This window comes from Chanodichthys erythropterus, chromosome 8, assembly GCF_024489055.1.
Source record: "Chanodichthys erythropterus isolate Z2021 chromosome 8, ASM2448905v1, whole genome shotgun sequence".
Taxonomy (NCBI): Eukaryota; Metazoa; Chordata; class Actinopteri; order Cypriniformes; family Xenocyprididae; genus Chanodichthys; species Chanodichthys erythropterus.
Window position 1 is genome coordinate 122,009 of NC_090228.1, and position 72,089 is coordinate 194,097.

General features: G+C 45.0%; 14 non-coding genes across 14 annotated transcripts; all 14 read right to left on the bottom strand.

Annotated features, from left to right (window-relative positions):
• Window positions 1-3,442: 3,442 nt before the first annotated feature.
• Window positions 3,443-3,516, bottom strand: trnam-cau (transfer RNA methionine (anticodon CAU)). The gene has a single exon. It is a non-coding gene; the product is annotated as a tRNA-Met (tRNA).
• A 573-nt stretch (window positions 3,517-4,089) lies between these two features.
• On the bottom strand, window positions 4,090-4,163 carry trnam-cau (transfer RNA methionine (anticodon CAU)). The gene has a single exon. It is a non-coding gene; the product is annotated as a tRNA-Met (tRNA).
• Window positions 4,164-20,315: 16,152 nt separating this feature from the next.
• trnam-cau (transfer RNA methionine (anticodon CAU)) lies at window positions 20,316-20,389 on the bottom strand. The gene has a single exon. It is a non-coding gene; the product is annotated as a tRNA-Met (tRNA).
• Window positions 20,390-20,962: 573 nt separating this feature from the next.
• trnam-cau (transfer RNA methionine (anticodon CAU)) lies at window positions 20,963-21,036 on the bottom strand. The gene has a single exon. It is a non-coding gene; the product is annotated as a tRNA-Met (tRNA).
• A 570-nt stretch (window positions 21,037-21,606) lies between these two features.
• trnam-cau (transfer RNA methionine (anticodon CAU)) lies at window positions 21,607-21,680 on the bottom strand. Its single transcript has one exon. It is a non-coding gene; the product is annotated as a tRNA-Met (tRNA).
• Window positions 21,681-22,253: 573 nt separating this feature from the next.
• On the bottom strand, window positions 22,254-22,327 carry trnam-cau (transfer RNA methionine (anticodon CAU)). Its single transcript has one exon. It is a non-coding gene; the product is annotated as a tRNA-Met (tRNA).
• Window positions 22,328-23,547: 1,220 nt separating this feature from the next.
• On the bottom strand, window positions 23,548-23,621 carry trnam-cau (transfer RNA methionine (anticodon CAU)). Its single transcript has one exon. It is a non-coding gene; the product is annotated as a tRNA-Met (tRNA).
• Window positions 23,622-24,194: 573 nt separating this feature from the next.
• Window positions 24,195-24,268, bottom strand: trnam-cau (transfer RNA methionine (anticodon CAU)). Its single transcript has one exon. It is a non-coding gene; the product is annotated as a tRNA-Met (tRNA).
• A 573-nt stretch (window positions 24,269-24,841) lies between these two features.
• trnam-cau (transfer RNA methionine (anticodon CAU)) lies at window positions 24,842-24,915 on the bottom strand. The gene has a single exon. It is a non-coding gene; the product is annotated as a tRNA-Met (tRNA).
• Window positions 24,916-25,488: 573 nt separating this feature from the next.
• Window positions 25,489-25,562, bottom strand: trnam-cau (transfer RNA methionine (anticodon CAU)). Its single transcript has one exon. It is a non-coding gene; the product is annotated as a tRNA-Met (tRNA).
• Window positions 25,563-26,135: 573 nt separating this feature from the next.
• trnam-cau (transfer RNA methionine (anticodon CAU)) lies at window positions 26,136-26,209 on the bottom strand. Its single transcript has one exon. It is a non-coding gene; the product is annotated as a tRNA-Met (tRNA).
• A 573-nt stretch (window positions 26,210-26,782) lies between these two features.
• trnam-cau (transfer RNA methionine (anticodon CAU)) lies at window positions 26,783-26,856 on the bottom strand. The gene has a single exon. It is a non-coding gene; the product is annotated as a tRNA-Met (tRNA).
• Window positions 26,857-27,429: 573 nt separating this feature from the next.
• trnam-cau (transfer RNA methionine (anticodon CAU)) lies at window positions 27,430-27,503 on the bottom strand. The gene has a single exon. It is a non-coding gene; the product is annotated as a tRNA-Met (tRNA).
• Window positions 27,504-28,076: 573 nt separating this feature from the next.
• On the bottom strand, window positions 28,077-28,150 carry trnam-cau (transfer RNA methionine (anticodon CAU)). Its single transcript has one exon. It is a non-coding gene; the product is annotated as a tRNA-Met (tRNA).
• Between the last annotated feature and the right edge of the window lie 43,939 nt (window positions 28,151-72,089).

Consider the following 72,089-nt stretch of genomic DNA (forward strand, 5'->3'; position numbering starts at 1 on the left):
GGCTTTGCTGCAGCAATGTGGGACCCACCGAATCTTGGCTTGGTGAACTAAAATAGGGCAAAACAATTTCAATAAAAAGAAAAATGTGTTGTAACAGCACAATAACAAAAAAAATTAATTACATTTTTGGTAAATGAGAAAATATCTATTGTTCCTTGTTGAAAATATCTAAATATCTATTAACTATATTTTATTGTTTAACTAAAGGAATTAATTTCTTGCTGTACGTTTTTTTTTGTACATTGTATTGCGTGTGTATTACCACCCCGTTACTTACACAGATTGAAATAATTTTGAACAGAAAAATGTGTGGGAAGGCATTACTAGACGGTGAGTATATTGTAATTGAAAATGTACCTTTTTAAAATGACATAAAATCAAAACTAGTTTGCACATTGTAAGAAAAAAACATTTATTAACAGTAATTAAGGTTACACTTGAAATAGCTACAAAGTAGATGCTTGACGACTGAAGTAATAATACATGTATAATTCATTGTGCATAAGTGGAATGTTACCTGAGAGATACAGAATGAAAGAGAGAAAACAGCTTTAATAGCCAGTTGATAAAGATCAAGAAAGATGCCATGAAGGATGTGAGTGTCCTTTACCCATGAAGGCAGAGAGCAATTAGAGAGAAAGAGAAGAATCCAAGAGCAGAGCCCAGAGAAGAAAGAGAGCACATAGGTTACATTGTTCCTTTATAATTTTACTGGATTATATGACTAAACCCATCTGAGACATTGAACAGACTACAGCTGCCCTTGTACAAGGTGTGACAATTGGCAGGTAGCCATAAAAACATACCAGCCATCTCAGCTTTTTACTTCCAGTACTTCATTCAATTTCAACTGAACTTAAGACTTTTATACTTCAAAACTTATATTAAAATTGCAATTCTTAAAAAAAAAAAAATGTTATTACCATTGACAAACTTGGAATCATTTTAGATGTCACCGATGCAGTAGGCCGGGACTCAGGCTGAAGCTGAGGCTGACTCTGCTCCATGACCTCCGGTGCTGGTCCTGTAGCAGCAGACTGTTGTTCCACAGCCTTCGGTGCTTGTGCCTGCTAAAGACAACCACAAAAATACACAGGCTACAATCATTTTTGAACGAGAAACATTTGTTCAGCAAGTTATTTAAAAAAAAAATACTAGCAACATCTTCACATTGTTACCTTTTGAGTGTGAAAACCACACACACACTTTGGGACCGCTCCAAGCAAGGTCGTCTGGCCGCGAGACTGCATCGGACATTTTTCGATCTGTAAATATCACGACACATGTAATACACAATACAGGAATTTCGAACTAGTTTTTTTCAACTGTTTACACACAAAATCCTTACTTGTCACACAATTTCTGAAACCTGACACTCAAACACCAGAACCACACACCAAATCTGAAAAACCATACACTAATTCTCGGCCTTCGACTCAGTTTTCAATATCATAAAACACTTTTTGTAAAACACAACACACAATTCTCTATGTAACACACAAAAATCTAACAGGAAGTATCTTGATTTCCTTTTTTTAAACACAACCATTGTTTCTGTCCAACTACACATAGTTGATGTATTTCTTTTCTTTCGTACTGTGTAATACTGTATTCACAACCACAGATACTACAGTAAAAAATAAATCGTTTGCTTTCAATCTTGCTTGAATATCATGGCAAAGGTGTTTGCAACGTAAGACAAATGTTTGCTTTTGAGATGTGTTTGTGATATTTTGAATGCAGTGCTTCATTTTGCAAGAGATTTGTGTGTAAAGTTTTGAAAAAAGAGCCACAGTTTTGAAAATGTGTGTAAGCAGTTGAAAAAAACTAAATAGGAATGGCAAATAAATTTTCCTGTATGTGTGTCATATTAATTTTTATTCATGTTCTTTAAAGGGGAGATACAAACTGTAAAATTAGAGAGAAAGAGTGAGTGTGTTTGTGTCCTCCATTAAATGAAGGAGAGGAACATTTCACACCTTCAAGCCCTCCTTTCACTCAACATCCCCACCCCCGCTGTCTCAAATCTCTGAATCTCACAGTGCAAAACAAAATGTCTTTAATGTAGGTTTTTTTTTACAAAATTACATAAATCTCAAATACCTGCTTTATTATCTACATGAATATCTATAAATAATAATGACACCTGGTTTATATTGGTGTTAACCATTAGTCACAGTGCACTGTTCTAATGAATGAGATCAGGTACATACAACAACTAATAAGTTGTTCTGTTATGTAATACATTAAACAAACAAATCTAATGTTCAATTATGCAAGTCAACAAACACTAAAGTCGTTTCTATCATGCAGAAATAACAAAAGTATACACTCACCTTTTGATATATGTCGTGCCACTTTTTCTGTCGAGGAGCTGGCCTGTTTCCTTCATTTGAAGGCCAAACTCCTGTGCTGGCAAACTTTTTTAGACGTGAAATCCATTCAGCGTCCGACATGGCTTTATGGGATTTTTTGCCAGACATCTTTTTTTTTTTTGGCCTTAGGTTTAACCGTTTTGATCAAAAAAAACCCAAAATGATTTCTTAAAAAAACCCACAACACATCATATTCAAATATGCAATTAAATTATGCGTTCTTACCCGTTGTCCGTAATATGTGTTTTATATAAAATACTTAGATGTCCTCCGTGAATATGATGCTGACCTCCGTGGCAGTGATGCTCGTCTACTGAACTTTTTTGACCTCTGACACTCCCCCTGAGGATTATGTCCTTACTTCGTACACCTTCGGCTCAGTTCGGAAACTTGATTGACATCTGGCTAGCTTCCTGAACCCACCTAGCGGTGATAAGCGTAAACGCGCGCTCGACATTTCCGTCTACTCTGATTGGTCAAATGTCGAAAATGTCAAGAAAATGTTGAGAATGGCGCTCTCTGATTGGCTGCAAATGTTATAGCGCTTCGACGTGATTGGCTGTGACGTTCAACATTGTTCAACATCTGCCCCATATTGTCGGACTATCCTTCGGCAGCTGGCGCTCAGGTCGCAGTCTCCCCTGGAGGCGTGGGTTCGAATCCCACTTCTGACAAGGCTAACCTTTGGCTGTGGGCTCAGGCTGGAGTCTTTAACCCTCTGGCGAGTTGATTTTAAAACTTAACAAGAGCACTGCGACGACACGGCCACGCATTACACGAACAGGAGAGCAATACCACGACTGCGTTTATACCACACTAGTCCTACAAAAACACTGGATTTCAAGGGCATTGCGCGTCCAACGATTTCAGAGGACGCCACGCAATTTAATGAGATTCAGGGAAACTACTTGAAAAAGACACACGTTTTCTCAGAATGTCATGCTGTCTGGCCTCCAGGGGAGCCGAAGAGCCTTTTTGGCCCCAGGAGAAATGGACGATCACACGAAAGGGAATAAAGGAAACCGCTCTATCGTCTAAATGCTCTCGTGCGCCAAAAGGCACCACCCTGCCCCGTGTGAGGCTCGAACTCACGACCTTCAGATTATGAGACTGACGCGCTGCCTAACTGCGCCAACGAGGCATGTGCTTCGGCTGGGCTGAGCGGTGAAGCACTAGCTTCCAGTCATCGTCTGCCATTCGGTGGAGCTCCAAAAATACTGCTCGCCCTCAGCCCTCATGTCAGGATGGCCGAGCGGTCTAAGGCGCTGCGTTCAGGTCGCAGTCTCCCCTGGAGGCGTGGGTTCGAATCCCACTTCTGACAAGGCTAACCTTTGGCTGTGGGCTCAGGCTGGAGTCTTTAACCCTCTGGCGAGTTGATTTTAAACCTTAACAAGAGCACTGCGACGACACGGCCACGCATTACACGAACAGGAGAGCAATACCACGACTGCGTTTATACCACACTAGTCCTACAAAAACACTGGATTTCAAGGGCATTGCGCGTCCAACGATTTCAGAGGACGCCACGCAATTTAATGAGATTCAGGGAAACTACTTGAAAAAGACACACGTTTTCTCAGAATGTCATGCTGTCTGGCCTCCAGGGGAGCCGAAGAGCCTTTTTGGCCCCAGGAGAAATGGACGATCACACGAAAGGGAATAAAGGAAACCGCTCTATCGTCTAAATGCTCTCGTGCGCCAAAAGGCACCACCCTGCCCCGTGTGAGGCTCGAACTCACGACCTTCAGATTATGAGACTGACGCGCTGCCTAACTGCGCCAACGAGGCATGTGCTTCGGCTGGGCTGAGCGGTGAAGCACTAGCTTCCAGTTATCGTCTGCCATTCGGTGGAGCTCCAAAAATACTGCTCGCCCTCCGCCCTTATGTCAGGATGGCCGAGCGGTCTAAGGCGCTGCGCTCAAGCTGGGGAACAATAGTCCAACAAAGACGGGGAAGAAGGGAAGAAAAGGGGAAAGGAAGAAGAGGAGAAGGGGAAGAAGAGAAAGAAAAAATGAAGAAAAGAAAGGGTGAAATGTGACGTTTAGAGCTATTCCTTCCTTAGCATTTGAGTTGATCGACAACTTCTGGTTTCTTAGTGTGGAAAAATCGCCCATTTATATTTACACTGTTTTCTATTGCAGGTGCTCACCAAGACCGGGGTTCGAATCCAGCTAAAGACAACTTTTTGTAATTTCATTCATTTTGTTGTAATTTCATTAAATAAACTATTTTTTGAATGCAAACTGTTCCAACGTTAATAAAATATACAAATGTACTTTATTTGTTGTGGTTTTTGATATTCTTTCATGAAAAATAAAATATACCAATGGAACTGTGTTATTATTTAGTAGTTGTCATATTATTATTATTATTATTGCAAATCTGTTATTTGTAATGAATAAAGATGCAACCCATAAAATAGTAACTAAAATGTTTGTCACAAGAATAACAAAATGTACAAATTATCTTTTTATACACAAATGTTATATTGTTGCAGTGTACTGTGTGTTGTGTTATAAAAGTAAAACTCAAAAAGCAATCACTTGCCAATTTGTTTTTATTTTACAATCATGCCAACAGAACAGCAATGAATACTAAATTAAATAAAATAAGAAATTGTTGAAATCAAATTAAAAGGTGCATAAAATGTTAAATACTTTTTTAAAAACAAATAAGTTAAATGAAAAGTTAAATAAGTTTTCAAAAACAATAAATAAAAAGTTAAATGACATTCAAAATTTAAATAAGGTAAATAATATTCAAAACAAGTATTACCAATGGTGAACTCAACTATTTACAACTGTTCACAATATATATTAGCAGTATATATACAATATTATATATATCTATATATGCATATGTAGATTATTTGGAAATGGTCCTCCGCATTTCCTCTAACCACGCCTCTTTGGTAACAGTCTCAGTCTGTGGGCAGTACACCCTGCCTCTGTTCTGGCTATGTCCTGTTGCGCTAGTTTTAAATTGCCCACACTTTTTACAGGTGTTTGCTTCTACAGTTCTGTTGTAGGGTCTCTTGGGCACAGCTCCTGGATTGGCAGCTGGTGCAACAGGGTGCGAGCTGATGCCCTGTACAGCTGTTGGCTGTAACATTGGTTGAATAATTGGCATAACCATCGGCATTCCCTGGACCATTTGCACTCCCTGGAACATTGGCACACCCTGAAACATCGGCACACCCTGGATACCTGCAGGTATAAGCAGATTTGGTACCATCTGCAGTGATGCTCCAGGTGCTGATGGTGTAACCAACATCTGGCTCTGCACTGGTGCCTTGGGTCTGAGAGGGGGCCGCCCAACAGAAGTCTGCCTCTGCTTTGCCTGACCTGCTGTGCTCTCTGGTAGCTTGTACTGGTGCTGGTCCCCTGGTTGTTCTGGCTCAGTGCGTAGGCGTTTGGCAGCCTGGAGAGGCTCCTGAGCTTCGGGGAGGTGTTGAGGCAACTGAATGCCCTGAAGCAGCACAGACAGCTCCTGCTTTTTCTGTCTGTTATTATGCCAGTTAATCAGGGTGTTCTGGTTCACCTCCACCAGCTGCAGTGATGTTCCTCCCATCACCAAGCCATTACCAAGAACAAGCTGCCTAATCCTTCGATAGTCTTGCAGGATCAAAGACCATCTTGAGAGGGTTCCCTTGCCCTTTCTTTGAGGACTTGGATGGATAGAGCAAAGCCTGATGAAGATCGTCTCCACCAGACGGCAACAGTCAGGCCACTGTGCAGGTGCACTGCTTGCACCCAGCACACATCTGGTGGTGCTCTCTACACCAGGGTGAGTGGGCCTCTTTGGTACCCTGAAGCGTCCACTCAGCAGTCTCCTCTGGTATCGAGATGCGTAGACCACACGTTGTTTGTCCCGTTCATCCAGGTTCTGCCAAAGTCCAATAATGGTGTTGGCTTCCTGATTGGTCAGGCTGAGAGCTGTGTGATTCCGAAGCTCCACCAGATATTCCGCCAGCCTGTCCACATGTTGGAATCCTGGCACATTTTGGTGGTCAACAGCCTGTTTAAAAACACAAACACATAATAAAATAATTACATCATATCTGTTTGATGCATAATTCCATAATTAATTGTTATTTTCCTGTTTATCACTGTAAAGCTGCTTTGACACATCTGTATAATACAAAGAACTACAGAAATGAAGCTGACTTGACTTGATGAGTATTTGCTGCTTACTAATGACTTTAGGCTGTACTTTTAAATTTTAAATATGTGGAAAGTATAGATTTAAAGCACTAAATGTTAATTCAACACTGTTTGATTTATTCTAGTACATTTGAAAGAGATACAAAGGAGTGGTATTTACCATCTCTCTATCATCATCGTCATCATCATCATCATCCTCTGGCTCCGATGGAAGAGGTGAAACAGTTGGGACAGCAGTCCCTGAGGGTCCAGGTGATGGAGACTTTCTGAGGCCATGTGTGGGGTCAGGGACCAGTGAAGGGGATGAGGAGCCCAGGATGCAGGTGGCACTGCTGGTGACCAGGGTGGAAGAACCCAGTGTCAGGGTGGAGGAGGGTGGTGACAGAACAGTCTCTGGATCTGTTATGGTGTGATCCTCGCTGATGTCACAGAAGCCCTCATCTTCATCCCGCTCCTCCACACTGAGGTCCTCAATGAGCTCTGCAGTCTGCTCAGAGTCTGGATTCATGTCCTGCAGTGCCTGACCAGTCTGCTGGAACAGATACTGCACTCCAATGAGCTCACCTGAAATAAAAACAATAAACACAATTAAATACAATGATGATTGAGAGACATACAAATAAATGTTCCTCAAAAGCCTGATGATCATATTTGCTATTTACTTGTAACATGATTTTTCTAATAAAGTAAACCTAAGTTGCTTCAGTCCAGTAAATGTTTCTCAAATATTACTAACAATATAAAATCTATTCTAACAATTACTCTCTGAAAATCAATAAAGATTTCACAGCAAAAAGACACATGAAGCACCAGCTGAAGGTAGAAGATTGTACAATTATAATAAAAATATGGACTAGCAATCAGACGACAGAGGGCATGTTTCCAGAAGTTTTGGTCATGTTGATAATTAATGGGCCTTTAGAAATTTGCATATCAAATATGATATAGTAGAATTTATACGGTCAATTGTAATATATACCCAGGTGAAAAAAAGTACATTTCTATAATTTACATACAGTGCTCTATTTTTGCGCACTAATTTTGTACTTAATATACTAAAAATGATTCTTTAGTACTAATTAAGATCATCTTAAGAACATCTAAGTGTACTCAACTGTGCTATTTTGAGACAGCATTAAATATGTGCTTTTAATATACTATCTCTGTATTTAAAAAATTAGTTACCACTTGTAGTACACTATGGGTTCAAATCTACTATAAGTGGTATCTAAATATATTTTTTAAATACAGAGATAGTATATTAAAAGCACATATTTAATGCTGTCTCAAAATAGCACAGTTGAGTACACTTAGATGTTCTTAAGATGATCTTAATTAGTACTAAAGAATCATTTTTTAGTATATTAAGTACAAAGTTAGTGCGCAGAAATAGAGCACTTTATGTACATTATAGAAGTGTACTTTTTTTACACCTGGGTAGACTGAGATTACACAGATGTTCATTAACAATAACAAATTCTCTTACCAGTGTAACGTGCAGGGGGACAAAACGGCTTTTCATAATTGCTGTTCACACAGTGAACAAGTTCTCCTGTGTAACTGCGCAAAGCTGATGGCTCCGATGACAGGGAAGCAGCCTCCCGGTCCTGGTTCCACCTGTGTAGTCCCTCCAACAGATAAATCTGAAAGTTCAGACTGTTGGCACTGGTCCCTATAAATAGACACAGTGTTTAGGGAGTGTTAATGAAAAACACAAAGACACTTAATACTCTTTCTTTACACATGCACAGTGTGTGTAACCAAGACATACCTGGGATGAAACGGTTCAGGTGTAAATGAAAGGACTCAAGAGAAGTGGAGCCTCTGGCACATCTGTATGTCTTCAGAAGCACACCTCCCTTGGTTAAGCTCCCTGTCTCTGTATAGAGCACAACACCAGGGGGGTCTTGGATACATTTGATGTGCTTCTTCTGGACACTCCAGATGTGCTCCATCCTTTCTCTGTCCAGGAGAGGAACACCCAGGGAGTCATTGCCCTTGCTGCTCAGGAGCTCTGTAAGCAGCCGCTCAAAGAGAAGGATGGTAGTCTCCTCTCCATGGGTCCTCCTCCGGCAATGGAGAGCCAGCTCCTCCCTGGTAAGATGCTTGTTGACATCTTCATCTGTCAGCGCAGGCCAACCCTGGGACATCAGCAGCTCTCTCTTTGCTTTGCGAAGCATAGCAACATCAGCCACATCCCACTCAAAAATGCACGCTGACATCCGTGACATGAAGATGGGATACAGCTGATGGGCATCAGTTGTACACCCCAAGGCAATCCTGCGCATAAAATGCCAGATGTCCAAGCGTATCATGAGATCTGGCCAACCTCTGAACCTGGTTTTCAGCTTGGTCTCGCCCACCTCAGTGCAGCAGCCACAGTCCACGTACAAAACAGCAGGTGGATCCACACCAGCCTGCTGGTACCTTTTCACCAAGCCATCTACCATCATGTCCAGTCCCGCTCCTTCCTGGGCTGTCAGCACACTTATGAGCACCTGACCAAACTCATTGCCAACAGAGGTAAGCCAGAGTCCCGTTCCCCTTGCCGTCCCAGCCAGCTTCTTAGTGATCTGCGGTGGATGACAGGAAGCATGCAGTATAATGAAACATCACATCATGTAGAGTATGATACTCATGCTCTGAAAGTAATATAATAGCAAATAGCATAAATTAACAAAAATCCACTGCTAACCTTTTTAGTGGAATCCATCTTTAAGACTGATCCATATGTACATGTTATCTTTGCATGGATTTCATCCAGCCTTGTCAGGATGTCTTGGCTGTATACTGTGAGCAGCCACTTGCAGCTTGGCACCACTGTAGGCTCTGGGGGTTCCTGGAATTTTATTGGCAACACCCCGGGTCGATTGAGAAAGTCCACACACTGGGTGGTGTACCGGGCCAGACGCTGCAGCCACTCCTCGCTGTGGTTCTCACGCAGTTGTTTGATGACCCGTGTGGGACTGTTGCCTAGTCCACGCTCACGCAGGAGCCGAATGACCCGCATATCACAGGCATACCTTAGGATAAGAAAAATCCACACATTCATACATTTTACATATTTGATTTGTAAATCATTTGCAAAAATATGTGATGATGGGCTATCAACTGGATGTGGAATGAAAGTGTACTTACTTCCGCGTGAGGATGACCCGAAACTCAGAGCGATGGCCCAGATCCAGCTGTTGCAGGACAGTCTGACTCCAGGACACATGAGAGGCTTTACACTTGGTACAGATGAGGGTTTCTGTGACCATGTTGTACATCCTATCGATGTCTAAAACCTGCCGTGCCCTTTTGTGCAGACCGCCTCCTGTAAGTTGATGCTGTCCGCAGGTAGGATTGGGACAGAGAACCTTGACCCTCCACAGCTTGTATGGCATCCACAGCAAAAGCGCATGACAAAAAAATCTGTCTGGAGCTGGAGCCTGATTGTATGTAAGTGCTGGCTGTGGTGGGTAATACCAGAGCTGTAGGTTGTCACGAAGCTCTGGTTTTCCCTTGGGCCCCATTTTAAAAAGTCTGCTGGCAATCCACTTGTGATCCTCTGGTGGCAATGTCTCCGACCACAAACGATGAAGTCGAACTGCAGATGAAGCTTGCAATAATGCCCCCGAAGGAGCAGTCTGTGAAGGAAAAAGACAAAACATTTAGTCTAGCAAGGTCATTTGTTTAATAAGAGCTTTATTTACATAAAATTGTTGTGGTTATTATGAGTTTCACCAAAATACCATTGGTATAACAGTGATTGTTGCTACAATAAAACTGGTAACTTTGTATTAACCACTACTGTCATCCAAAAAGGAATGAAATGACATAAATATTCTTAAAGCCAGTGTTATATATAAAACATCAACAGCAAGAAAGCTTCTCTTCTGTCATTTTACTAACAATATCTCTTTATTTTTAAATATATGAATGTTAACAACCATTAATTGTTTACAATTCTTTAAATATAATATCAAGTTGATGCTTAGAGGAGCCAAGCACTGACATGACTTTACTTTGTTGTTGTTTTTCAGCTTGAAAGTGTTTTAGGAAGCTACTGGTTATCACATTCAAAATGTCAGGGAAATAGGATAAAATTGATAAATTTGTTCTATTTTTTTAAATGTGTCAGCTGCTAGCGCTATTTTGTGTGACTAGTGAGTTGTGGCAGTTAATATGCAAATTTTGAAACAGAATTTGAAATTACTTACAGAGACAGTACTGCAAGACTCTGCAGGACTTGTCACATCTGCAGTGGTTCTGGGGAGAGAGGCTGGAACTCCAGGGTCTTGTGTCTGTACAATCATGCAGTGAAATATAATAGATGTTTATATATATATATATATATATACAGGGATGGGCAGTATTTCAGATACGTGTATTTAAAATACGTATTTGAAATACAAAATACTATTTTGTATTTTAAAGCCTTTGGAAAAAAATCAAATGTAATTTGTATTTAAATACATTTACAGTTTTTTACGATTGCTTACACACTAAAATTAAACTTTTCCCACAATTAGCAAAACCTTACACTCAAGGAGCAAAACACAATGCTAGATTTGCACAACTATAAGCACATTTTCAGCCTCACACTTTTTGCAAAACACTACACACATTGTTTTGCAAAACACTAAACACACTTCTCTACATTAGACACAGAAATCTAACATAATGTCACTTCAAGACACTGCTGTCCAAAATACCACACATATAAACCAACTGATCAAACACAGCCGTCAGGTGTGCAGACACTTAGGTGCTTAACTATAAACTCAACAATCAGGTATAAGTACTATAAAAAGGCAAAAGGTGAGTTTATGTGTCTTCAACAAAATGGAAGGCAATGTTGCAGTAAGAGGGAGAGGGAGAAACATCATTTTGAATGTCCCGGGCCAACGCAGTGGTAACATCACAATATATGTTGCAATCACGCAGAATGTGGTCCTCCACCAGCATGCCAACTTAGGCTCTTACAACACGGCCCACATATTCACATTTTAGACAGACTGCACAAAATCGTCACAGCAGAAGACCAAATGGATGCAGAGCAGATGAGATACATTGTCATATGGGACAATGTAAATTTCCACCTATCTGCTCTGGTCCAAAACTGGTTTCATTAGCGTCCACAATTTTCACTCCAATACATTCCACCATACTGTCCCTTCCTTAAACCCATTGAGGAGTTTTTTGTTTTGTTTTTTGGCATGGTGGTGGAAGGTTTAAGATCTCCAGCCCTATATCAGGATATCCCTCATTCAAGCCATGGAGAAGGCCTGACCGAACTGATGCAGGATCTGTGCAAGGATAGATTCACCTTTCAAAAAGATCCTACCCTTGCTGTCTTACGAGGGAGGACATCGCCTGTGATGTGGATGAAGTGCTATGGCCAGATGATGCTCAAGAGATGATGCTTAGGTGTTTTTTTTTTTTTCATTTAAAATCATGCTTTGTTTTGTCTCCACAAATTATTTTGCTCGTGTAATATATTGTATTTAGAATATGTTCTGATTTTCAGTGCAAAATATAACCTTTGGAAAGGCATGGATGTATTGAATGGTTTTACAATGTGGTGAGAAATAAATATGTGCAGTACTGATCTGTTTGTTTTTGTATATATATATATATATATATATATATATATATATATATATATATATATATATATATATATATATATATATATATATATATTCATGTACTTTACTCTAACAATATCTCTGAAAAAAAATCAAACCCAGACTATATAATTAGAAAAGTATAAAAGTTACAAGTGTTTAAGATTGAGCACAGCAGTGTGTAAATAAATTAATCAAACAGAATCTGAATGAACCATGTGTGTTCCATACGGTGTCAAAGTTGGGTTTTGTTAAATTAATGTGAAGTTTTGAATGAAGTGTTTCATTTTGCAAATGATCTGAAGTGTTGTGCTACTTTGGTGTAGGGTTGTGTTAATTGTGTGTAGTGTTTTGACAAACCGGGCCCTGATTTCAAAATTGTGCTTAAGCAATCGTAAAAAACTGTAATATGAGTATTTTTGTATTTTCAAAATACTCAAAATACTTTGAGACAGTCAACCTCTTTATCAGGGTGTTGTTTTCATGCATCAACTAGTTCAGACCAGACACGCCCCGAATAATTTGAAACGATATGCCAAATAATTTGTCAAACACCTCTTATACTATGTCAAACACTCGTCTCGTGAGAAGTTTGTGAATAAATGGATTTCTTCACATGTAAACTGATTAGGTTGTGGGTCATTTTGACAACACATGTGAAAAAGTTTTTTAGTACACTTCTTAAACCCTAACCAAATAATCAAGTTAAACCCAGTAAACTTGAAATTGTGACTTGAGACATTAGAACAAAACATATTAATATGATAACATATGTATAACACTAAATTGAACAATACTGTGTTATATATGTTTTTTAATTCATTAATTATTTATTTAAATTAACGATTGTATTAAACACCGACCATTACTTTATTCATTATTTTGGCTATGCAGGCTCATTTTGTAAATGTAATCATTTTAAATTTTGAACATGGTGCTTTATGAAAATGTAACTGGACACATTTCCAAATTGTGATTGTGTTTACCCATCTAGGCAAATGTTTGTTTATGTAGAGACGAAATAATTAGGTTAATCATTGTCTGTCTCCATCAGTTTAGTGTAGTGATTGTGTGCATTTGTGATGACAATGATGAAAGATACACTACACTTTTAGTTTTATCGTTCACCAAAAAAAAGTGATTTCTAATTAAAACATTTTTTATTTTAGATAAACTTTATATTTTCTAATTATGTATACAGAAACAAATAAACTTTACATTAAATAAATATAAAAGTTACTATACTACTTGCGTAAAAAAAAGCATCAAAAGAGTTTGAAATTCAGTTTTTGCTGTGGTATCAAAACTGATATTGATAATTGTGAAACCATGCCATATATTGTTACTGTGAAATAAAATTAAGATTTTGGTCATATCACCCATCCCTATTCTTTGCTACAGTGGCATGAAAAAGTATGTGAACCACTTGTGAATAATATAATAATAAAATGTGAATAATTTTAATAAAATAAGTGAGATCATACAAAATGCATGTTATTTTTTGTTTAGTACTGTCCTGAGTAAGATGTTTTACATAAAAGATGTTTACATTTAGTTCACAAGACAAAACAATAGCTGAATTTATTAAAATAACCCCATTCATAAGTTTGTGAACCATTGATTCTCAATACTGTATGTGGTTACCTGATGATCCACGACTGTTTGTGTGTTTTGTGATGGTTGTTCATGAGTCTCTTGTTTGTTCTGAGCAGTTAAACTGAGCTCTGTTCTTCAGAAAAATCCTCCAGCTCCTACAGATTCATCAGTTTTCAAGCATTTTTGCATATTTGAACCCTTTCCAGCAGTGACTGAATGATTTTGAGATTCATCTTCTCACACTGAGGACAACTGAGGGACTCAAACTCAACTATTAAAAAAGGTTCAAACATTCACTGATGCTCCAGAAGGAAACACGATGCATTAAGAGCCGAGGGGTGAAAACTTTTGAACAGGATGAAGATGTCACAGTTTTTCTTATTTTTTTTAAATATCATTGTTTTTCATTTAGTACTGCCCTTCAGAACCAACAGAAGATACTTGCATGTTTCCTGGCAGAAAAATTAAGTACAATTTACCTTGATATTTGAATTCAAAAGTTTTCACCCCTCGGCTCTTAATGCATCGTGTTTCCTTCTGGAGCATCAGTGAATGTTTGAACCTTTTTTAATAGTTGAGTTTGAGTCCCTCAGTTGTCCTCAGTGTGAAAAGACGAATCTCAAAATCATTCAGTCACTGCTGGAAAGGGTTCAAATATGCAAAAATGCTTGAAAACTGATGAATCTGCAGGAGCTGGAGGATTTTTCTGAAGAACAGAGCTCAGTTTAACTGCTCAGGACAAACAAGAGACTCATGAACAACCATCACAAAACACACAAACAGTCGTGGATCATCAGGTAACCACACACAGTATTGAGAATCAATGGTTCACATACTTTTGAATGGGGTTATTTTAATAAATTCAGCTATTGTTTTGTCTCGTGAACTAAACGCAAACATCTTCTATGTAAAATATCTTACTCAGGACAGTACTAAACAAAAAATAACATGCATTTTGTATGATCTCACTTATTTTATTAAAATTATTCACATTATTATTCACCATAAGTAATAGACTACATTGTAACCTTGTCAGAAGTAAGAATATATAAATGGCTGCTATTTTGCACTACATAAGTTTATTTGTAATTACCAGCAAGGAAGCAAGCACTTAAGAAAGAGAGAGAGAGAGAATGACAGAGAGAGAATGACAGAGAGTGCAGAAATGAGGTAAGGAATTAAAAGTCAGTAGGCCTATGTAGTTTAGTTTCTTAATTCACTGTGACTATTTATAATTAGCTTAACAAATTACACATTTTCACATTGGCTTTTAATGATGGTGATAAAACATAATAAAAGTTAAAAATTAGTTTTTTTTTTTTTTGTAGTTTTTTATTTCCTACAGGGCAGGGGAAGGGAAGAGGTATATAAAATTAAAACGAAAGTTTCTGAGTAGTTGCACACATCTAAATGCTTTTTGGCATTCAGAATAGGCCCAGATAGATTTCAGCCTAATAGGGATACCTGCACTGAATCTTCAATTTCACATGTATTTTGTGTATTTTCAAAATACAAAATACTGTATTTGTATTTAAATACATTTTCCCACACAGTATTTTGTATTTTAAATACATTTCCATGTATTTACGCCCATCTCTGTATATACACTGTGTGCAGAATTATTAGGCAAGTTGATTTTCTGATCATATTTTTTTTCCAAGCACATTTTACCAATTCCAATCCACATCAATATTAATAACTACTATTAATATTGTTTTTAATCATTTATAAGTGATATTTATTTGTTCTTGAAGAATTTATCTTCCAGAATCTGGCAGTAAGGTGTGGGAGTTCACTTTTAGTCCATCTCTTATCCTGAAATGTCCGTCTTGCAGAGATGGACTAAAAATGATCTTCCAAAACTTAATCCCAGATTCTGGAAGATAAATTCTTCAAACAGTGGTACAAGAGGATGTGGTACTGGTCCTTCAGGAGTCACTCTCAAGCTGTCTGTCTATAAGGCCTATAAAAACCCAGTCTTCATGTACTTTATAACACTTCAGCTTGTGATTCTTATTAAGAGCAGGTCGCTTTTTAGGATTCTTTAGCTAACCTAAGTCTCTGAGACCCTGACACCTCACACTTCTGGAGACTCCAGGTAGGTTGCAGTTCTGGAAAATGGTGGCGCTGGAGACTAAAGGGTTCCTGATGGTTTCACACTTAATTCTTCATCTTAATTCTTAATTATTTTGCAGTTAACATGATTCTTTTCTGCTCCACCTGTTTTTGTATGACCCCGCTGACCCAATGAGCATTTTGCTGTCCCTTGGTCATGCTTTAACTTTGCAATTTCTAGTATTGCATTAGTATTGCATCCTTCTCATGAGTATTTCATCATTTTTGAGTTAAATCTCTTTTTTTGGCTCTTTTTGCCTGTAAAGGAAAACCTGCCTAATAATTCTGCACACCTGAATATAGGGCATTTTTCATTTCCAGCCTTCATGAATAATTATATATCACTTATAAATGATTAAAAACAATATTAATAGTAGTAATTAAGATTGATGTGGATAGGAATTGGTAAAATGTGTTTGGAAAAAAATATGATCAAAAAATCAATGTGCCTAATAATTCTGCACACAGTGTATAACAAGAGAAACAGTCAAACATAAGTGTCCAATAATTTTAACTCATCCTAGATTAAATTATACAGTACTGTTCAAAAGTCTGGGGGCAGTAAGATTTTTTGATTTTGAAAGAAGATTAAAATACAGTCAAAAGTAGGAATACTGGGAAATAATATTGCAATTTTAAAACTGCTGCTTATTTGAATCTGTTTTCAGATGCATTTAATACATCATTGCTGAATAAAAGTGTCAATTTCTTTAAAAAAAAAAATACTGACCCCACCAACCTTTGAGCAGTACTGTATATAAAATATGTTTAATTAAAACATTATATATTACTGTATAGTATTGCTCTTACTTCATTATGGTAAGATTTCCTGGAATATGTTTCTAAAAAGTTCACAGTAGTGGAATGTGTCTTCATAGAATGCAATGTGGATTGTGCCAGTATACTTACAGAGACAGTGGTGGTTGGTATTGGGGCACTGGACACTGCTGCGCTGGGTTGGCCATCAACCTGAGATGGTCTCCTAGCCACAGTTAGATTTGGCTTTGCTGCAGCAATGTGGGACCCACCGAATCTTGGCTTGGTGAACTAAAATAGGGCAAAACAATTTCAATAAAAAGAAAAATGTGTTGTAACAGCACAATAACAAAAAAAATTAATTACATTTTTGGTAAATGAGAAAATATCTATTGTTCCTTGTTGAAAATATCTAAATATCTATTAACTATATTTTATTGTTTAACTAAAGGAATTAATTTCTTGCTGTACGTTTTTTTGTACATTGTATTGCGTGTGTATTACCACCCCGTTACTTACACAGATTGAAATAATTTTGAACAGAAAAATGTGTGGGAAGGCATTACTAGACGGTGAGTATATTGTAATTGAAAATGTACCTTTTTAAAATGACATAAAATCAAAACTAGTTTGCACATTGTAAGAAAAAAACATTTATTAACAGTAATTAAGGTTACACTTGAAATAGCTACAAAGTAGATGCTTGACGACTGAAGTAATAATACATGTATAATTCATTGTGCATAAGTGGAATGTTACCTGAGAGATACAGAATGAAAGAGAGAAAACAGCTTTAATAGCCAGTTGATAAAGATCAAGAAAGATGCCATGAAGGATGTGAGTGTCCTTTACCCATGAAGGCAGAGAGCAATTAGAGAGAAAGAGAAGAATCCAAGAGCAGAGCCCAGAGAAGAAAGAGAGCACATAGGTTACATTGTTCCTTTATAATTTTACTGGATTATATGACTAAACCCATCTGAGACATTGAACAGACTACAGCTGCCCTTGTACAAGGTGTGACAATTGGCAGGTAGCCATAAAAACATACCAGCCATCTCAGCTTTTTACTTCCAGTACTTCATTCAATTTCAACTGAACTTAAGACTTTTATACTTCAAAACTTATATTAAAATTGCAATTCTTAAAAAAAAAAAAAAAAAAAAAAAAAATGTTATTACCATTGACAAACTTGGAATCATTTTAGATGTCACCGATGCAGTAGGCCGGGACTCAGGCTGAAGCTGAGGCTGACTCTGCTCCATGACCTCCGGTGCTGGTCCTGTAGCAGCAGACTGTTGTTCCACAGCCTTCGGTGCTTGTGCCTGCTAAAGACAACCACAAAAATACACAGGCTACAATCATTTTTGAACGAGAAACATTTGTTCAGCAAGTTATTTAAAAAAAAAAATACTAGCAACATCTTCACATTGTTACCTTTTGAGTGTGAAAACCACACACACACTTTGGGACCGCTCCAAGCAAGGTCGTCTGGCCGCGAGACTGCATCGGACATTTTTCGATCTGTAAATATCACGACACATGTAATACACAATACAGGAATTTCGAACTAGTTTTTTTCAACTGTTTACACACAAAATCCTTACTTGTCACACAATTTCTGAAACCTGACACTCAAACACCAGAACCACACACCAAATCTGAAAAACCATACACTAATTCTCGGCCTTCGACTCAGTTTTCAATATCATAAAACACTTTTTGTAAAACACAACACACAATTCTCTATGTAACACACAAAAATCTAACAGGAAGTATCTTGATTTCCTTTTTTTAAACACAACCATTGTTTCTGTCCAACTACACATAGTTGATGTATTTCTTTTCTTTCGTACTGTGTAATACTGTATTCACAACCACAGATACTACAGTAAAAAATAAATCGTTTGCTTTCAATCTTGCTTGAATATCATGGCAAAGGTGTTTGCAACGTAAGACAAATGTTTGCTTTTGAGATGTGTTTGTGATATTTTGAATGCAGTGCTTCATTTTGCAAGAGATTTGTGTGTAAAGTTTTGAAAAAAGAGCCACAGTTTTGAAAATGTGTGTAAGCAGTTGAAAAAAACTAAATAGGAATGGCAAATAAATTTTCCTGTATGTGTGTCATATTAATTTTTATTCATGTTCTTTAAAGGGGAGATACAAACTGTAAAATTAGAGAGAAAGAGTGAGTGTGTTTGTGTCCTCCATTAAATGAAGGAGAGGAACATTTCACACCTTCAAGCCCTCCTTTCACTCAACATCCCCACCCCCGCTGTCTCAAATCTCTGAATCTCACAGTGCAAAACAAAATGTCTTTAATGTAGGTTTTTTTTTACAAAATTACATAAATCTCAAATACCTGCTTTATTATCTACATGAATATCTATAAATAATAATGACACCTGGTTTATATTGGTGTTAACCATTAGTCACAGTGCACTGTTCTAATGAATGAGATCAGGTACATACAACAACTAATAAGTTGTTCTGTTATGTAATACATTAAACAAACAAATCTAATGTTCAATTATGCAAGTCAACAAACACTAAAGTCGTTTCTATCATGCAGAAATAACAAAAGTATACACTCACCTTTTGATATATGTCGTGCCACTTTTTCTGTCGAGGAGCTGGCCTGTTTCCTTCATTTGAAGGCCAAACTCCTGTGCTGGCAAACTTTTTTAGACGTGAAATCCATTCAGCGTCCGACATGGCTTTATGGGATTTTTTGCCAGACATCTTTTTTTTTTTTGGCCTTAGGTTTAACCGTTTTGATCAAAAAAAACCAAAAATGATTTCTTAAAAAAACCCACAACACATCATATTCAAATATGCAATTAAATTATGCGTTCTTACCCGTTGTCCGTAATATGTGTTTTATATAAAATACTTAGATGTCCTCCGTGAATATGATGCTGACCTCCGTGGCAGTGATGCTCGTCTACTGAACTTTTTTGACCTCTGACACTCCCCCTGAGGATTATGTCCTTACTTCGTACACCTTCGGCTCAGTTCGGAAACTTGATTGACATCTGGCTAGCTTCCTGAACCCACCTAGCGGTGATAAGCGTAAACGCGCGCTCGACATTTCCGTCTACTCTGATTGGTCAAATGTCGAAAATGTCAAGAAAATGTTGAGAATGGCGCTCTCTGATTGGCTGCAAATGTTATAGCGCTTCGACGTGATTGGCTGTGACGTTCAACATTGTTCAACATCTGCCCCATATTGTCGGACTATCCTTCGGCAGCTGGCGCTCAGGTCGCAGTCTCCCCTGGAGGCGTGGGTTCGAATCCCACTTCTGACAAGGCTAACCTTTGGCTGTGGGCTCAGGCTGGAGTCTTTAACCCTCTGGCGAGTTGATTTTAAACCTTAACAAGAGCACTGCGACGACACGGCCACGCATTACACGAACAGGAGAGCAATACCACGACTGCGTTTATACCACACTAGTCCTACAAAAACACTGAATTTCAAGGGCATTGCGCGTCCAACGATTTCAGAGGACGCCACGCAATTTAATGAGATTCAGGGAAACTACTTGAAAAAGACACACGTTTTCTCAGAATGTCATGCTGTCTGGCCTCCAGGGGAGCCGAAGAGCCTTTTTGGCCCCAGGAGAAATGGACGATCACACGAAAGGGAATAAAGGAAACCGCTCTATCGTCTAAACGCTCTCGTGCGCCAAAAGGCACCACCCTGCCCCGTGTGAGGCTCGAACTCACGACCTTCAGATTATGAGACTGACGCGCTGCCTAACTGCGCCAACGAGGCATGTGCTTTGGCTGGGCTGAGCGGTGAAGCACTAGCTTCCAGTTATCGTCTGCCATTCGGTGGAGCTCCAAAAATACTGCTCGCCCTCAGCCCTCGTGTCAGGATGGCCGAGCGGTCTAAGGCGCTGCGTTCAGGTCGCAGTCTCCCCTGGAGGCGTGGGTTCGAATCCCACTTCTGACAAGGCTAACCTTTGGCTGTGGGCTCAGGCTGGAGTCTTTAACCCTCTGGCGAGTTGATTTTAAAACTTAACAAGAGCACTGCGACGACACGGCCACGCATTACACGAACAGGAGAGCAATACCACGACTGTGTTTATACCACACTAGTCCTACAAAAACACTGGATTTCAAGGGCATTGCGCATCCAACGATTTCAGAGGACGCCACGCAATTTAATGAGATTCAGGGAAACTACTTGAAAAAGACACACGTTTTCTCAGAATGTCATGCTGTCTGGCCTCCAGGGGAGCCGAAGAGCCTTTTTGGCCCCAGGAGAAATGGACGATCACACGAAAGGGAATAAAGGAAACCGCTCTATCGTCTAAATGCTCTCGTGCGCCAAAAGGCACCACCCTGCCCCGTGTGAGGCTCGAACTCACGACCTTCAGATTATGAGACTGACGCGCTGCCTAACTGCGCCAACGAGGCATGTGCTTCGGCTGGGCTGAGCGGTGAAGCACTAGCTTCCAGTCATCGTCTGCCATTCGGTGGAGCTCCAAAAATACTGCTCGCCCTCAGCCCTCATGTCAGGATGGCCGAGCGGTCTAAGGCGCTGCGTTCAGGTCGCAGTCTCCCCTGGAGGCGTGGGTTCGAATCCCACTTCTGACAAGGCTAACCTTTGGCTGTGGGCTCAGGCTGGAGTCTTTAACCCTCTGGCGAGTTGATTTTAAACCTTAACAAGAGCACTGCGACGACACGGCCACGCATTACACGAACAGGAGAGCAATACCACGACTGCGTTTATACCACACTAGTCCTACAAAAACACTGAATTTCAAGGGCATTGCGCGTCCAACGATTTCAGAGGACGCCACGCAATTTAATGAGATTCAGGGAAACTACTTGAAAAAGACACGTTTTCTCAGAATGTCATGCTGTCTGGCCTCAGGGGAGCCGAAGAGCCTTTTTGGCCCCAGGAGAAATGGACGATCACACGAAAGGGAATAAAGGAAACCGCTCTATCGTCTAAACGCTCTCGTGCGCCAAAAGGCACCACTCTGCCCCGTGTGAGGCTCGAACTCACGACCTTCAGATTATGAGACTGACGCGCTGCCTAACTGCGCCAACGAGGCATGTGCTTCGGCTGGGCTGAGCGGTGAAGCACTAGCTTCCAGTTATCGTCTGCCATTCGGTGGAGCTCCAAAAATACTGCTCGCCCTCAGCCCTCGTGTCAGGATGGCCGAGCGGTCTAAGGCGCTGCGTTCAGGTCGCAGTCTCCCCTGGAGGCGTGGGTTCGAATCCCACTTCTGACAAGGCTAACCTTTGGCTGTGGGCTCAGGCTGGAGTCTTTAACCCTCTGGCGAGTTGATTTTAAACCTTAACAAGAGCACTGCGACGACACGGCCACGCATTACACGAACAGGAGAGCAATACCACGACTGCGTTTATACCACACTAGTCCTACAAAAACACTGGATTTCAAGGGCATTGCGCGTCCAACGATTTCAGAGGACGCCACGCAATTTAATGAGATTCAGGGAAACTACTTGAAAAAGACACACGTTTTCTCAGAATGTCATGCTGTCTGGCCTCCAGGGGAGCCGAAGAGCCTTTTTGGCCCCAGGAGAAATGGACGATCACACGAAAGGGAATAAAGGAAACCGCTCTATCGTCTAAATGCTCTCGTGCGCCAAAAGGCACCACCCTGCCCCGTGTGAGGCTCGAACTCACGACCTTCAGATTATGAGACTGACGCGCTGCCTAACTGCGCCAACGAGGCATGTGCTTCGGCTGGGCTGAGCGGTGAAGCACTAGCTTCCAGTTATCGTCTGCCATTCGGTGGAGCTCCAAAAATACTGCTCGCCCTCAGCCCTCGTGTCAGGATGGCCGAGCGGTCTAAGGCGCTGCGTTCAGGTCGCAGTCTCCCCTGGAGGCGTGGGTTCGAATCCCACTTCTGACAAGGCTAACCTTTGGCTGTGGGCTCAGGCTGGAGTCTTTAACCCTCTGGCGAGTTGATTTTAAACCTTAACAAGAGCACTGCGACGACACGGCCACGCATTACACGAACAGGAGAGCAATACCACGACTGCGTTTATACCACACTAGTCCTACAAAAACACTGGATTTCAAGGGCATTGCGCGTCCAACGATTTCAGAGGACGCCACGCAATTTAATGAGATTCAGGGAAACTACTTGAAAAAGACACACGTTTTCTCAGAATGTCATGCTGTCTGGCCTCCAGGGGAGCCGAAGAGCCTTTTTGGCCCCAGGAGAAATGGCCGATCACACGAAAGGGAATAAAGGAAACCGCTCTATCGTCTAATCGCTCTCGTGCGCCAAAAGGCACCACCCTGCCCCGTGTGAGGCTCGAACTCACGACCTTCATATTATGAGACTGACGTGCTGCCTAACTGCGCCAACGAGGCATGTGCTTCAGCTGGGCTGAGCGGTGAAGCACTAGCTTTCAGTTATCGTCTGCCATTCGGTGGACCTCCAAAAATACTGCTCGCCCTCCGCCCTCGTGTCAGGATGGCCGAGCGGTCTAAGGCGCTGCGTTCAGGTCGCAGTCTCCCCTGGAGGCGTGGGTTCGAATCCCACTTCTGACAAGGCTAACCTTTGGCTGTGGGCTCAGGCTGGAGTCTTTAACCCTCTGGCGAGTTGATTTTAAACCTTAACAAGAGCACTGCGACGACACGGCCACGCATTACACGAACAGGAGAGCAATACCACGACTGTGTTTATACCACACTAGTCCTACAAAAACACTGGATTTCAAGGGCATTGCGCATCCAACGATTTCAGAGGACGCCACGCAATTTAATGAGATTCAGGGAAACTACTTGAAAAAGACACACGTTTTCTCAGAATGTCATGCTGTCTGGCCTCCAGGGGAGCCGAAGAGCCTTTTTGGCCCCAGGAGAAATGGACGATCACACGAAAGGGAATAAAGGAAACCGCTCTATCGTCTAAATGCTCTCGTGCGCCAAAAGGCACCACCCTGCCCCGTGTGAGGCTCGAACTCACGACCTTCAGATTATGAGACTGACGCGCTGCCTAACTGCGCCAACGAGGCATGTGCTTCGGCTGGGCTGAGCGGTGAAGCACTAGCTTCCAGTTATCGTCTGCCATTCGGTGGAGCTCCAAAAATACCGCTCGCCCTCAGCCCTCGTGTCAGGATGGCCGAGCGGTCTAAGGCGCTGCGTTCAGGTCGCAGTCTCCCCTGGAGGCGTGGGTTCGAATCCCACTTCTGACAAGGCTAACCTTTGGCTGTGGGCTCAGGCTGGAGTCTTTAACCCTCTGGCGAGTTGATTTTAAACCTTAACAAGAGCACTGCGACGACACGGCCACGCATTACACGAACAGGAGAGCAATACCACGACTGCGTTTATACCACACTAGTCCTACAAAAACACTGAATTTCAAGGGCATTGCGCGTCCAACGATTTCAGAGGACGCCACGCAATTTAATGAGATTCAGGGAAACTACTTGAAAAGGACACACGTTTTCTCAGAATGTCATGCTGTCTGGCCTCCAGGGGAGCCGAAGAGCCTTTTTGGCCCCAGGAGAAATGGACGATCACACGAAAGGGAATAAAGGAAACCGCTCTATCGTCTAAACGCTCTCGTGCGCCAAAAGGCACCACCCTGCCCCGTGTGAGGCTCGAACTCACGACCTTCAGATTATGAGACTGACGCGCTGCCTAACTGCGCCAACGAGGCATGTGCTTTGGCTGGGCTGAGCGGTGAAGCACTAGCTTCCAGTTATCGTCTGCCATTCGGTGGAGCTCCAAAAATACTGCTCGCCCTCAGCCCTCGTGTCAGGATGGCCGAGCGGTCTAAGGCGCTGCGTTCAGGTCGCAGTCTCCCCTGGAGGCGTGGGTTCGAATCCCACTTCTGACAAGGCTAACCTTTGGCTGTGGGCTCAGGCTGGAGTCTTTAACCCTCTGGCGAGTTGATTTTAAACCTTAACAAGAGCACTGCGACGACACGGCCACGCATTACACGAACAGGAGAGCAATACCACGACTGCGTTTATACCACACTAGTCCTACAAAAACACTGGATTTCAAGGGCATTGCGCGTCCAACGATTTCAGAGGACGCCACGCAATTTAATGAGATTCAGGGAAACTACTTGAAAAAGACACACGTTTTCTCAGAATGTCATGCTGTCTGGCCTCCAGGGGAGCCGAAGAGCCTTTTTGGCCCCAGGAGAAATGGACGATCACACGAAAGGGAATAAAGGAAACCGCTCTATCGTCTAAATGCTCTCGTGCGCCAAAAGGCACCACCCTGCCCCGTGTGAGGCTCGAACTCACGACCTTCAGATTATGAGACTGACGCGCTGCCTAACTGCGCCAACGAGGCATGTGCTTCGGCTGGGCTGAGCGGTGAAGCACTAGCTTCCAGTTATCGTCTGCCATTCGGTGGAGCTCCAAAAATACTGCTCGCCCTCAGCCCTCGTGTCAGGATGGCCGAGCGGTCTAAGGCGCTGCGTTCAGGTCGCAGTCTCCCCTGGAGGCGTGGGTTCGAATCCCACTTCTGACAAGGCTAACCTTTGGCTGTGGGCTCAGGCTGGAGTCTTTAACCCTCTGGCGAGTTGATTTTAAACCTTAACAAGAGCACTGCGACGACACGGCCACGCATTACACGAACAGGAGAGCAATACCACGACTGCGTTTATACCACACTAGTCCTACAAAAACACTGGATTTCAAGGGCATTGTGCGTCCAACGATTTCAGAGGAAGCCACGCAATTTAATGAGATTCAGGGAAACTACTTGAAAAAGACACACGTTTTCTCAGAATGTCATGCTGTCTGGCCTCCAGGGGAGCCGAAGAGCCTTTTTGGCCCCAGGAGAAATGGACGATCACACGAAAGGGAATAAAGGAAACCGCTCTATCGTCTAATCGCTCTCGTGCGCCAAAAGGCACCACCCTGCCCCGTGTGAGGCTCGAACTCACGACCTTCAGATTATGAGACTGACGCGCTGCCTAACTGCGCCAACGAGGCATGTGCTTCAGCTGGGCTGAGCGGTGAAGCACTAGCTTCCAGTTATCGTCTGCCATTCGGTGGAGCTCCAAAAATACTGCTCGCCCTCAGCCCTCGTGTCAGGATGGCCGAGCGGTCTAAGGCGCTGCGTTCAGGTCGCAGTCTCCCCTGGAGGCGTGGGTTCGAATCCCACTTCTGACAAGGCTAACCTTTGGCTGTGGGCTCAGGCTGGAGTCTTTAACCCTCTGGCGAGTTGATTTTAAACCTTAACAAGAGCACTGCGACGACACGGCCACGCATTACACGAACAGGAGAGCAATACCACGACTGTGTTTATACCACACTAGTCCTACAAAAACACTGGATTTCAAGGGCATTGCGCATCCAACGATTTCAGAGGACGCCACGCAATTTAATGAGATTCAGGGAAACTACTTGAAAAAGACACACGTTTTCTCAGAATGTCATGCTGTCTGGCCTCCAGGGGAGCCGAAGAGCCTTTTTGGCCCCAGGAGAAATGGACGATCACACGAAAGGGAATAAAGGAAACCGCTCTATCGTCTAAATGCTCTCGTGCGCCAAAAGGCACCACCCTGCCCCGTGTGAGGCTCGAACTCACGACCTTCAGATTATGAGACTGACGCGCTGCCTAACTGCGCCAACGAGGCATGTGCTTCGGCTGGGCTGAGCGGTGAAGCACTAGCTTCCAGTTATCGTCTGCCATTCGGTGGAGCTCCAAAAATACTGCTCGCCCTCAGCCCTCGTGTCAGGATGGCCGAGCGGTCTAAGGCGCTGCGTTCAGGTCGCAGTCTCCCCTGGAGGCGTGGGTTCGAATCCCACTTCTGACAAGGCTAACCTTTGGCTGTGGGCTCAGGCTGGAGTCTTTAACCCTCTGGCGAGTTGATTTTAAACCTTAACAAGAGCACTGCGACGACACGGCCACGCATTACACGAACAGGAGAGCAATACCACGACTGCGTTTATACCACACTAGTCCTACAAAAACACTGAATTTCAAGGGCATTGCGCGTCCAACGATTTCAGAGGACGCCACGCAATTTAATGAGATTCAGGGAAACTACTTGAAAAAGACACACGTTTTCTCAGAATGTCATGCTGTCTGGCCTCCAGGGGAGCCGAAGAGCCTTTTTGGCCCCAGGAGAAATGGACGATCACACGAAAGGGAATAAAGGAAACCGCTCTATCGTCTAAACGCTCTCGTGCGCCAAAAGGCACCACCCTGCCCCGTGTGAGGCTCGAACTCACGACCTTCAGATTATGAGACTGACGCGCTGCCTAACTGCGCCAACGAGGCATGTGCTTTGGCTGGGCTGAGCGGTGAAGCACTAGCTTCCAGTTATCGTCTGCCATTCGGTGGAGCTCCAAAAATACTGCTCGCCCTCAGCCCTCGTGTCAGGATGGCCGAGCGGTCTAAGGCGCTGCGTTCAGGTCGCAGTCTCCCCTGGAGGCGTGGGTTCGAATCCCACTTCTGACAAGGCTAACCTTTGGCTGTGGGCTCAGGCTGGAGTCTTTAACCCTCTGGCGAGTTGATTTTAAACCTTAACAAGAGCACTGCGACGACACGGCCACGCATTACACGAACAGGAGAGCAATACCACGACTGCGTTTATACCACACTAGTCCTACAAAAACACTGAATTTCAAGGGCATTGCGCGTCCAACGATTTCAGAGGACGCCACGCAATTTAATGAGATTCAGGGAAACTACTTGAAAAAGACACACGTTTTCTCAGAATGTCATGCTGTCTGGCCTCCAGGGGAGCCGAAGAGCCTTTTTGGCCCCAGGAGAAATGGACGATCACACGAAAGGGAATAAAGGAAACCGCTCTATCGTCTAAACGCTCTCGTGCGCCAAAAGGCACCACCCTGCCCCGTGTGAGGCTCGAACTCACGACCTTCAGATTATGAGACTGACGCGCTGCCTAACTGCGCCAACGAGGCATGTGCTTCGGCTGGGCTGAGCGGTGAAGCACTAGCTTCCAGTTATCGTCTGCCATTCGGTGGAGCTCCAAAAATACTGCTCGCCCTCAGCCCTCGTGTCAGGATGGCCGAGCGGTCTAAGGCGCTGCGTTCAGGTCGCAGTCTCCCCTGGAGGCGTGGGTTCGAATCCCACTTCTGACAAGGCTAACCTTTGGCTGTGGGCTCAGGCTGGAGTCTTTAACCCTCTGGCGAGTTGATTTTAAACCTTAACAAGAGCACTGCGACGACACGGCCACGCATTACACGAACAGGAGAGCAATACCACGACTGCGTTTATACCACACTAGTCCTACAAAAACACTGGATTTCAAGGGCATTGCGCGTCCAACGATTTCAGAGGACGCCACGCAATTTAATGAGATTCAGGGAAACTACTTGAAAAAGACACACGTTTTCTCAGAATGTCATGCTGTCTGGCCTCCAGGGGAGCCGAAGAGCCTTTTTGGCCCCAGGAGAAATGGACGATCACACGAAAGGGAATAAAGGAAACCGCTCTATCGTCTAAATGCTCTCGTGCGCCAAAAGGCACCACCCTGCCCCGTGTGAGGCTCGAACTCACGACCTTCAGATTATGAGACTGACGCGCTGCCTAACTGCGCCAACGAGGCATGTGCTTCGGCTGGGCTGAGCGGTGAAGCACTAGCTTCCAGTTATCGTCTGCCATTCGGTGGAGCTCCAAAAATACTGCTCGCCCTCAGCCCTCGTGTCAGGATGGCCGAGCGGTCTAAGGCGCTGCGTTCAGGTCGCAGTCTCCCCTGGAGGCGTGGGTTCGAATCCCACTTCTGACAAGGCTAACCTTTGGCTGTGGGCTCAGGCTGGAGTCTTTAACCCTCTGGCGAGTTGATTTTAAACCTTAACAAGAGCACTGCGACGACACGGCCACGCATTACACGAACAGGAGAGCAATACCACGACTGCGTTTATACCACACTAGTCCTACAAAAACACTGGATTTCAAGGGCATTGCGCGTCCAACGATTTCAGAGGACGCCACGCAATTTAATGAGATTCAGGGAAACTACTTGAAAAAGACACACGTTTTCTCAGAATGTCATGCTGTCTGGCCTCCAGGGGAGCCGAAGAGCCTTTTTGGCCCCAGGAGAAATGGACGATCACACGAAAGGGAATAAAGGAAACCGCTCTATCGTCTAAATGCTCTCGTGCGCCAAAAGGCACCACCCTGCCCCGTGTGAGGCTCGAACTCACGACCTTCAGATTATGAGACTGACGCGCTGCCTAACTGCGCCAACGAGGCATGTGCTTCGGCTGGGCTGAGCGGTGAAGCACTAGCTTCCAGTTATCGTCTGCCATTCGGTGGAGCTCCAAAAATACTGCTCGCCCTCAGCCCTCGTGTCAGGATGGCCGAGCGGTCTAAGGCGCTGCGTTCAGGTCGCAGTCTCCCCTGGAGGCGTGGGTTCGAATCCCACTTCTGACAAGGCTAACCTTTGGCTGTGGGCTCAGGCTGGAGTCTTTAACCCTCTGGCGAGTTGATTTTAAACCTTAACAAGAGCACTGCGACGACACGGCCACGCATTACACGAACAGGAGAGCAATACCACGACTGCGTTTATACCACACTAGTCCTACAAAAACACTGGATTTCAAGGGCATTGCGCGTCCAACGATTTCAGAGGACGCCACGCAATTTAATGAGATTCAGGGAAACTACTTGAAAAAGACACACGTTTTCTCAGAATGTCATGCTGTCTGGCCTCCAGGGGAGCCGAAGAGCCTTTTTGGCCCCAGGAGAAATGGACGATCACACGAAAGGGAATAAAGGAAACCGCTCTATCGTCTAAATGCTCTCGTGCGCCAAAAGGCACCACCCTGCCCCGTGTGAGGCTCGAACTCACGACCTTCAGATTATGAGACTGACGCGCTGCCTAACTGCGCCAACGAGGCATGTGCTTTGGCTGGGCTGAGCGGTGAAGCACTAGCTTCCAGTTATCGTCTGCCATTCGGTGGAGCTCCAAAAATACTGCTCGCCCTCAGCCCTCGTGTCAGGATGGCCGAGCGGTCTAAGGCGCTGCGTTCAGGTCGCAGTCTCCCCTGGAGGCGTGGGTTCGAATCCCACTTCTGACAAGGCTAACCTTTGGCTGTGGGCTCAGGCTGGAGTCTTTAACCCTCTGGCGAGTTGATTTTAAACCTTAACAAGAGCACTGCGACGACACGGCCACGCATTACACGAACAGGAGAGCAATACCACGACTGCGTTTATACCACACTAGTCCTACAAAAACACTGGATTTCAAGGGCATTGCGCGTCCAACGATTTCAGAGGACGCCACGCAATTTAATGAGATTCAGGGAAACTACTTGAAAAAGACACACGTTTTCTCAGAATGTCATGCTGTCTGGCCTCCAGGGGAGCCGAAGAGCCTTTTTGGCCCCAGGAGAAATGGACGATCACACGAAAGGGAATAAAGGAAACCGCTCTATCGTCTAAACGCTCTCGTGCGCCAAAAGGCACCACCCTGCCCCGTGTGAGGCTCGAACTCACGACCTTCAGATTATGAGACTGACGCGCTGCCTAACTGCGCCAACGAGGCATGTGCTTCGGCTGGGCTGAGCGGTGAAGCACTAGCTTCCAGTTATCGTCTGCCATTCGGTGGAGCTCCAAAAATACTGCTCGCCCTCAGCCCTCGTGTCAGGATGGCCGAGCGGTCTAAGGCGCTGCGTTCAGGTCGCAGTCTCCCCTGGAGGCGTGGGTTCGAATCCCACTTCTGACAAGGCTAACCTTTGGCTGTGGGCTCAGGCTGGAGTCTTTAACCCTCTGGCGAGTTGATTTTAAACCTTAACAAGAGCACTGCGACGACACGGCCACGCATTACACGAACAGGAGAGCAATACCACGACTGCGTTTATACCACACTAGTCCTACAAAAACACTGGATTTCAAGGGCATTGCGCGTCCAACGATTTCAGAGGACGCCACGCAATTTAATGAGATTCAGGGAAACTACTTGAAAAAGACACACGTTTTCTCAGAATGTCATGCTGTCTGGCCTCCAGGGGAGCCGAAGAGCCTTTTTGGCCCCAGGAGAAATGGACGATCACACGAAAGGGAATAAAGGAAACCGCTCTATCGTCTAAATGCTCTCGTGCGCCAAAAGGCACCACCCTGCCCCGTGTGAGGCTCGAACTCACGACCTTCAGATTATGAGACTGACGCGCTGCCTAACTGCGCCAACGAGGCATGTGCTTCGGCTGGGCTGAGCGGTGAAGCACTAGCTTCCAGTTATCGTCTGCCATTCGGTGGAGCTCCAAAAATACTGCTCGCCCTCAGCCCTCGTGTCAGGATGGCCGAGCGGTCTAAGGCGCTGCGTTCAGGTCGCAGTCTCCCCTGGAGGCGTGGGTTCGAATCCCACTTCTGACAAGGCTAACCTTTGGCTGTGGGCTCAGGCTGGAGTCTTTAACCCTCTGGCGAGTTGATTTTAAACCTTAACAAGAGCACTGCGACGACACGGCCACGCATTACACGAACAGGAGAGCAATACCACGACTGCGTTTATACCACACTAGTCCTACAAAAACACTGAATTTCAAGGGCATTGCGCGTCCAACGATTTCAGAGGACGCCACGCAATTTAATGAGATTCAGGGAAACTACTTGAAAAAGACACACGTTTTCTCAGAATGTCATGCTGTCTGGCCTCCAGGGGAGCCGAAGAGCCTTTTTGGCCCCAGGAGAAATGGACGATCACACGAAAGGGAATAAAGGAAACCGCTCTATCGTCTAAACGCTCTCGTGCGCCAAAAGGCACCACCCTGCCCCGTGTGAGGCTCGAACTCACGACCTTCAGATTATGAGACTGACGCGCTGCCTAACTGCGCCAACGAGGCATGTGCTTCGGCTGGGCTGAGCGGTGAAGCACTAGCTTCCAGTTATCGTCTGCCATTCGGTGGAGCTCCAAAAATACTGCTCGCCCTCAGCCCTCGTGTCAGGATGGCCGAGCGGTCTAAGGCGCTGCGTTCAGGTCGCAGTCTCCCCTGGAGGCGTGGGTTCGAATCCCACTTCTGACAAGGCTAACCTTTGGCTGTGGGCTCAGGCTGGAGTCTTTAACCCTCTGGCGAGTTGATTTTAAACCTTAACAAGAGCACTGCGACGACACGGCCACGCATTACACGAACAGGAGAGCAATACCACGACTGCGTTTATACCACACTAGTCCTACAAAAACACTGGATTTCAAGGGCATTGCGCGTCCAACGATTTCAGAGGACGCCACGCAATTTAATGAGATTCAGGGAAACTACTTGAAAAAGACACACGTTTTCTCAGAATGTCATGCTGTCTGGCCTCCAGGGGAGCCGAAGAGCCTTTTTGGCCCCAGGAGAAATGGACGATCACACGAAAGGGAATAAAGGAAACCGCTCTATCGTCTAAACGCTCTCGTGCGCCAAAAGGCACCACCCTGCCCCGTGTGAGGCTCGAACTCACGACCTTCAGATTATGAGACTGACGCGCTGCCTAACTGCGCCAACGAGGCATGTGCTTCGGCTGGGCTGAGCGGTGAAGCACTAGCTTCCAGTTATCGTCTGCCATTCGGTGGAGCTCCAAAAATACTGCTCGCCCTCAGCCCTCGTGTCAGGATGGCCGAGCGGTCTAAGGCGCTGCGTTCAGGTCGCAGTCTCCCCTGGAGGCGTGGGTTCGAATCCCACTTCTGACAAGGCTAACCTTTGGCTGTGGGCTCAGGCTGGAGTCTTTAACCCTCTGGCGAGTTGATTTTAAACCTTAACAAGAGCACTGCGACGACACGGCCACGCATTACACGAACAGGAGAGCAATACCACGACTGCGTTTATACCACACTAGTCCTACAAAAACACTGGATTTCAAGGGCATTGCGCGTCCAACGATTTCAGAGGACGCCACGCAATTTAATGAGATTCAGGGAAACTACTTGAAAAAGACACACGTTTTCTCAGAATGTCATGCTGTCTGGCCTCCAGGGGAGCCGAAGAGCCTTTTTGGCCCCAGGAGAAATGGACGATCACACGAAAGGGAATAAAGGAAACCGCTCTATCGTCTAAACGCTCTCGTGCGCCAAAAGGCACCACCCTGCCCCGTGTGAGGCTCGAACTCACGACCTTCAGATTATGAGACTGACGCGCTGCCTAACTGCGCCAACGAGGCATGTGCTTCAGCTGGGCTGAGCGGTGAAGCACTAGCTTCCAGTTATCGTCTGCCATTCGGTGGAGCTCCAAAAATACTGCTCGCCCTCAGCCCTCGTGTCAGGATGGCCGAGCGGTCTAAGGCGCTGCGTTCAGGTCGCAGTCTCCCCTGGAGGCGTGGGTTCGAATCCCACTTCTGACAAGGCTAACCTTTGGCTGTGGGCTCAGGCTGGAGTCTTTAACCCTCTGGCGAGTTGATTTTAAACCTTAACAAGAGCACTGCGACGACACGGCCACGCATTACACGAACAGGAGAGCAATACCACGACTGCGTTTATACCACACTAGTCCTACAAAAACACTGGATTTCAAGGGCATTGCGCGTCCAACGATTTCAGAGGACGCCACGCAATTTAATGAGATTCAGGGAAACTACTTGAAAAAGACACACGTTTTCTCAGAATGTCATGCTGTCTGGCCTCCAGGGGAGCCGAAGAGCCTTTTTGGCCCCAGGAGAAATGGACGATCACACGAAAGGGAATAAAGGAAACCGCTCTATCGTCTAAATGCTCTCGTGCGCCAAAAGGCACCACCCTGCCCCGTGTGAGGCTCGAACTCACGACCTTCAGATTATGAGACTGACGCGCTGCCTAACTGCGCCAACGAGGCATGTGCTTCGGCTGGGCTGAGCGGTGAAGCACTAGCTTCCAGTTATCGTCTGCCATTCGGTGGAGCTCCAAAAATACTGCTCGCCCTCAGCCCTCGTGTCAGGATGGCCGAGCGGTCTAAGGCGCTGCGTTCAGGTCGCAGTCTCCCCTGGAGGCGTGGGTTCGAATCCCACTTCTGACAAGGCTAACCTTTGGCTGTGGGCTCAGGCTGGAGTCTTTAACCCTCTGGCGAGTTGATTTTAAACCTTAACAAGAGCACTGCGACGACACGGCCACGCATTACACGAACAGGAGAGCAATACCACGACTGCGTTTATACCACACTAGTCCTACAAAAACACTGGATTTCAAGGGCATTGCGCGTCCAACGATTTCAGAGGACGCCACGCAATTTAATGAGATTCAGGGAAACTACTTGAAAAAGACACACGTTTTCTCAGAATGTCATGCTGTCTGGCCTCCAGGGGAGCCGAAGAGCCTTTTTGGCCCCAGGAGAAATGGACGATCACACGAAAGGGAATAAAGGAAACCGCTCTATCGTCTAAACGCTCTCGTGCGCCAAAAGGCACCACCCTGCCCCGTGTGAGGCTCGAACTCACGACCTTCAGATTATGAGACTGACGCGCTGCCTAACTGCGCCAACGAGGCATGTGCTTTGGCTGGGCTGAGCGGTGAAGCACTAGCTTCCAGTTATCGTCTGCCATTCGGTGGAGCTCCAAAAATACTGCTCGCCCTCAGCCCTCGTGTCAGGATGGCCGAGCGGTCTAAGGCGCTGCGTTCAGGTCGCAGTCTCCCCTGGAGGCGTGGGTTCGAATCCCACTTCTGACAAGGCTAACCTTTGGCTGTGGGCTCAGGCTGGAGTCTTTAACCCTCTGGCGAGTTGATTTTAAACCTTAACAAGAGCACTGCGACGACACGGCCACGCATTACACGAACAGGAGAGCAATACCACGACTGCGTTTATACCACACTAGTCCTACAAAAACACTGGATTTCAAGGGCATTGCGCGTCCAACGATTTCAGAGGACGCCACGCAATTTAATGAGATTCAGGGAAACTACTTGAAAAAGACACACGTTTTCTCAGAATGTCATGCTGTCTGGCCTCCAGGGGAGCCGAAGAGCCTTTTTGGCCCCAGGAGAAATGGACGATCACACGAAAGGGAATAAAGGAAACCGCTCTATCGTCTAAACGCTCTCGTGCGCCAAAAGGCACCACCCTGCCCCGTGTGAGGCTCGAACTCACGACCTTCAGATTATGAGACTGACGCGCTGCCTAACTGCGCCAACGAGGCATGTGCTTCGGCTGGGCTGAGCGGTGAAGCACTAGCTTCCAGTTATCGTCTGCCATTCGGTGGAGCTCCAAAAATACTGCTCGCCCTCAGCCCTCGTGTCAGGATGGCCGAGCGGTCTAAGGCGCTGCGTTCAGGTCGCAGTCTCCCCTGGAGGCGTGGGTTCGAATCCCACTTCTGACAAGGCTAACCTTTGGCTGTGGGCTCAGGCTGGAGTCTTTAACCCTCTGGCGAGTTGATTTTAAACCTTAACAAGAGCACTGCGACGACACGGCCACGCATTACACGAACAGGAGAGCAATACCACGACTGCGTTTATACCACACTAGTCCTACAAAAACACTGGATTTCAAGGGCATTGCGCGTCCAACGATTTCAGAGGACGCCACGCAATTTAATGAGATTCAGGGAAACTACTTGAAAAAGACACACGTTTTCTCAGAATGTCATGCTGTCTGGCCTCCAGGGGAGCCGAAGAGCCTTTTTGGCCCCAGGAGAAATGGACGATCACACGAAAGGGAATAAAGGAAACCGCTCTATCGTCTAAATGCTCTCGTGCGCCAAAAGGCACCACCCTGCCCCGTGTGAGGCTCGAACTCACGACCTTCAGATTATGAGACTGACGCGCTGCCTAACTGCGCCAACGAGGCATGTGCTTCGGCTGGGCTGAGCGGTGAAGCACTAGCTTCCAGTTATCGTCTGCCATTCGGTGGAGCTCCAAAAATACTGCTCGCCCTCAGCCCTCGTGTCAGGATGGCCGAGCGGTCTAAGGCGCTGCGTTCAGGTCGCAGTCTCCCCTGGAGGCGTGGGTTCGAATCCCACTTCTGACAAGGCTAACCTTTGGCTGTGGGCTCAGGCTGGAGTCTTTAACCCTCTGGCGAGTTGATTTTAAACCTTAACAAGAGCACTGCGACGACACGGCCACGCATTACACGAACAGGAGAGCAATACCACGACTGCGTTTATACCACACTAGTCCTACAAAAACACTGGATTTCAAGGGCATTGCGCGTCCAACGATTTCAGAGGACGCCACGCAATTTAATGAGATTCAGGGAAACTACTTGAAAAAGACACACGTTTTCTCAGAATGTCATGCTGTCTGGCCTCCAGGGGAGCCGAAGAGCCTTTTTGGCCCCAGGAGAAATGGACGATCACACGAAAGGGAATAAAGGAAACCGCTCTATCGTCTAAACGCTCTCGTGCGCCAAAAGGCACCACCCTGCCCCGTGTGAGGCTCGAACTCACGACCTTCAGATTATGAGACTGACGCGCTGCCTAACTGCGCCAACGAGGCATGTGCTTCGGCTGGGCTGAGCAGTGAAGCACTAGCTTCCAGTTATCGTCTGCCATTCGGTGGAGCTCCAAAAATACTGCTCGCCCTCAGCCCTCGTGTCAGGATGGCCGAGCGGTCTAAGGCGCTGCGTTCAGGTCGCAGTCTCCCCTGGAGGCGTGGGTTCGAATCCCACTTCTGACAAGGCTAACCTTTGGCTGTGGGCTCAGGCTGGAGTCTTTAACCCTCTGGCGAGTTGATTTTAAACCTTAACAAGAGCACTGCGACGACACGGCCACGCATTACACGAACAGGAGAGCAATACCACGACTGCGTTTATACCACACTAGTCCTACAAAAACACTGGATTTCAAGGGCATTGCGCGTCCAACGATTTCAGAGGACGCCACGCAATTTAATGAGATTCAGGGAAACTACTTGAAAAAGACACACGTTTTCTCAGAATGTCATGCTGTCTGGCCTCCAGGGGAGCCGAAGAGCCTTTTTGGCCCCAGGAGAAATGGACGATCACACGAAAGGGAATAAAGGAAACCGCTCTATCGTCTAAATGCTCTCGTGCGCCAAAAGGCACCACCCTGCCCCGTGTGAGGCTCGAACTCACGACCTTCAGATTATGAGACTGACGCGCTGCCTAACTGCGCCAACGAGGCATGTGCTTCGGCTGGGCTGAGCGGTGAAGCACTAGCTTCCAGTTATCGTCTGCCATTCGGTGGAGCTCCAAAAATACCGCTCGCCCTCAGCCCTCGTGTCAGGATGGCCGAGCGGTCTAAGGCGCTGCGTTCAGGTCGCAGTCTCCCCTGGAGGCGTGGGTTCGAATCCCACTTCTGACAAGGCTAACCTTTGGCTGTGGGCTCAGGCTGGAGTCTTTAACCCTCTGGCGAGTTGATTTTAAACCTTAACAAGAGCACTGCGACGACACGGCCACGCATTACACGAACAGGAGAGCAATACCACGACTGCGTTTATACCACACTAGTCCTACAAAAACACTGAATTTCAAGGGCATTGCGCGTCCAACGATTTCAGAGGACGCCACGCAATTTAATGAGATTCAGGGAAACTACTTGAAAAAGACACACGTTTTCTCAGAATGTCATGCTGTCTGGCCTCCAGGGGAGCCGAAGAGCCTTTTTGGCCCCAGGAGAAATGGACGATCACACGAAAGGGAATAAAGGAAACCGCTCTATCGTCTAAACGCTCTCGTGCGCCAAAAGGCACCACCCTGCCCCGTGTGAGGCTCGAACTCACGACCTTCAGATTATGAGACTGACGCGCTGCCTAACTGCGCCAACGAGGCATGTGCTTTGGCTGGGCTGAGCGGTGAAGCACTAGCTTCCAGTTATCGTCTGCCATTCGGTGGAGCTCCAAAAATACTGCTCGCCCTCAGCCCTCGTGTCAGGATGGCCGAGCGGTCTAAGGCGCTGCGTTCAGGTCGCAGTCTCCCCTGGAGGCGTGGGTTCGAATCCCACTTCTGACAAGGCTAACCTTTGGCTGTGGGCTCAGGCTGGAGTCTTTAACCCTCTGGCGAGTTGATTTTAAAACTTAACAAGAGCACTGCGACGACACGGCCACGCATTACACGAACAGGAGAGCAATACCACGACTGCGTTTATACCACACTAGTCCTACAAAAACACTGGATTTCAAGGGCATTGCGCGTCCAACGATTTCAGAGGACGCCACGCAATTTAATGAGATTCAGGGAAACTACTTGAAAAAGACACACGTTTTCTCAGAATGTCATGCTGTCTGGCCTCCAGGGGAGCCGAAGAGCCTTTTTGGCCCCAGGAGAAATGGACGATCACACGAAAGGGAATAAAGGAAACCGCTCTATCGTCTAAACGCTCTCGTGCGCCAAAAGGCACCACCCTGCCCCGTGTGAGGCTCGAACTCACGACCTTCAGATTATGAGACTGACGCGCTGCCTAACTGCGCCAACGAGGCATGTGCTTCGGCTGGGCTGAGCGGTGAAGCACTAGCTTCCAGTTATCGTCTGCCATTCGGTGGAGCTCCAAAAATACTGCTCGCCCTCAGCCCTCGTGTCAGGATGGCCGAGCGGTCTAAGGCGCTGCGTTCAGGTCGCAGTCTCCCCTGGAGGCGTGGGTTCGAATCCCACTTCTGACAAGGCTAACCTTTGGCTGTGGGCTCAGGCTGGAGTCTTTAACCCTCTGGCGAGTTGATTTTAAACCTTAACAAGAGCACTGCGACGACACGGCCACGCATTACACGAACAGGAGAGCAATACCACGACTGCGTTTATACCACACTAGTCCTACAAAAACACTGGATTTCAAGGGCATTGCGCGTCCAACGATTTCAGAGGACGCCACGCAATTTAATGAGATTCAGGGAAACTACTTGAAAAAGACACACGTTTTCTCAGAATGTCATGCTGTCTGGCCTCCAGGGGAGCCGAAGAGCCTTTTTGGCCCCAGGAGAAATGGACGATCACACGAAAGGGAATAAAGGAAACCGCTCTATCGTCTAAACGCTCTCGTGCGCCAAAAGGCACCACCCTGCCCCGTGTGAGGCTCGAACTCACGACCTTCAGATTATGAGACTGACGCGCTGCCTAACTGCGCCAACGAGGCATGTGCTTCGGCTGGGCTGAGCGGTGAAGCACTAGCTTCCAGTTATCGTCTGCCATTCGGTGGAGCTCCAAAAATACTGCTCGCCCTCAGCCCTCGTGTCAGGATGGCCGAGCGGTCTAAGGCGCTGCGTTCAGGTCGCAGTCTCCCCTGGAGGCGTGGGTTCGAATCCCACTTCTGACAAGGCTAACCTTTGGCTGTGGGCTCAGGCTGGAGTCTTTAACCCTCTGGCGAGTTGATTTTAAACCTTAACAAGAGCACTGCGACGACACGGCCACGCATTACACGAACAGGAGAGCAATACCACGACTGCGTTTATACCACACTAGTCCTACAAAAACACTGGATTTCAAGGGCATTGCGCGTCCAACGATTTCAGAGGACGCCACGCAATTTAATGAGATTCAGGGAAACTACTTGAAAAAGACACACGTTTTCTCAGAATGTCATGCTGTCTGGCCTCCAGGGGAGCCGAAGAGCCTTTTTGGCCCCAGGAGAAATGGACGATCACACGAAAGGGAATAAAGGAAACCGCTCTATCGTCTAAACGCTCTCGTGCGCCAAAAGGCACCACCCTGCCCCGTGTGAGGCTCGAACTCACGACCTTCAGATTATGAGACTGACGCGCTGCCTAACTGCGCCAACGAGGCATGTGCTTTGGCTGGGCTGAGCGGTGAAGCACTAGCTTCCAGTTATCGTCTGCCATTCGGTGGAGCTCCAAAAATACTGCTCGCCCTCAGCCCTCGTGTCAGGATGGCCGAGCGGTCTAAGGCGCTGCGTTCAGGTCGCAGTCTCCCCTGGAGGCGTGGGTTCGAATCCCACTTCTGACAAGGCTAACCTTTGGCTGTGGGCTCAGGCTGGAGTCTTTAACCCTCTGGCGAGTTGATTTTAAACCTTAACAAGAGCACTGCGACGACACGGCCACGCATTACACGAACAGGAGAGCAATACCACGACTGCGTTTATACCACACTAGTCCTACAAAAACACTGGATTTCAAGGGCATTGCGCGTCCAACGATTTCAGAGGACGCCACGCAATTTAATGAGATTCAGGGAAACTACTTGAAAAAGACACACGTTTTCTCAGAATGTCATGCTGTCTGGCCTCCAGGGGAGCCGAAGAGCCTTTTTGGCCCCAGGAGAAATGGACGATCACACGAAAGGGAATAAAGGAAACCGCTCTATCGTCTAAATGCTCTCGTGCGCCAAAAGGCACCACCCTGCCCCGTGTGAGGCTCGAACTCACGACCTTCAGATTATGAGACTGACGCGCTGCCTAACTGCGCCAACGAGGCATGTGCTTCGGCTGGGCTGAGCGGTGAAGCACTAGCTTCCAGTTATCGTCTGCCATTCGGTGGAGCTCCAAAAATACTGCTCGCCCTCAGCCCTCGTGTCAGGATGGCCGAGCGGTCTAAGGCGCTGCGTTCAGGTCGCAGTCTCCCCTGGAGGCGTGGGTTCGAATCCCACTTCTGACAAGGCTAACCTTTGGCTGTGGGCTCAGGCTGGAGTCTTTAACCCTCTGGCGAGTTGATTTTAAACCTTAACAAGAGCACTGCGACGACACGGCCACGCATTACACGAACAGGAGAGCAATACCACGACTGCGTTTATACCACACTAGTCCTACAAAAACACTGAATTTCAAGGGCATTGCGCGTCCAACGATTTCAGAGGACGCCACGCAATTTAATGAGATTCAGGGAAACTACTTGAAAAAGACACACGTTTTCTCAGAATGTCATGCTGTCTGGCCTCCAGGGGAGCCGAAGAGCCTTTTTGGCCCCAGGAGAAATGGACGATCACACGAAAGGGAATAAAGGAAACCGCTCTATCGTCTAAACGCTCTCGTGCGCCAAAAGGCACCACCCTGCCCCGTGTGAGGCTCGAACTCACGACCTTCAGATTATGAGACTGACGCGCTGCCTAACTGCGCCAACGAGGCATGTGCTTTGGCTGGGCTGAGCGGTGAAGCACTAGCTTCCAGTTATCGTCTGCCATTCGGTGGAGCTCCAAAAATACTGCTCGCCCTCAGCCCTCGTGTCAGGATGGCCGAGCGGTCTAAGGCGCTGCGTTCAGGTCGCAGTCTCCCCTGGAGGCGTGGGTTCGAATCCCACTTCTGACAAGGCTAACCTTTGGCTGTGGGCTCAGGCTGGAGTCTTTAACCCTCTGGCGAGTTGATTTTAAAACTTAACAAGAGCACTGCGACGACACGGCCACGCATTACACGAACAGGAGAGCAATACCACGACTGCGTTTATACCACACTAGTCCTACAAAAACACTGGATTTCAAGGGCATTGCGCGTCCAACGATTTCAGAGGACGCCACGCAATTTAATGAGATTCAGGGAAACTACTTGAAAAAGACACACGTTTTCTCAGAATGTCATGCTGTCTGGCCTCCAGGGGAGCCGAAGAGCCTTTTTGGCCCCAGGAGAAATGGACGATCACACGAAAGGGAATAAAGGAAACCGCTCTATCGTCTAAACGCTCTCGTGCGCCAAAAGGCACCACCCTGCCCCGTGTGAGGCTCGAACTCACGACCTTCAGATTATGAGACTGACGCGCTGCCTAACTGCGCCAACGAGGCATGTGCTTCGGCTGGGCTGAGCGGTGAAGCACTAGCTTCCAGTTATCGTCTGCCATTCGGTGGAGCTCCAAAAATACTGCTCGCCCTCAGCCCTCGTGTCAGGATGGCCGAGCGGTCTAAGGCGCTGCGTTCAGGTCGCAGTCTCCCCTGGAGGCGTGGGTTCGAATCCCACTTCTGACAAGGCTAACCTTTGGCTGTGGGCTCAGGCTGGAGTCTTTAACCCTCTGGCGAGTTGATTTTAAAACTTAACAAGAGCACTGCGACGACACGGCCACGCATTACACGAACAGGAGAGCAATACCACGACTGCGTTTATACCACACTAGTCCTACAAAAACACTGGATTTCAAGGGCATTGCGCGTCCAACGATTTCAGAGGACGCCACGCAATTTAATGAGATTCAGGGAAACTACTTGAAAAAGACACACGTTTTCTCAGAATGTCATGCTGTCTGGCCTCCAGGGGAGCCGAAGAGCCTTTTTGGCCCCAGGAGAAATGGACGATCACACGAAAGGGAATAAAGGAAACCGCTCTATCGTCTAAACGCTCTCGTGCGCCAAAAGGCACCACTCTGCCCCGTGTGAGGCTCGAACTCACGACCTTCAGATTATGAGACTGACGCGCTGCCTAACTGCGCCAACGAGGCATGTGCTTCGGCTGGGCTGAGCGGTGAAGCACTAGCTTCCAGTTATCGTCTGCCATCCAGTGGAGCTCCAAAAATACTGCTCGCCCTCAGCCCTCGTGTCAGGATGGCCAAGCGGTCTAAGGCGCTGCGTTCAGGTCGCAGTCTCCCCTGGAGGCGTGGGTTCGAATCCCACTTCTGACAAGGCTAACCTTTGGCTGTGGGCTCAGGCTGGAGTCTTTAACCCTCTGGCGAGTTGATTTTAAACCTTAACAAGAGCACTGCGACGACACGGCCACGCATTACACGAACAGGAGAGCAATACCACGACTGCGTTTATACCACACTAGTCCTACAAAAACACTGGATTTCAAGGGCATTGCGCGTCCAACGATTTCAGAGGACGCCACGCAATTTAATGAGATTCAGGGAAACTACTTGAAAAAGACACACGTTTTCTCAGAATGTCATGCTGTCTGGCCTCCAGGGGAGCCGAAGAGCCTTTTTGGCCCCAGGAGAAATGGACGATCACACGAAAGGGAATAAAGGAAACCGCTCTATCGTCTAAATGCTCTCGTGCGCCAAAAGGCACCACCCTGCCCCGTGTGAGGCTCGAACTCACGACCTTCAGATTATGAGACTGACGCGCTGCCTAACTGCGCCAACGAGGCATGTGCTTCGGCTGGGCTGAGCGGTGAAGCACTAGCTTCCAGTTATCGTCTGCCATCCAGTGGAGCTCCAAAAATACTGCTCGCCCTAAGCCCTCGTGTCAGGATGGCCGAGCGGTCTAAGGCGCTGCGTTCAGGTCGCAGTCTCCCCTGGAGGCGTGGGTTCGAATCCCACTTCTGACAAGGCTAACCTTTGGCTGTGGGCTCAGGCTGGAGTCTTTAACCCTCTGGCGAGTTGATTTTAAACCTTAACAAGAGCACTGCGACGACACGGCCACGCATTACACGAACAGGAGAGCAATACCACGACTGCGTTTATACCACACTAGTCCTACAAAAACACTGGATTTCAAGGGCATTGCGCGTCCAACGATTTCAGAGGACGCCACGCAATTTAATGAGATTCAGGGAAACTACTTGAAAAAGACACACGTTTTCTCAGAATGTCATGCTGTCTGGCCTCCAGGGGAGCCGAAGAGCCTTTTTGGCCCCAGGAGAAATGGACGATCACACGAAAGGGAATAAAGGAAACCGCTCTATCGTCTAAACGCTCTCGTGCGCCAAAAGGCACCACCCTGCCCCGTGTGAGGCTCGAACTCACGACCTTCAGATTATGAGACTGACGCGCTGCCTAACTGCGCCAACGAGGCATGTGCTTCGGCTGGGCTGAGCGGTGAAGCACTAGCTTCCAGTTATCGTCTGCCATTCGGTGGAGCTCCAAAAATACTGCTCGCCCTCAGCCCTCGTGTCAGGATGGCCGAGCGGTCTAAGGCGCTGCGTTCAGGTCGCAGTCTCCCCTGGAGGCGTGGGTTCGAATCCCACTTCTGACAAGGCTAACCTTTGGCTGTGGGCTCAGGCTGGAGTCTTTAACCCTCTGGCGAGTTGATTTTAAACCTTAACAAGAGCACTGCGACGACACGGCCACGCATTACACGAACAGGAGAGCAATACCACGACTGTGTTTATACCACACTAGTCCTACAAAAACACTGGATTTCAAGGGCATTGCGCATCCAACGATTTCAGAGGACGCCACGCAATTTAATGAGATTCAGGGAAACTACTTGAAAAAGACACACGTTTTCTCAGAATGTCATGCTGTCTGGCCTCCAGGGGAGCCGAAGAGCCTTTTTGGCCCCAGGAGAAATGGACGATCACACGAAAGGGAATAAAGGAAACCGCTCTATCGTCTAAATGCTCTCGTGCGCCAAAAGGCACCACCCTGCCCCGTGTGAGGCTCGAACTCACGACCTTCAGATTATGAGACTGACGCGCTGCCTAACTGCGCCAACGAGGCATGTGCTTCGGCTGGGCTGAGCGGTGAAGCACTAGCTTCCAGTTATCGTCTGCCATTCGGTGGAGCTCCAAAAATACCGCTCGCCCTCAGCCCTCGTGTCAGGATGGCCGAGCGGTCTAAGGCGCTGCGTTCAGGTCGCAGTCTCCCCTGGAGGCGTGGGTTCGAATCCCACTTCTGACAAGGCTAACCTTTGGCTGTGGGCTCAGGCTGGAGTCTTTAACCCTCTGGCGAGTTGATTTTAAACCTTAACAAGAGCACTGCGACGACACGGCCACGCATTACACGAACAGGAGAGCAATACCACGACTGCGTTTATACCACACTAGTCCTACAAAAACACTGAATTTCAAGGGCATTGCGCGTCCAACGATTTCAGAGGACGCCACGCAATTTAATGAGATTCAGGGAAACTACTTGAAAAAGACACACGTTTTCTCAGAATGTCATGCTGTCTGGCCTCCAGGGGAGCCGAAGAGCCTTTTTGGCCCCAGGAGAAATGGACGATCACACGAAAGGGAATAAAGGAAACCGCTCTATCGTCTAAACGCTCTCGTGCGCCAAAAGGCACCACCCTGCCCCGTGTGAGGCTCGAACTCACGACCTTCAGATTATGAGACTGACGCGCTGCCTAACTGCGCCAACGAGGCATGTGCTTTGGCTGGGCTGAGCGGTGAAGCACTAGCTTCCAGTTATCGTCTGCCATTCGGTGGAGCTCCAAAAATACTGCTCGCCCTCAGCCCTCGTGTCAGGATGGCCGAGCGGTCTAAGGCGCTGCGTTCAGGTCGCAGTCTCCCCTGGAGGCGTGGGTTCGAATCCCACTTCTGACAAGGCTAACCTTTGGCTGTGGGCTCAGGCTGGAGTCTTTAACCCTCTGGCGAGTTGATTTTAAAACTTAACAAGAGCACTGCGACGACACGGCCACGCATTACACGAACAGGAGAGCAATACCACGACTGCGTTTATACCACACTAGTCCTACAAAAACACTGGATTTCAAGGGCATTGCGCGTCCAACGATTTCAGAGGACGCCACGCAATTTAATGAGATTCAGGGAAACTACTTGAAAAAGACACACGTTTTCTCAGAATGTCATGCTGTCTGGCCTCCAGGGGAGCCGAAGAGCCTTTTTGGCCCCAGGAGAAATGGACGATCACACGAAAGGGAATAAAGGAAACCGCTCTATCGTCTAAATGCTCTCGTGCGCCAAAAGGCACCACCCTGCCCCGTGTGAGGCTCGAACTCACGACCTTCAGATTATGAGACTGACGCGCTGCCTAACTGCGCCAACGAGGCATGTGCTTCGGCTGGGCTGAGCGGTGAAGCACTAGCTTCCAGTTATCGTCTGCCATTCGGTGGAGCTCCAAAAATACTGCTCGCCCTCTGCCCTCATGTCAGGATGGCCGAGCGGTCTAAGGCGCTGCGTTCAGGTCGCAGTCTCCCCTGGAGGCGTGGGTTCGAATCCCACTTCTGACAAGGCTAACCTTTGGCTGTGGGCTCAGGCTGGAGTCTTTAACCCTCTGGCGAGTTGATTTTAAAACTTAACAAGAGCACTGCGACGACACGGCCACGCATTACACGAACAGGAGAGCAATACCACGACTGCGTTTATACCATACTAGTCCTACAAAAACACTGGATTTCAAGGGCATTGTGCGTCCAACGATTTCAGAGGACGCCACGCAATTTAATGAGATTCAGGGAAACTACTTGAAAAAGACACACGTTTTCTCAGAATGTCATGCTGTCTGGCCTCCAGGGGAGCCGAAGAGCCTTTTTGGCCCCAGGAGAAATGGACGATCACACGAAAGGGAATAAAGGAAACCGCTCTATCGTCTAAACGCTCTCGTGCGCCAAAAGGCACCACTCTGCCCCGTGTGAGGCTCGAACTCACGACCTTCAGATTATGAGACTGACGCGCTGCCTAACTGCGCCAACGAGGCATGTGCTTCGGCTGGGCTGAGCGGTGAAGCACTAGCTTCCAGTTATCGTCTGCCATCCAGTGGAGCTCCAAAAATACTGCTCGCCCTAAGCCCTCGTGTCAGGATGGCCGAGCGGTCTAAGGCGCTGCGTTCAGGTCGCAGTCTCCCCTGGAGGCGTGGGTTCGAATCCCACTTCTGACAAGGCTAACCTTTGGCTGTGGGCTCAGGCTGGAGTCTTTAACCCTCTGGCGAGTTGATTTTAAACCTTAACAAGAGCACTGCGACGACACGGCCACGCATTACACGAACAGGAGAGCAATACCACGACTGCGTTTATACCACACTAGTCCTACAAAAACACTGGATTTCAAGGGCATTGCGCGTCCAACGATTTCAGAGGACGCCACGCAATTTAATGAGATTCAGGGAAACTACTTGAAAAAGACACACGTTTTCTCAGAATGTCATGCTGTCTGGCCTCCAGGGGAGCCGAAGAGCCTTTTTGGCCCCAGGAGAAATGGACGATCACACGAAAGGGAATAAAGGAAACCGCTCTATCGTCTAAATGCTCTCGTGCGCCAAAAGGCACCACCCTGCCCCGTGTGAGGCTCGAACTCACGACCTTCAGATTATGAGACTGACGCGCTGCCTAACTGCGCCAACGAGGCATGTGCTTTGGCTGGGCTGAGCGGTGAAGCACTAGCTTCCAGTTATCGTCTGCCATTCGGTGGAGCTCCAAAAATACTGCTCGCCCTCAGCCCTCGTGTCAGGATGGCCGAGCGGTCTAAGGCGCTGCGTTCAGGTCGCAGTCTCCCCTGGAGGCGTGGGTTCGAATCCCACTTCTGACAAGGCTAACCTTTGGCTGTGGGCTCAGGCTGGAGTCTTTAACCCTCTGGCGAGTTGATTTTAAAACTTAACAAGAGCACTGCGATGACACGGCCACGCATTACACGAACAGGAGAGCAATACCACGACTGTGTTTATACCACACTAGTCCTACAAAAACACTGGATTTCAAGGGCATTGTGCGTCCAACGATTTCAGAGGACGCCACGCAATTTAATGAGATTCAGGGAAACTACTTGAAAAAGACACACATTTTCTCAGAATGTCATGCTGTCTGGCCTCCAGGGGAGCCGAAGAGCCTTTTTGGCCCCAGGAGAAATGGACGATCACACGAAAGGGAATAAAGGAAACCGCTCTATCGTCTAAACGCTCTCGTGCGCCAAAAGGCACCACCCTGCCCCGTGTGAGGCTCGAACTCACGACCTTCAGATTATGAGACTGACGCGCTGCCTAACTGCGCCAACGAGGCATGTGCTTCGGCTGGGCTGAGCGGTGAAGCACTAGCTTCCAGTTATCGTCTGCCATTCGGTGGAGCTCCAAAAATACTGCTCGCCCTCAGCCCTCGTGTCAGGATGGCCGAGCGGTCTAAGGCGCTGCGTTCAGGTCGCAGTCTCCCCTGGAGGCGTGGGTTCGAATCCCACTTCTGACAAGGCTAACCTTTGGCTGTGGGCTCAGGCTGGAGTCTTTAACCCTCTGGCGAGTTGATTTTAAACCTTAACAAGAGCACTGCGACGACACGGCCACGCATTACACGAACAGGAGAGCAATACCACGACTGCGTTTATACCACACTAGTCCTACAAAAACACTGGATTTCAAGGGCATTGCGCGTCCAACGATTTCAGAGGACGCCACGCAATTTAATGAGATTCAGGGAAACTACTTGAAAAAGACACACGTTTTCTCAGAATGTCATGCTGTCTGGCCTCCAGGGGAGCCGAAGAGCCTTTTTGGCCCCAGGAGAAATGGACGATCACACGAAAGGGAATAAAGGAAACCGCTCTATCGTCTAAATGCTCTCGTGCGCCAAAAGGCACCACCCTGCCCCGTGTGAGGCTCGAACTCACGACCTTCAGATTATGAGACTGACGCGCTGCCTAACTGCGCCAACGAGGCATGTGCTTCGGCTGGGCTGAGCGGTGAAGCACTAGCTTCCAGTTATCGTCTGCCATTCGGTGGAGCTCCAAAAATACTGCTCGCCCTCAGCCCTCGTGTCAGGATGGCCGAGCGGTCTAAGGCGCTGCGTTCAGGTCGCAGTCTCCCCTGGAGGCGTGGGTTCGAATCCCACTTCTGACAAGGCTAACCTTTGGCTGTGGGCTCAGGCTGGAGTCTTTAACCCTCTGGCGAGTTGATTTTAAACCTTAACAAGAGCACTGCGACGACACGGCCACGCATTACACGAACAGGAGAGCAATACCACGACTGCGTTTATACCACACTAGTCCTACAAAAACACTGGATTTCAAGGGCATTGCGCGTCCAACGATTTCAGAGGACGCCACGCAATTTAATGAGATTCAGGGAAACTACTTGAAAAAGACACACATTTTCTCAGAATGTCATGCTGTCTGGCCTCCAGGGGAGCCGAAGAGCCTTTTTGGCCCCAGGAGAAATGGACGATCACACGAAAGGGAATAAAGGAAACCGCTCTATCGTCTAAACGCTCTCGTGCGCCAAAAGGCACCACCCTGCCCCGTGTGAGGCTCGAACTCACGACCTTCAGATTATGAGACTGACGCGCTGCCTAACTGCGCCAACGAGGCATGTGCTTTGGCTGGGCTGAGCGGTGAAGCACTAGCTTCCAGTTATCGTCTGCCATTCGGTGAAGCTCCAAAAATACTGCTCGCCCTCAGCCCTCGTGTCAGGATGGCCGAGCGGTCTAAGGCGCTGCGTTCAGGTCGCAGTCTCCCCTGGAGGCGTGGGTTCGAATCCCACTTCTGACAAGGCTAACCTTTGGCTGTGGGCTCAGGCTGGAGTCTTTAACCCTCTGGCGAGTTGATTTTAAAACTTAACAAGAGCACTGCGATGACACGGCCACGCATTACACGAACAGGAGAGCAATACCACGACTGTGTTTATACCACACTAGTCCTACAAAAACACTGGATTTCAAGGGCATTGCGCATCCAACGATTTCAGAGGACGCCACGCAATTTAATGAGATTCAGGGAAACTACTTGAAAAAGACACACGTTTTCTCAGAATGTCATGCTGTCTGGCCTCCAGGGGAGCCGAAGAGCCTTTTTGGCCCCAGGAGAAATGGACGATCACACGAAAGGGAATAAAGGAAACCGCTCTATCGTCTAAATGCTCTCGTGCGCCAAAAGGCACCACCCTGCCCCGTGTGAGGCTCGAACTCACGACCTTCAGATTATGAGACTGACGCGCTGCCTAACTGCGCCAACGAGGCATGTGCTTCGGCTGGGCTGAGCGGTGAAGCACTAGCTTCCAGTCATCGTCTGCCATTCGGTGGAGCTCCAAAAATACTGCTCGCCCTCAGCCCTCGTGTCAGGATGGCCGAGCGGTCTAAGGCGCTGCGTTCAGGTCGCAGTCTCCCCTGGAGGCGTGGGTTCGAATCCCACTTCTGACAAGGCTAACCTTTGGCTGTGGGCTCAGGCTGGAGTCTTTAACCCTCTGGCGAGTTGATTTTAAAACTTAACAAGAGCACTGCGACGACACGGCCACGCATTACACGAACAGGAGAGCAATACCACGACTGCGTTTATACCATACTAGTCCTACAAAAACACTGGATTTCAAGGGCATTGTGCGTCCAACGATTTCAGAGGACGCCACGCAATTTAATGAGATTCAGGGAAACTACTTGAAAAAGACACACATTTTCTCAGAATGTCATGCTGTCTGGCCTCAGGGGAGCCGAAGAGCCTTTTTGGCCCCAGGAGAAATGGACGATCACACGAAAGGGAATAAAGGAAACCGCTCTATCGTCTAAACGCTCTCGTGCGCCAAAAGGCACCACTCTGCCCCGTGTGAGGCTCGAACTCACGACCTTCAGATTATGAGACTGACGCGCTGCCTAACTGCGCCAACGAGGCATGTGCTTCGGCTGGGCTGAGCGGTGAAGCACTAGCTTCCAGTTATCGTCTGCCATCCAGTGGAGCTCCAAAAATACTGCTCGTCCTAAGCCCTCGTGTCAGGATGGCCGAGCGGTCTAAGGCGCTGCGTTCAGGTCGCAGTCTCCCCTGGAGGCGTGGGTTCGAATCCCACTTCTGACAAGGCTAACCTTTGGCTGTGGGCTCAGGCTGGAGTCTTTAACCCTCTGGCGAGTTGATTTTAAACCTTAACAAGAGCACTGTGACGACACGGCCACGCATTACACGAACAGGAGAGCAATACCACGACTGTGTTTATACCACACTAGTCCTACAAAAACACTGGATTTCAAGGGCATTGCGCATCCAACGATTTCAGAGGACGCCACGCAATTTAATGAGATTCAGGGAAACTACTTGAAAAAGACACGTTTTCTCAGAATGTCATGCTGTCTGGCCTCCAGGGGAGCCGAAGAGCCTTTTTGGCCCCAGGAGAAATGGACGATCACACGAAAGGGAATAAAGGAAACCGCTCTATCGTCTAAACGCTCTCGTGCGCCAAAAGGAACCACCCTGCCCCGTGTGAGGCTCGAACTCACGACCTTCAGATTATGAGACTGACGCGCTGCCTAACTGCGCCAACGAGGCATGTGCTTTGGCTGGGCTGAGCGGTGAAGCACTAGCTTCCAGTTATCGTCTGCCATTCGGTGGAGCTCCAAAAATACTGCTCGCCCTCAGCCCTCGTGTCAGGATGGCCGAGCGGTCTAAGGCGCTGCGTTCAGGTCGCAGTCTCCCCTGGAGGCGTGGGTTCGAATCCCACTTCTGACAAGGCTAACCTTTGGCTGTGGGCTCAGGCTGGAGTCTTTAACCCTCTGGCGAGTTGATTTTAAAACTTAACAAGAGCACTGCGACGACACGGCCACGCATTACACGAACAGGAGAGCAATACCACGACTGCGTTTATACCATACTAGTCCTACAAAAACACTGGATTTCAAGGGCATTGTGCGTCCAACGATTTCAGAGGACGCCACGCAATTTAATGAGATTCAGGGAAACTACTTGAAAAAGACACACATTTTCTCAGAATGTCATGCTGTCTGGCCTCAGGGGAGCCGAAGAGCCTTTTTGGCCCCAGGAGAAATGGATGATCACACGAAAGGGAATAAAGGAAACCGCTCTATCGTCTAAACGCTCTCGTGCGCCAAAAGGCACCACTCTGCCCCGTGTGAGGCTCGAACTCACGACCTTCAGATTATGAGACTGACGCGCTGCCTAACTGCGCCAACGAGGCATGTGCTTCGGCTGGGCTGAGCGGTGAAGCACTAGCTTCCAGTTATCGTCTGCCATCCAGTGGAGCTCCAAAAATACTGCTCGCCCTAAGCCCTCGTGTCAGGATGGCCGAGCGGTCTAAGGCGCTGCGTTCAGGTCGCAGTCTCCCCTGGAGGCGTGGGTTCGAATCCCACTTCTGACAAGGCTAACCTTTGGCTGTGGGCTCAGGCTGGAGTCTTTAACCCTCTGGCGAGTTGATTTTAAACCTTAACAAGAGCACTGCGACGACACGGCCACGCATTACACGAACAGGAGAGCAATACCACGACTGCGTTTATACCACACTAGTCCTACAAAAACACTGGATTTCAAGGGCATTGCGCGTCCAACGATTTCAGAGGACGCCACGCAATTTAATGAGATTCAGGGAAACTACTTGAAAAAGACACACGTTTTCTCAGAATGTCATGCTGTCTGGCCTCCAGGGGAGCCGAAGAGCCTTTTTGGCCCCAGGAGAAATGGACGATCACACGAAAGGGAATAAAGGAAACCGCTCTATCGTCTAAATGCTCTCGTGCGCCAAAAGGCACCACCCTGCCCCGTGTGAGGCTCGAACTCACGACCTTCAGATTATGAGACTGACGCGCTGCCTAACTGCGCCAACGAGGCATGTGCTTCGGCTGGGCTGAGCGGTGAAGCACTAGCTTCCAGTTATCGTCTGCCATTCGGTGGAGCTCCAAAAATACCGCTCGCCCTCAGCCCTCGTGTCAGGATGGCCGAGCGGTCTAAGGCGCTGCGCTCAAGCTGGGGAACAATAGTCCAACAAAGACGGGGAAGAAGGGAAGAAAAGGGGAAAGGAAGAAGAGGAGAAGGGGAAGAAGAGAAAGAAAAAATGAAGAAAAGAAAGGGTGAAATGTGACGTTTAGAGCTATTCCTTCCTTAGCATTTGAGTTGATCGACAACTTCTGGTTTCTTAGTGTGGAAAAATCGCCCATTTATATTTACACTGTTTTCTATTGCAGGTGCTCACCAAGACCGGGGTTCGAATCCAGCTAAAGACAACTTTTTGTAATTTCATTCATTTTGTTGTAATTTCATTAAATAAACTATTTTTTGAATGCAAACTGTTCCAACGTTAATAAAATATACAAATGTACTTTATTTGTTGTGGTTTTTGATATTCTTTCATGAAAAATAAAATATACCAATGGAACTGTGTTATTATTTAGTAGTTGTCATATTATTATTATTATTATTGCAAATCTGTTATTTGTAATGAATAAAGATGCAACCCATAAAATAGTAACTAAAATGTTTGTCACAAGAATAACAAAATGTACAAATTATCTTTTTATACACAAATGTTATATTGTTGCAGTGTACTGTGTGTTGTGTTATAAAAGTAAAACTCAAAAAGCAATCACTTGCCAATTTGTTTTTATTTTACAATCATGCCAACAGAAGAGCAATGAATACTAAATTAAATAAAATAAGAAATTGTTGAAATCAAATTAAAAGGTGCATAAAATGTTAAATACTTTTTTAAAAACAAATAAGTTAAATGAAAAGTTAAATAAGTTTTCAAAAACAATAAATAAAAAGTTAAATGACATTCAAAATTTAAATAAGGTAAATAATATTCAAAACAAGTATTACCAATGGTGAACTCAACTATTTACAACTGTTCACAATATATATTAGCAGTATATATACAATATTATATATATCTATATATGCATATGTAGATTATTTGGAAATGGTCCTCCGCATTTCCTCTAACCACGCCTCTTTGGTAACAGTCTCAGTCTGTGGGCAGTACACCCTGCCTCTGTACTGGCTATGTCCTGTTGCGCTAGTTTTAAATTGCCCACACTTTTTACAGGTGTTTGCTTCTACAGTTCTGTTGTAGGGTCTCTTGGGCACAGCTCCTGGATTGGCAGCTGGTGCAACAGGGTGCGAGCTGATGCCCTGTACAGCTGTTGGCTGTAACATTGGTTGAATAATTGGCATAACCATCGGCATTCCCTGGACCATTTGCACTCCCTGGAACATTGGCACACCCTGAAACATCGGCACACCCTGGATACCTGCAGGTATAAGCAGATTTGGTACCATCTGCAGTGATGCTCCAGGTGCTGATGGTGTAACCAACATCTGGCTCTGCACTGGTGCCTTGGGTCTGAGAGGGGGCCGCCCAACAGAAGTCTGCCTCTGCTTTGCCTGACCTGCTGTGCTCTCTGGTAGCTTGTACTGGTGCTGGTCCCCTGGTTGTTCTGGCTCAGTGCGTAGGCGTTTGGCAGCCTGGAGAGGCTCCTGAGCTTCGGGGAGGTGTTGAGGCAACTGAATGCCCTGAAGCAGCACAGACAGCTCCTGCTTTTTCTGTCTGTTATTATGCCAGTTAATCAGGGTGTTCTGGTTCACCTCCACCAGCTGCAGTGATGTTCCTCCCATCACCAAGCCATTACCAAGAACAAGCTGCCTAATCCTTCGATAGTCTTGCAGGATCAAAGACCATCTTGAGAGGGTTCCCTTGCCCTTTCTTTGAGGACTTGGATGGATAGAGCAAAGCCTGATGAAGATCGTCTCCACCAGACGGCAACAGTCAGGTGTAGCAACTGTGGACGAACCAGACAAATGAATCATTTAGATGATTCTTTCAAAACATAATTCTAATTCAGAATTGAGGTTCCGGCTCCGAACCGTCTGCAGATAAAGCCAGGCTGATTACTTTTACGACACATGCTTCCTGATAGCAGAAGCGACATACCAAAGGGTCACCCAAGAAGACAGAGAGACAATCCAGACCCTTTTGTTTCCTTACTTCACAGGAGAGCCAAAGAGACTGTTGAACAAATAAATCTGCTTCAAAATTGTTCCAACAATTTTAACGGACTTATCAAACATCTTTTAACTACATACATTTTGCATTATGTGTCCACAAGTACTACCTGTAAACAGTTAGGCTTTAGAACACTCACAATTTGTGTAAATGTGTTAACTCTTGACTGAATGACTGAAAGTATGCCTTATTTGGACTTAATTTGATTCTTTCTCCCTTTCCTATATCCTGACTTGAATGAAATCTGTTTAAAATGTATTGTATTCCATTTAATAGCAATTATGTTAAAATGGCACTCTGCTAAAGCAGAGACAGACCGGGATGTGACACTTATGTTTTATTGGGGGCAGAGGAAGGCCCTCTTGAAACAGGACAATGTCTGATTGGCCAAGACTCCTCAGAGGTGTGACAAACAACTAAGTTTAAATGATCATATTGCAAGATAGTGAATGGAGAGAAGTTGGTTAGTAAACGAACTGGAGTTGGTTAGTTCTGGTAAGAGAAACCATGACCAGAGTACCAAGAACAATGGAGTAACAAGAAGAACAGACCAGCCGCTCATTCAAGCCATCCAACCTTCACTCACTTTTCTTTTCTTTACTTAATTTTCCTTTACCGCTGAAAGTCTCGTGTCCTACGTTTCGCCGCAAAGTTCAACCAACGACTTTTGCCGCTTCAACTCCAGCGACAAAGAGACTTCCTTCATTGTTCCACACGGACCTGATCTGGACCAATCATCGACTTGGGAAACCCCTCTCTGCACGACGAGGGAAATTCACCTTTAAGTCAACGCAAGCAAGTACCTCCAGACCAAAACTGAACTGGTGCATAAATGAATGATTCATGGTTCGTTCTGGTCCTTGAAATGCATTGATAGGAATTCGGTTAATCAGATCACTCTCTCTCTCTCTCTCTCTCTCTCTCTCTCTTTCAAAACTCTTTCTCTCTCATTTCCTTCTTACTGCAACGCGTATGAATGTATGTGCGTGCCTTTGTGTTAGATTAGTTTGTGTTAGAATAAATAAAATCTCTTGTAGATTTTAAAAGGAAAGTGTCTTGTATTATGTGCTTTATGATTTAATGTCTTAAACTGTGATCAAGTTACCGTGCTCTAATCAGTGTTTTCACGATTGTTGGATATTTATATCCGTTACAAGAGCTTATTACGGCTCGAGCAAATGAACGCTGGACGAATCAGTTGCTCGGTCGTAATCTAAACAACTCTTTATAATTCCCTAAATATTTCATTTGAGCTAATTTTACTTCCTAGGGTGTTTTCCCTACAGTAATGGTGGAGTATAATTCGGGCAGTTTAATCTAAATTTGGAGCACATATCAAGTCATTTTTCTTTTTATCAACGCAAATTATTAAACCCCTCAGTGTTTGAGTGACGTATGCAGCGCGCACGGCGCGGTCCGTTTGAACGAGTGCCTGAATGAGTGAGAGCTGTAACCCCAGTCTGCTGTCTTGTCTCTAAACTCCAGTCTGCAGTAAATTTCAGATCTGTATCACACATACTATAAGGTAAGAATTAAGCGTGTTCCTTAAATTCTAGAATGCCTTGTTTATAGCTATCCTGATGTCTGCGTGTTCCAGCGTCATTCAAATAGCTATAATAACGTTATTGTGTATCAGAGAGCTGAATTGAAACTAAACTGCATTTAGTTAAAATAGTCTGTGCAGGACGAATACTCTCCTCACAGAACGGCAAGATCGAGCGTGTTCCTCGATCTGTTTCTAAAACTATATATTTATAGCTAAAGTGTCAGTGCGTGTTCCACTGTACTAAATCTGCTATATTTTCCCCTTTGTAAAACAGTAACGCTATACGCTTGCTTGTTTTATATTTATAGCTAAACTGGTTATAGTGCGTGTTCCACTGTACTCAATCTGCTATATTCTCCCTTTTGCTAAACGCTACATGCTTGCTTGTTTGAGCTCCCGAGCGCAATTTAAGTGATTTGAAACTGATCAAGTGAATCTTTTGAACCTGTTATATTTTGCACGCAAAGAGACCCGCCGAGGTCGCGATTTTTCCATCTATTACAGCAGAAAGCTATCACTTAAAGTTTAAGCCCCACGTCGTAAAACAGCTACGAGTGGTGTCTCTTATTTATAGAGTTGAAATGCGCCGACATTTCACGTAACGCTTGATTGTACGTGCATGCGTCTTTCATTTGTACAGTTACATGTATTTGATGTAATTCACATGTTCGCCACTATCATTTTGTTTGGTCGCCATAGTTACAGTCGTGGCACGGAAGTCTTAACCAACGCTTCCGGAAGAACGTCATTGTAAACAAACCGCACGGTGTTGCTAAGCTAACCTCTGCAGTTGTTTACATTGAAATTCATGCTAAAGCCTTTAGCCTCGAAGCTAAGCTAGTTAACATCATTGTGTGAAAGCAGTGTCTCTGTGAGCAACTATAAAGTGATTTAACCACCTAAAACACTTCAATTTTATGTACACTTGTTGGTCTTTCCTTCTTATTTTCCCCTTGACTTTCTCACTGATTACCTTACCTATATTTTACTTTAAATAGAAAAATATTGGTTTACAATTATTATTCGTTTTACCTGCATTTGACTTGAAAAAGAAATACTGGCTTACAATTTTAATTGTCAAATTTGAATTTAATAAAACTAATTAAATTTAAATTGAAACCCTATTTTTCTAGAAAGTAATTTTAAATGATTTCTACATTTCCAAATTTCCATTATTTCTAATTTCATAACTAAAATTATATTTTAGATCTATACTTCAGGTATGAATAAGCCTTGAACTTTAAAAGTTTAAGCAAACTTATTCCACCAAAGTTTTCCTAATTTTGACTCACATTTGTTCATTATTTTATTGCGTTACATCTTTATTTTCCTTTTCTTGGTTATACACTTAGCCACTCTATTTTATTTATTCATTTACCTCTTTGTTTAATTCCCTTTTTCTTATCTCATCCTATTATTTTCATTTTTTTCTCTTTCTTACCGTTTTCCCTTCCTCTTCGTATTCTAGCTTAGGAACGACACACCTGAGCCTTTTTAGGAGACATTGATAACTTATTACGAGTTTCAAATCAATCAGAGACAACCCTCTCTTACTAACATTTTTATTCTCATGGGTTAGTTGTCCATCAACTACCAATTATATCCTCGTAATTAGACAAAGGCTTCAGAGCCATTTGTGGATCTGGTCTCCTTTCTTCTCCTTTCCTTTTCCTCACGTCTTTCCTGTGCTCTCCTGCTTTCTTCCATCCTATTCTTCACTTTTGTAGGGATCAAGCTTGGACGAACCATCAATCAATTCTAAAGAAAGAGAAACACAATCTTTCCAAAGAAACAATTCATTAGGTTTTTGATTTTAATCAAACCCTTTTGTGTTCTCCATACTCCCTGCATTTGTAAACGCAATTTAAATTTTGACATTTCCTCCAAGAACATTTAACAGAGACAAGTGTTGAGCAACCGTTGCCTTCACAGCATCCCTGGTAAGCAGTTCAACTGAAGGTGTGTGGTGTCAATCCTGTCAAACTAAGAAAAGAGGTATCAGCATTATTATTGTCTTATTGTCCTTGCGAACATAAACAATAATATATATATTTTCTTTTCTTTTAGTTTTAGAAACAGTTGTTCATTAATAGAAAATATTTATTTGAAATAAATATTTCTCTAAATAAAAAAAAAAAAAACTTACAATTTGTTTTAACATTTTCTCTCTTTTCCCTTTCTCAGTTGAGTGACAAAGTCCTCACATCACGAGTTGAAAACAGTTTTTCATTAATAGAAAATATTTATAGAAAATATTTCATCTATTGAAATTTGTTTTAACTTTTTCTCTCTCTTACTCAGTTGAGTGACAAAGCCTTCTCATCACTAGCCTACCTGTCTACACTCTGAGACCAACACGTAGCCATCACACTTCACGATTGGTGTACATTCACTGAACGACACTTAGCTGTTCCACCACATATAGGCTTGCACCCCACACAGATCTGTGTCAGTCTCTTCTCCCCAGCGTGCCAACATGTCGCAGACGGAAAACCCCACTGCCCAAGATGTGGACGCCTGGCTCAGCGGCATTACAAACTGCCTCATGCCAAAGACAATTGAACTGTTATTATTTTTAATAATAATCATAATTCTGAGAAGATTCCCGACGCATGATTCAAGCCAGAACCAAGACCACACTGAACTAGGCAAGATAACCAATTCTCTAAGCATTGCCTTCACAGCCCAGCTGAAACTAAGCGACAAGCACATCACCCACCTACAGGAGGAGCTGACACGTGCCCAGAGCCGCATAGACAAGCTGGAAGTGAAAGTCCAAGACGACTTCAAACGTCAGACCACTGAGTTCCTGAGAGAGCTGATGCACATCCAGCGCTGCGCAGACCAGCACAAGGTGAAAGCTCAAGACAAACTTGTGGAGCAAGAAACAAAGGAACAAGTTGACAAGCTCCAAGAAGCCCTTGCAGTTGCGGAACGTGACAAGCAAGAATTAAAGACTGTCCAATGTCACCTGGTAAACCAACTAGAAAATGCCAATTCTGACATTAAAGATAAGAACTTTAAAATCAATGCTCTGGAAGACCATTTGAAATGGTACAGCACTGAAATGGACCATCTAAACCAACAATTAGACGATGCCAACGGCAAGCTCTACATGGTCAGAAATGAACTTAAACATGTTCACACCCAGAAACTAGAGTCAAGAAGGGAGGGGCCTCCCTCAGCATCACCACAGCTGAGCACAACAGAGTCCCCCATCCAAGAACTGCCATGCAACGGAAGAAGTGAGTGGCCACAACCCACAACATCACCGGCCTTCACTACAGAATTCTTCCCTGTCAACCAAAGAGAGCTCATCCATGCAGACCCCAAATTTGCACACGAGATGACCCTTAAAGACCTTAACAAGCTGGCTAAGAACATCACACAGTTCAACCCGAACTCCATGGAGAACCACAACATCCAGACTTACCTCCGAGATATTGACTTCTACCTAGAGGTGAGACCCAATGTGACTGACAGAGACAGGTTGTATCTCCTCAGGTCCACATCCAGCCCAGAGGTACGAAGCTTCTTAGATCGACAACCTGTTCACGTTAAGCACAACTACCAGCTATTACGTGAGTCACTGATCAAAGAATTTACAGGCCCAGAGTCTGAACATGGACTATTAGTCGCCTTGGAAACCAAACAAGGTCGACAAGAGACTCCCAAGCTTACTACAACCGTTTCCGACAAGCCTACTTAGGTGCACATCACGAACCTGAACTTGAAGAGGATGTGAACTTCAAAACCCTCTTCCTGAGAAACCTGCACCCTGGACTAAGTCACCATCTTGGCGTAATGGCCTGCCCAAGCACAATGTCAATCCAACAGCTACGTGACTTGACACACAAGGCCTACATCAAACAGAAGATGAACTCAAAGAAAGGTTTGAAAACAGCCACAATTTCAAACTCCGGCAGCCAAGACTCAAGCCGTGCACTGCAAGACAGCCAGTGGCATGACAATGCCACAGCCTGTCATAAAGGACACGGAGAACGTGACCCCCATGCCACTGACAGCTTCCACACCGACAGCTGGAAAATGCCATGGGACCAGCCACACTTCTCAAGAAACCCACCAGAAAGAAACATCTGGGATCCAAACTGGACAGCCAAAGTCCACCAACCAACACATTCAAATGCATCCACTGTGGGTAAGCGACGGCGGAACCCACCTCTGCATCACTCAGTTAAACACAGCACTGAGAACAAGAACGCCCAAGAACAAGACAGTTCCACCTCAGAAGACATGGAACAACTGATGAGGCAAATTACAGCGTTCTTTGCAAACAACATAAACAGCGACGATCACAAGGATCAGTCACCCTCGTTATGACTAGAGACGGAACGGAAGGTCAGTGATCACCTGATCCACCTTCCAAATGGATATGACTGCCACCTGTTCTACAACAGCACAGAACGAAGCGGCCTCTGGCAGCCAAACACCGCTGGAAACTCAATAGTACCAGAGAACACAGTTCTGGTTACTCATCACCCACCAATAAACCCAACGAGTTCCCATCTCAAGAACCATGCTTGTGCAACAGTAACAACAGTAAGCACAGAAGGTCAGACAGTCTGTCACAACCAGAAGGCATTACAAAAGGAATGCAATGTAGGAGACAAAGTTTTGCACCACAGCTCAACACAGCCATGTCAAACTTCCTCCTACCTTCTGCCAAAGAACTTCCTGCCTCACTGGACTGACTCCCATCAAATTAGGGATGATCTCTCATCCCAAGTCCAAGATGCAAAGAGCCAATCTTCATCTAAGCCCTTCAAGAAAAGGGGGGAGCAAGACCGACTGAACCAGATCTGACCATACCTACACTGCACTACATTACATTTTACACTACACTACATTAACATACTCACCAACATGCTCTTCCTACAGACAGATATTAGTTTCAGAACCTAGCTCAACATCGACTTAGCTACATTCACCATAAGAAACATGCAACCATCTGCCCAACAAGTAGAACACCTTTCATTAAGCTGGTACATGACATCTTAGATGCACGCAGTAGTGTTAGCCATACCAGGAAACACTTAAGTGTTTTATTTTGTTTTGTTTTCCTCTTCCTCTCTTTCCCTTCTTCTTTATAAGGTAAAATACCTGTCTGCCCCATAAGGGTCAAGGTCATGACATTAGGATTGACGCACCACGCCTAAGGTCTGAAAGCCATTTGAAAATTCGAATGTGAGCCCGAGAGAGCTCCATGATGGGTCACATCATTTTTACCACAAATGATGTCACCAGAACAACCCAGAACAATTTAGAAGAGAAGGAAACAAACAATTTAAATCACACAATTTGATCCAAGCATTAACATACTGAGACAATGTAAAATAACACTCCCAAAATTGAACTTAATCCATCAGTACTCAGATAATCTAATGCCCTGCACCAGTATAGTGGTCAATCATGGAGGTGTTGTTTTGTTGTTGCTTTGTGTGTGTCTGCTTCTGTCCATTTTTCCACAGTGTCCGCCGATGTCTTCATCTCAACACATCGCCGAACAAAGGGGGGATATGTAGCAACTGTGGACGAACCAGACAAATGAATCATTTAGATGATTCTTTCAAAACATAATTCTAATTCAGAATTGAGGTTCCGGCTCCGAACCGTCTGCAGATAAAGCCAGGCTGATTACTTTTACGACACATGCTTCCTGATAGCAGAAGCGACATACCAAAGGGTCACCCAAGAAGACAGAGAGACAATCCAGACCCTTTTGTTTCCTTACTTCACAGGAGAGCCAAAGAGACTGTTGAACAAATAAATCTGCTTCAAAATTGTTCCAACAATTTTAACGGACTTATCAAACATCTTTTAACTACATACATTTTGCATTATGTGTCCACAAGTACTACCTGTAAACAGTTAGGCTTTAGAACACTCACAATTTGTGTAAATGTGTTAACTCTTGACTGAATGACTGAAAGTATGCCTTATTTGGACTTAATTTGATTCTTTCTCCCTTTCCTATATCCTGACTTGAATGAAATCTGTTTAAAATGTATTGTATTCCATTTAATAGCAATTATGTTAAAATGGCACTCTGCTAAAGCAGAGACAGACCGGGATGTGACACTTATGTTTTATTGGGGGCAGAGGAAGGCCCTCTTGAAACAGGACAATGTCTGATTGGCCAAGACTCCTCAGAAGTGTGACAAACAACTAAGTTTAAATGATCATATTGCAAGATAGTGAATGGAGAGAAGTTGGTTAGTAAACGAACTGGAGTTGGTTAGTTCTGGTAAGAGAAACCATGACCAGAGTACCAAGAACAATGGAGTAACAAGAAGAACAGACCAGCCGCTCATTCAAGCCATCCAACCTTCACTCACTTTTCTTTTCTTTACTTAATTTTCCTTTACCGCTGAAAGTCTCGTGTCCTACGTTTCGCCGCAAAGTTCAACCAACGACTTTTGCCGCTTCAACTCCAGCGACAAAGAGACTTCCTTCATTGTTCCACACGGACCTGATCTGGACCAATCATCGACTTGGGAAACCCCTCTCTGCACGACGAGGGAAATTCACCTTTAAGTCAACGCAAGCAAGTACCTCCAGACCAAAACTGAACTGGTGCATAAATGAATGATTCATGGTTCGTTCTGGTCCTTGAAATGCATTGATAGGAATTCGGTTAATCAGATCACTCTCTCTCTCTCTCTCTCTCTCTCTCTTTCAAAACTCTTTCTCTCTCATTTCCTTCTTACTGCAACGCATATGAATGTATGTGCGTGCCTTTGTGTTAGATTAGTTTGTGTTAGAATAAATAAAATCTCTTGTAGATTTTAAAAGGAAAGTGTCTTGTATTATGTGCTTTATGATTTAATGTCTTAAACTGTGATCAAGTTACCGTGCTCTAATCAGTGTTTTCACGATTGTTGGATATTTATATCCGTTACAAGAGCTTATTACGGCTCGAGCAAATGAACGCTGGACGAATCAGTTGCTCGGTCGTAATCTAAACAACTCTTTATAATTCCCTAAATATTTCATTTGAGCTAATTTTACTTCCTAGGGTGTTTTCCCTACACAGGCCACTGTGCAGGTGCACTGCTTGCACCCAGCACACATCTGGTGGTGCTCTCTACACCAGGGTGAGTGGGCCTCTTTGGTACCCTGAAGCGTCCACTCAGCAGTCTCCTGACTGCTGTAAAGCACTGTAAAAGCTCACTGTAAAGCTGCTTTGACACATCTGTATAATACAAAGAACTACAGAAATGAAGCTGACTTGACTTGATGAGTATTTGCTGCTTACTAATGACTTTAGGCTGTACTTTTAAATTTTAAATATGTGGAAAGTATAGATTTAAAGCACTAAATGTTAATTCAACACTGTTTGATTTATTCTAGTACATTTGAAAGAGATACAAAGGAGTGGTATTTACCATCTCTCTATCATCATCGTCATCATCATCATCATCCTCTGGCTCCGATGGAAGAGGTGAAACAGTTGGGACAGCAGTCCCTGAGGGTCCAGGTGATGGAGACTTTCTGAGGCCATGTGTGGGGTCAGGGACCAGTGAAGGGGATGAGGAGCCCAGGATGCAGGTGGCACTGCTGGTGACCAGGGTGGAAGAACCCAGTGTCAGGGTGGAGGAGGGTGGTGACAGAACAGTCTCTGGATCTGTTATGGTGTGATCCTCGCTGATGTCACAGAAGCCCTCATCTTCATCCCGCTCCTCCACACTGAGGTCCTCAATGAGCTCTGCAGTCTGCTCAGAGTCTGGATTCATGTCCTGCAGTGCCTGACCAGTCTGCTGGAACAGATACTGCACTCCAATGAGCTCACCTGAAATAAAAACAATAAACACAATTAAATACAATGATGATTGAGAGACATACAAATAAATGTTCCTCAAAAGCCTGATGATCATATTTGCTATTTACTTGTAACATGATTTTTCTAATAAAGTAAACCTAAGTTGCTTCAGTCCAGTAAATGTTTCTCAAATATTACTAACAATATAAAATCTATTCTAACAATTACTCTCTGAAAATCAATAAAGATTTCACAGCAAAAAGACACATGAAGCACCAGCTGAAGGTAGAAGATTGTACAATTATAATAAAAATATGGACTAGCAATCAGACGACAGAGGGCATGTTTCCAGAAGTTTTGGTCATGTTGATAATTAATGGGCCTTTAGAAATTTGCATATCAAATATGATATAGTAGAATTTATACGGTCAATTGTAATATATACCCAGGTGAAAAAAGTACATTTCTATAATTTACATACAGTGCTCTATTTTTGCGCACTAATTTTGTACTTAATATACTAAAAATGATTCTTTAGTACTAATTAAGATCATCTTAAGAACATCTAAGTGTACTCAACTGTGCTATTTTGAGACAGCATTAAATATGTGCTTTTAATATACTATCTCTGTATTTAAAAAATTAGTTACCACTTGTAGTACACTATGGGTTCAAATCTACTATAAGTGGTATCTAAATATATTTTTTAAATACAGAGATAGTATATTAAAAGCACATATTTAATGCTGTCTCAAAATAGCACAGTTGAGTACACTTAGATGTTCTTAAGATGATCTTAATTAGTACTAAAGAATCATTTTTTAGTATATTAAGTACAAAGTTAGTGCGCAGAAATAGAGCACTTTATGTACATTATAGAAGTGTACTTTTTTTACACCTGGGTAGACTGAGATTACACAGATGTTCATTAACAATAACAAATTCTCTTACCAGTGTAACGTGCAGGGGGACAAAACGTGGGGACCACTTTCCTGCCAAACAGCTTTTCATAATTGCTGTTCACACAGTGAACAAGTTCTCCTGTGTAACTGCGCAAAGCTGATGGCTCCGATGACAGGGAAGCAGCCTCCCGGTCCTGGTTCCACCTGTGTAGTCCCTCCAACAGATAAATCTGAAAGTTCAGACTGTTGGCACTGGTCCCTATAAATAGACACAGTGTTTAGGGAGTGTTAATGAAAAACACAAAGACACTTAATACTCTTTCTTTACACATGCACAGTGTGTGTAACCAAGACATACCTGGGATGAAACGGTTCAGGTGTAAATGAAAGGACTCAAGAGAAGTGGAGCCTCTGGCACATCTGTATGTCTTCAGAAGCACACCTCCCTTGGTTAAGCTCCCTGTCTCTGTATAGAGCACAACACCAGGGGGTCTTGGATACATTTGATGTGCTTCTTCTGGACACTCCAGATGTGCTCCATCCTTTCTCTGTCCAGGAGAGGAACACCCAGGGAGTCATTGCCCTTGCTGCTCAGGAGCTCTGTAAGCAGCCGCTCAAAGAGAAGGATGGTAGTCTCCTCTCCATGGGTCCTCCTCCGGCAATGGAGAGCCAGCTCCTCCCTGGTAAGATGCTTGTTGACATCTTCATCTGTCAGCGCAGGCCAACCCTGGGACATCAGCAGCTCTCTCTTTGCTTTGCGAAGCATAGCAACATCAGCCGCATCCCACTCAAAAATGCACGCTGACATCCGTGACATGAAGATGGGATACAGCTGATGGGCATCAGTTGTACACCCCAAGGCAATCCTGCGCATAAAATGCCAGATGTCCAAGCGTATCATGAGATCTGGCCAACCTCTGAACCTGGTTTTCAGCTTGGTCTCGCCCACCTCAGTGCAGCAGCCACAGTCCACGTACAAAACAGCAGGTGGATCCACACCAGCCTGCTGGTACCTTTTCACCAAGCCATCTACCATCATGTCCAGTCCCGCTCCTTCCTGGGCTGTCAGCACACTTATGAGCACCTGACCAAACTCATTGCCAACAGAGGTAAGCCAGAGTCCCGTTCCCCTTGCCGTCCCAGCCAGCTTCTTAGTGATCTGCGGTGGATGACAGGAAGCATGCAGTATAATGAAACATCACATCATGTAGAGTATGATACTCATGCTCTGAAAGTAATATAATAGCAAATAGCATAAATTAACAAAAATCCACTGCTATCCTTTTTAGTGGAATCCATCTTTAAGACTGATCCATATGTACATGTTATCTTTGCATGGATTTCATCCAGCCTTGTCAGGATGTCTTGGCTGTATACTGTGAGCAGCCACTTGCAGCTTGGCACCACTGTAGGCTCTGGGGGTTCCTGGAATTTTATTGGCAACACCCCGGGTCGATTGAGAAAGTCCACACACTGGGTGGTGTACCGGGCCAGACGCTGCAGCCACTCCTCGCTGTGGTTCTCACGCAGTTGTTTGATGACCCGTGTGGGACTGTTGCCTAGTCCACGCTCACGCAGGAGCCGAATGACCCGCATATCACAGGCATACCTTAGGATAAGAAAAATCCACACATTCATACATTTTACATATTTGATTTGTAAATCATTTGCAAAAATATGTGATGATGGGCTATCAACTGGATGTGGAATGAAAGTGTACTTACTTCCGCGTGAGGATGACCCGAAACTCAGAGCGATGGCCCAGATCCAGCTGTTGCAGGACAGTCTGACTCCAGGACACATGAGAGGCTTTACACTTGGTACAGATGAGGGTTTCTGTGACCATGTTGTACATCCTATCGATGTCTAAAACCTGCCGTGCCCTTTTGTGCAGACCGCCTCCTGTAAGTTGATGCTGTCCGCAGGTAGGATTGGGACAGAGAACCTTGACCCTCCACAGCTTGTATGGCATCCACAGCAAAAGCGCATGACAAAAAAATCTGTCTGGAGCTGGAGCCTGATTGTATGTAAGTGCTGGCTGTGGTGGGTAATACCAGAGCTGTAGGTTGTCACGAAGCTCTGGTTTTCCCTTGGGCCCCATTTTAAAAAGTCTGCTGGCAATCCACTTGTGATCCTCTGGTGGCAATGTCTCCGACCACAAACGATGAAGTCGAACTGCAGATGAAGCTTGCAATAATGCCCCCGAAGGAGCAGTCTGTGAAGGAAAAAGACAAAACATTTAGTCTAGCAAGGTCATTTGTTTAATAAGAGCTTTATTTACATAAAATTGTTGTGGTTATTATGAGTTTCACCAAAATACCATTGGTATAACAGTGATTGTTGCTACAATAAAACTGGTAACTTTGTATTAACCACTACTGTCATCCAAAAAGGAATGAAATGACATAAATATTCTTAAAGCCAGTGTTATATATAAAACATCAACAGCAAGAAAGCTTCTCTTCTGTCATTTTACTAACAATATCTCTTTATTTTTAAATATATGAATGTTAACAACCATTAATTGTTTACAATTCTTTAAATATAATATCAAGTTGATGCTTAGAGGAGCCAAGCACTGACATGACTTTACTTTGTTGTTGTTTTTCAGCTTGAAAGTGTTTTAGGAAGCTACTGGTTATCACATTCAAAATGTCAGGGAAATAGGATAAAATTGATAAATTTGTTCTATTTTTTTAAATGTGTCAGCTGCTAGCGCTATTTTGTGTGACTAGTGAGTTGTGGCAGTTAATATGCAAATTTTGAAACAGAATTTGAAATTACTTACAGAGACAGTACTGCAAGACTCTGCAGGACTTGTCACATCTGCAGTGGTTCTGGGGAGAGAGGCTGGAACTCCAGGGTCTTGTGTCTGTACAATCATGCAGTGAAATATAATAGATGTTTATATATATATATATATATATACAGGGATGGGCAGTATTTCAGATACGTGTATTTAAAATACGTATTTGAAATACAAAATACTATTTTGTATTTTAAAGCCTTTGGAAAAAAATCAAATGTAATTTGTATTTAAATACATTTACAGTTTTTTACGATTGCTTACACACTAAAATTAAACTTTTCCCACAATTAGCAAAACCTTACACTCAAGGAGCAAAACACAATGCTAGATTTGCACAACTATAAGCACATTTTCAGCCTCACACTTTTTGCAAAACACTACACACATTGTTTTGCAAAACACTAAACACACTTCTCTACATTAGACACAGAAATCTAACATAATGTCACTTCAAGACACTGCTGTCCAAAATACCACACATATAAACCAACTGATCAAACACAGCCGTCAGGTGTGCAGACACTTAGGTGCTTAACTATAAACTCAACAATCAGGTATAAGTACTATAAAAAGGCAAAAGGTGAGTTTATGTGTCTTCAACAAAATGGAAGGCAATGTTGCAGTAAGAGGGAGAGGGAGAAACATCATTTTGAATGTCCCGGGCCAACGCAGTGGTAACATCACAATATATGTTGCAATCACGCAGAATGTGGTCCTCCACCAGCATGCCAACTTAGGCTCTTACAACACGGCCCACATATTCACATTTTAGACAGACTGCACAAAATCGTCACAGCAGAAGACCAAATGGATGCAGAGCAGATGAGATACATTGTCATATGGGACAATGTAAATTTCCACCTATCTGCTCTGGTCCAAAACTGGTTTCATTAGCGTCCACAATTTTCACTCCAATACATTCCACCATACTGTCCCTTCCTTAAACCCATTGAGGAGTTTTTTGTTTTGTTTTTTGGCATGGTGGTGGAAGGTTTAAGATCTCCAGCCCTATATCAGGATATCCCTCATTCAAGCCATGGAGAAGGCCTGACCGAACTGATGCAGGATCTGTGCAAGGATAGATTCACCTTTCAAAAAGATCCTACCCTTGCTGTCTTACGAGGGAGGACATCGCCTGTGATGTGGATGAAGTGCTATGGCCAGATGATGCTCAAGAGATGATGCTTAGGTGTTTTTTTTTTTTCATTTAAAATCATGCTTTGTTTTGTCTCCACAAATTATTTTGCTCGTGTAATATATTGTATTTAGAATATGTTCTGATTTTCAGTGCAAAATATAACCTTTGGAAAGGCATGGATGTATTGAATGGTTTTACAATGTGGTGAGAAATAAATATGTGCAGTACTGATCTGTTTGTTTTTGTATATATATATATATATATATATATATATATATATTCATGTACTTTACTCTAACAATATCTCTGAAAAAAAATCAAACCCAGACTATATAATTAGAAAAGTATAAAAGTTACAAGTGTTTAAGATTGAGCACAGCAGTGTGTAAATAAATTAATCAAACAGAATCTGAATGAACCATGTGTGTTCCATACGGTGTCAAAGTTGGGTTTTGTTAAATTAATGTGAAGTTTTGAATGAAGTGTTTCATTTTGCAAATGATCTGAAGTGTTGTGCTACTTTGGTGTAGGGTTGTGTTAATTGTGTGTAGTGTTTTGACAAACCGGGCCCTGATTTCAAAATTGTGCTTAAGCAATCGTAAAAAACTGTAATATGAGTATTTTTGTATTTTCAAAATACTCAAAATACTTTGAGACAGTCAACCTCTTTATCAGGGTGTTGTTTTCATGCATCAACTAGTTCAGACCAGACACGCCCCGAATAATTTGAAACGATATGCCAAATAATTTGTCAAACACCTCTTATACTATGTCAAACACTCGTCTCGTGAGAAGTTTGTGAATAAATGGATTTCTTCACATGTAAACTGATTAGGTTGTGGGTCATTTTGACAACACATGTGAAAAAGTTTTTTAGTACACTTCTTAAACCCTAACCAAATAATCAAGTTAAACCCAGTAAACTTGAAATTGTGACTTGAGACATTAGAACAAAACATATTAATATGATAACATATGTATAACACTAAATTGAACAATACTGTGTTATATATGTTTTTTAATTCATTAATTATTTATTTAAATTAACGATTGTATTAAACACCGACCATTACTTTATTCATTATTTTGGCTATGCAGGCTCATTTTGTAAATGTAATCATTTTAAATTTTGAACATGGTGCTTTATGAAAATGTAACTGGACACATTTCCAAATTGTGATTGTGTTTACCCATCTAGGCAAATGTTTGTTTATGTAGAGACGAAATAATTAGGTTAATCATTGTCTGTCTCCATCAGTTTAGTGTAGTGATTGTGTGCATTTGTGATGACAATGATGAAAGATACACTACACTTTTAGTTTTATCGTTCACCAAAAAAAAGTGATTTCTAATTAAAACATTTTTTATTTTAGATAAACTTTATATTTTCTAATTATGTATACAGAAACAAATAAACTTTACATTAAATAAATATAAAAGTTACTATACTACTTGCGTAAAAAAAAGCATCAAAAGAGTTTGAAATTCAGTTTTTGCTGTGGTATCAAAACTGATATTGATAATTGTGAAACCATGCCATATATTGTTACTGTGAAATAAAATTAAGATTTTGGTCATATCACCCATCCCTATTCTTTGCTACAGTGGCATGAAAAAGTATGTGAACCACTTGCAGAATCTGTGAAAATGTGAATAATTTTAATAAAATAAGTGAGATCATACAAAATGCATGTTATTTTTTGTTTAGTACTGTCCTGAGTAAGATGTTTTACATAAAAGATGTTTACATTTAGTTCACAAGACAAAACAATAGCTGAATTTATTAAAATAACCCCATTCATAAGTTTGTGAACCATTGATTCTCAATACTGTGTGTGGTTACCTGATGATCCACGACTGTTTTTATGTTTTGTGATGGTTGTTCATGAGTCTCTTGTTTGTCCTGAGCAGTTAAACTGAGCTCTGTTCTTCAGAAAAATCCTCCAGCTCCTACAGATTCATCAGTTTTCAAGGATTTTTGCATATTTGAACCCTTTCCAGCAGTGACTGTAGGATTTTGAGATTCGTCTTTTCACACTGAGGACGACTGAGGGACTCAAACTCAACTATTAAAAAAGGTTCAAACATTCACTGATGCTCCAGAAGGAAACACGATGCATTAAGAGCCGAGGGGTGAAAACTTTTGAACAGGATGAAGATGTCACAGTTTTTCTTATTTTGTTTAAATATCATTGTTTTTCATTTAGTACTGCCCTTCGGAACCAACAGAAGATACTTGCATGTTTCCCGGCAGAAACATTAAGTACAATTTACCTTGATATTTGAATTCAAAAGTTTTCACCCCTCGGCTCTTAATGCATCGTGTTTCCTTCTGGAGCATCAGTGAATGTTTGAACCTTTTTTAATAGTTGAGTTTGAGTCCCTCAGTCGTCCTCAGTGTGAAAAGACGAATCTCAAAATCATTCAGTCACTGCTGGAAAGGGTTCAAATATGCAAAAATCCTTGAAAACTGATGAATCTGCAGGAGCTGGAGGATTTTTCTGAAGAACAGATCTCAGTTTAACTGCTCAGGACAAACAAGAGACTCATGAACAACCATCACAAAACATAAAAACAGTCGTGGATCATCAGGTAACCACACACAGTATTGAGAATCAATGGTTCACATACTTATGAATGGGGTTATTTTAATAAATTCAGCTATTGTTTTGTCTCGTGAACTAAACGCAAACATCTTCTATGTAAAATATCTTACTCAGGACAGTACTAAATAAAAAATAACATGCATTTTGTATGATCTCACTTATTTTATTAAAATTATTCACATTATTATTCACCATAAGTAATAGACTACATTGTAACCTTGTCAGAAGTAAGAATATATAAATGGCTGCTATTTTGCACTACATAAGTTTATTTGTAATTACCAGCAAGGAAGCAAGCACTTAAGAAAGAGAGAGAGAGAGAATGACAGAGAGTGCAGAAATGAGGTAAGGAATTAAAAGTCAGTAGGCCTATGTAGTTTAGTTTCTTAATTCACTGTGACTATTTATAATTAGCTTAACAAATTACACATTTTCACATTGGCTTTTAATGATGGTGATAAAACATAATAAAAGTTAAAAATTAGTTTTTTTTTTTTTTGTAGTTTTTTATTTCCTACAGGGCAGGGGAAGGGAAGAGGTATATAAAATTAAAACGAAAGTTTCTGAGTAGTTGCACACATCTAAATGCTTTTTGGCATTCAGAATAGGCCCAGATAGATTTCAGCCTAATAGGGATACCTGCACTGAATCTTCAATTTCACATGTATTTTGTGTATTTTCAAAATACAAAATACTGTATTTGTATTTAAATACATTTTCCCACACAGTATTTTGTATTTTAAATACATTTCCATGTATTTACGCCCATCTCTGTATATACACTGTGTGCAGAATTATTAGGCAAGTTGATTTTCTGATCATATTTTTTTTTCCAAGCACATTTTACCAATTCCAATCCACATCAATATTAATAACTACTATTAATATTGTTTTTAATCATTTATAAGTGATATTTATTTGTTCTTGAAGAATTTATCTTCCAGAATCTGGCAGTAAGGTGTGGGAGTTCACTTTTAGTCCATCTCTTATCCTGAAATGTCCGTCTTGCAGAGATGGACTAAAAATGATCTTCCAAAACTTAATCCCAGATTCTGGAAGATAAATTCTTCAAACAGTGGTACAAGAGGATGTGGTACTGGTCCTTCAGGAGTCACTCTCAAGCTGTCTGTCTATAAGGCCTATAAAAACCCAGTCTTCATGTACTTTATAACACTTCAGCTTGTGATTCTTATTAAGAGCAGGTCGCTTTTTAGGATTCTTTAGCTAACCTAAGTCTCTGAGACCCTGACACCTCACACTTCTGGAGACTCCAGGTAGGTTTCAGTACTGGGAAATGGTGGCGCTGGAGACTAAAGGGTTCCTGATGGTTTCACACTTAATTCTTCATCTTAATTCTTAATTATTTTGCAGTTAACATGATTCTTTTCTGCTCCACCTGTTTTTGTATGACCCCGCTGACCCAATGAGCATTTTGCTGTCCCTTGGTCATGCTTTAACTTTGCAATTTCTAGTATTGCATTAGTATTGCATCCTTCTCATGAGTATTTCATCATTTTTGAGTTAAATCTCTTTTTTTGGCTCTTTTTGCCTGTAAAGGAAAACCTGCCTAATAATTCTGCACACCTGAATATAGGGCATTTTTCATTTCCAGCCTTCATGAATAATTATATATCACTTATAAATGATTAAAAACAATATTAATAGTAGTAATTAAGATTGATGTGGATTGGAATTGGTAA